Source organism: Antechinus flavipes, chromosome 5, assembly GCF_016432865.1.
Source record: "Antechinus flavipes isolate AdamAnt ecotype Samford, QLD, Australia chromosome 5, AdamAnt_v2, whole genome shotgun sequence".
Lineage (NCBI taxonomy): Eukaryota > Metazoa > Chordata > Mammalia > Dasyuromorphia > Dasyuridae > Antechinus > Antechinus flavipes.
The window spans coordinates 143,433,002-143,505,090 of record NC_067402.1 but is presented as its reverse complement, the minus strand read 5'-3'; the positions used below and the strand labels follow the sequence as shown (position 1 = coordinate 143,505,090).

General features: G+C 35.9%; 1 protein-coding gene across 1 annotated transcript; it reads right to left on the bottom strand.

The window, feature by feature from the left end:
* Window positions 1-40,246: 40,246 nt before the first annotated feature.
* SYPL1 (synaptophysin like 1) lies at window positions 40,247-68,848 on the bottom strand. Its single transcript, XM_052000686.1, has 6 exons — window positions 68,746-68,848; window positions 68,403-68,474; window positions 47,389-47,507; window positions 46,378-46,582; window positions 42,317-42,505; window positions 40,247-41,715 (listed from the first exon to the last, which is right to left on the bottom strand). The coding sequence occupies exons 1-6, from the start codon at window positions 68,797-68,799 to the stop codon at window positions 41,584-41,586; spliced, it is 771 nt and encodes a 256-aa protein (XP_051856646.1). The 5' UTR covers window positions 68,800-68,848; the 3' UTR covers window positions 40,247-41,583.
* Between the last annotated feature and the right edge of the window lie 3,241 nt (window positions 68,849-72,089).

Below are 72,089 nucleotides of genomic sequence, written 5' to 3'. Positions count from 1 at the left end.
ACAAACTATTTGCCATTTCCTAAACCTGTCATATTTCAGTGGGACTGAGCAGCCCTAAATGACAAATACCATTTAGAACTGGAATCATCATCCTCTATAATTACTGGCACCATACAACAGGCTCAAATTGTGTATATGCCTATATGTCGGATAATCTTAGATTATCATAAAATGTAACAGTGAAATGAGACTTCCAACCTGTTATAGTCCCCTTACAATATTTTCACAAAATGGTAATCTAGTCTCCTTTTAAAGAGTTGTAGTGGGAGAGATATAAGATGTACTCCCAAAATAATCTTTTACTTGTGGACAACTCTGATTGTTGGGAAGTCTTTCCTTACATTAAGCCTGAATCTATTTCTCTGTAACATCTACCCATTGCTTTTTATTGTATCTTCTGAAATAAAGCAAAATAAATCTAAACTCTGTACCTCAAATGATGAGCAGATGGGATTTCAGAAAAACCTGGAAAGACTTATGTGAACTGATGCTAAATGAGCAGAACCAGAAGAACACTAAATAGAAACAGCAACATTGTGTTGACAGTAATTAATAGTAGTAATTAGTAGTAAATAGTAATTGCCACTATTATTTATAGCAACATTGTAAGATGATCAGCTTTAAAAGACTTTGCTTTTCTGAACAATGTAATGATCTAAGACAATTCCAAAAGACCCAGGATGGAAAATGCTATCCACATCCAGAGAAAGAACTATGGAGCCCGAATGCAGATTGAATCAAACTATTTTTACTTATTTTTCCCCCTCTCATGGTTTTTCTCTTTTGTTGTGATTATTTTTTCATAACATGACTAATGTGGAAATATGTTTAATAAGACTATACATGCATAATTTAAGATTGCTTACTGTCTTACTGTCTTACTGTCCTAAAAAAAATTAGGAACTCAAAATCTTATAAAAGTAAATTTTGAAAACTATCTTTACATGAAATTGGGGGGAAAAAATCAAATACTATTAAGTGGAGAAAAAAAAATCTAATCTTTCTTTTGAATGACACCTAAGTCTACTCTAATCCAGATATCTTCAGTTCCTCTAATCACTCCTTGTCATGGGATGATCTCTAATCCAAATGTCATTTTCCCACCATCTTTTGTATGTACTCCTATTTATCTGTATCTTTTCTAAAATGTGTCTAGAATTGAACACAGTCCACATATGGTCTCATAAGGACAGGGCTATCACTTTAGGTTATTCTAGATATTATGTTTTAATGCAACTTAGAAAATGAATTAACTTTTTTGGCCTCTATATACATTATTGGTGCACACTGAGCTTGTAGTTCAATAGAATCATAGATTTTTTTTCCCCCCACAGGAACTATTGTCTAACCCTCTCTCCTTGATTCTGTAGTTGGGAAATTGTTTTTTGCTTTTAAGCTCAAATAAATCTATCGATACTTCCCCATATTTAAATTTCATGCTATGAAATTTGGCATCTCATTCTAATATGTTGAAATTACATATCATAGCTTTATCATAGCATAGCATAGTTTAGAGACTAGTTAATTCACCCCTCCTTATTTTATAGATAAGAAATTGAGGCCTAAAATAGTTAAATAACTGAGCCAAAGCCAGATTTCTGGGGTTTCTGTCTCAGTCTTGGTTATCCCTTGCCACTTTGTGTCATCTGCAAAATTGGCAGGCATGTTATCTATGCCTTCATCTAAGCAATTGATAAAAAAAAAAATGGAATAGTAAAGCACTATGGGCAGATTCTGGAGTGCTCCACTTGAGAACTCCCTCCAAGTTGATATTGGCCAATTGGCTGATGACTTCCCATTGGATCTAGTCATTCAACTAGTTCCAAATCCATATAACTGTACTATGTGTCATCTCATATCACTCTACCTTATCCAAAAAACTTAAAAAAAAAAAAAAAGACTGTTAAATTGTGGAATACTTTTAAAGTTAAAAAAAAATTGAACATTTACTTGGCAGTAAGGAGCCAATAAAGATGGTTGAACAAAAGTGTGATATTAAACTATACAGAAGGAAGATTAGTCTGGCATCGATCAGAAGGATGGAAAAGAGATTCTAAAGGCTTCTCGGGAGACTATTGCAATAACCTTGGCAAGAAATTAGTCTGTGTTTGCATTGTGGCAATGGAGATAAAATAGAGGGAATGAATATGCAAAGTATCACAGTTCCATAAGGTTTTTACCTAGTGTACAAAATAACAGGAGTAGGTGAGGCAAAATCAATTCCTTAATTTTCTAAGAGTAAATGAATGATTAAAAAAAATTTATTAAGTATTTACTATGTGCCAAGTACTGTGTTAAGCATTGGGGATACAAATTGAAACAGCCCCAGCACTGAGTGAGTGAAAAAACAAATAATGATTGTAAGTAAAAGTGGGTAGAAAGAGTTCCAGAGGCATAGACTAAAGTCTGTGAGAATAAGGAGAAATTCTTGAAGTATAGCATTTATTAGGCAGAGGGACTCAATCTGCTTTTTTCATGAGAGATTTCCTGATGAAGCTAGATAGCTGATGTATTGGTATTATTCTATTCTGAGGCTAAAACTTGACAGGGAACACTTCTTTCTTTGGATTCTGGAGCAGATGCCTATTGACTTTACAGATATACTTCTATACACCAAGAAATGTCTACTTGGAAGTCACAGAATCCTGTAACTTCAAAACTGGAAAAAAAAAAATCTTTGATATAATTTAATCCAACTTTTTCTTTTTTACAGACTAGAAAACTGAGGCCCAGAGGGATCCCACAATTGGCATTCCTAAAGATACAGATTGATTGAAACTAGCATTACTCAATGGAAGCCACAGAATGAGGAAGAGCAGAAGCTGGGCTTTTCTGGGCTATCTTGGTTTGAGTTAGCAAAGTTATGATGTGGAACGCTGACGTCGGGGTTCATTTCCAGCTCTTGACCAGATTTAGTTTGTCACTTTGATTATATCCTTTCCCTGACCTCAGATTCCCTCATTTGTAGAAGGCTAGAACTTCAAGGTCTAAGAGGGCTTATGACTAGGGAGAGAAGGATGATAGAGTTATAGATTCAGAGTTGGAAGGGACAGAGACAAGCTATGTTTTACATAGGTAGAAACCAAGAAAGAGAGACTGTTACTTGCTCATGACCTTATAACTAATGACACTGGCAATATTTGAACATAGATTTTCCTGATTAAGCCTGTTCTCTTCATGAACGTGAAATTGGTAAAGAATCAGTGATTTGGAGAGAGACTGACTGAAATATAAAAGGTGTTGTGGAGAGAGAATTTGTACAAAGTGACACATACCCTTTGCAAGGGAAAAGTGGCCTGCAGAGAGGCTAGATGGACCTTTTCTGATATGCTTAGATACTTCAGCCCAACCTTATTTCAAAAAGCCGTCAGATCACAGACATTATTATATTTGCTTTGAAAAGTCTGCCTCTGTTCCATCTATATTTGCTAATGTCATCATCCTTTAGGCTTCCTTTTCCTACTCTTTCCCAGATGATAGGATTTGAATTATAGGAAAACTAGTTATCCCAACAGATAGAGTGCTGGACTTGGAGTCAGGAAGACTCATCTTTCTAAGTTTAAATCCAGCCCCAGACACTTACTAGCTGCATGACTCTGGGCAAGTCACTTAACTTTGCCTCAGTTTCCTCTTATGTAAAATGAGCTGGAGAAAGAAATGGCAAACCACTCTAGAATCTTTGCAAGAAACCCCAAAAGAGATCACAAAGAATTAGACATAAATGAACAGCAAGAACAAGAAGATTAAGATTTAAAAAGATCTTTAGAGGTCACCAGTTTAACTTGTTCTTATTTACATTTGAGGAAACTGAGGTCCTGAGAAATGAAATAATATATTGCCAAAGTCACATAGGTAGTAAGTGGCTGAATTCAAACTCAGAGCCTCCAAATCCTTTTCCCTATACCATGCTATGAGAAGATAGAACTAGTGTCATGAAATAAAGGTGGAGGGGTATGTGTCAGGCCTTATTTTCAGGGGTAGGAATTTGGGGAACTGGGTTGACAGAGGTAAGAATGCTAACTTGGGAAAACATAATGGTTTCCCTGAGTCTAATAGAACCAAAATTTCTTCAGAATCCACTAAAATCCAAACCAAGAGCTAGAGCTTTAAAGTAACATTATTTTTACTTCTGTGGCAAGCTTTATAACAATACTCCCTATGGCTAGCAGCACAAACAGGGTCCATAAATCACAGGCACATGTGAACAGAATCCTGAATTCAGCGAACATTCTATTAAGAAGAGAGGAGTGCTCCTGGGTGGGGAGAGGGGAGGGAAGTAAAATGATATCTTCTTATTTTAGCTAATTCTCAAAAACTAGGTATTTAAAAATTAGGTTTAGTTTTTGTACTGCTGACAGAGTACAAATGTTAGTAGCATGTGTCTCCTCCACATATGCCAAATTTTAACAACTTGGAGCAAAGCCCTGGTCTCCTAGCCTTAGTTTTAGAGCTGCTTAGAGATGACAAAGAAAGAAAGTAATTTCATGGTTTTCCTTAGTTTGTTGCCTTAGTTTTTTTTGTTTGTTTTGTTTTTTTGGAGGGGGGTTTTAGGGCCTGGACACATAAACCAACTTGCCAACTTTTGGAATTGTTTTATGTTCCTTGTAATCGATCAGGGAAAGAAATGGCCCCAGGGGCTAAAAGCTGGACCATCGGCCCTGCAACGGTGACTCTTTTGCCTGCCTGGGTTATTGCCAGACTGCATGAGGAATTAGATTTTTCTAGTTTATTCTGTTGAATCACTGCCTGGTTATGCTTCAGAAAACCAGTCCAGCTGGGCTGGTAACCTCCCCCTTAATAGGAGAGAGGCGTGTCTGGACAGGGCTGCTGTCAGTAACTTTTGCTCCCTTCTGCAGCTCTCCACACTGACTTTCCCAACTATAGCTCCATTGTCTACCCTGGACGGGATGGACCAGGGCAGCCCAGAGCCTAGCCCTGGGAGAGCATATGCTGACACCCAGCCACAAAGCCCCACTTTGTTCCCAGAATGAGATGGCTTGTCATTAGCTGCGGCACTGGTCCCTGGCAGATCCTAGCATGTGGTTGGCCGAGAGATCTGGGGATGGATCCCAGTGTCTCAGGCTGCTGGCTCGACAGCCCCCATGTTCAGCCTTCTGCCTTGAGTGGAAAGGATGGCCTTTCATGATGTCCTTTTGGAATATTGCCTCTCCATCCACAAATCTGACAGGTCATCAATTGATCCATATTTAACGGAGAAGAACTCATTAAATGCCTACTATATGCCAGTCACCATACTTGGTGCTAGAGATAATGGGACAAAAATGTCCCTAACTCGAATGGGTCCAGTGGCAAAATTAATCTCTACTCTTTGGACTTTTATAGGGTAAGTAGAATTCTGGAAACAGGAGTATCCTGTCCTCTCTGGGCCCTCTAATAGTCTCCCATCATTGCAATTTGCTCTCCCTGAGACATTGCTGTTTGTCCATGGACCATGACATCAGGAAAGGGATTCCATGACAGTGGATTTCAGTGAGCAAGAGCTTTGCAAAGTTCCTTCCTCTTTTCCCCTCCAAAGCCATCTGGGTTCAATGGCAAGATATAGATCAGAATGACAGGAGATGGAAAGCCTTCCTTGCTTTTTGGAAGTTCTTGTAAACCTAGGATTCCAAAGCCTAGAAAACCAATTCATGGAGAGACCATTCTCCAACTAGTTATTAACTATAGTTCCCTGCATCTAAAGGACAGTGCCCTATCGATAAGAATAATAACAAGGCCAGTGGAGCACTAACTGGTCTGGAGGATTGGGATTCAAATCATGCCTCCAACACTTACTAGTTGTGTGACTCTTAGTAATTCCCTGCATCTCTCCATTCTTCAATTTCCTTATCAGTAAAATGGACCTCTCTACCATGGACCAGATGGTCTTGCTTTGTGCACATTTAGGGTGTGGTTCTGCAAGAGAACTGCTCTTGGGGAAACAAAATCATAGCTGGCACCCCTCTGACTCCTGACTTGTTGAACTTAAACCTGGATTAGCACCAGGGCTTGATCAGGAAAGAACTGTTCTCAGCAGAGACAAAATAATAATAATAATAATGATAATTCTGCTATTCCTCAGTGAGAAGGGGTGAAAGAGAAAAGTGTGGATGGAGAGATAAATAGCTGTCCACAGGAAGAACTCCCCAAGAACCAAAGCAAGGGTGGGGCTTAGCTTTATGTTTGTGCCTCCTTTCTGCATATGTCAGACCCTAGATTTGGAATCTATGAGTTAATTCAAATCACAGTTTTGTCCAGTTTCCCTTTGGCCCTCAGTTTCCTCATTTGAAAAAAAGACAAGGAAGGTTAGACCAATTGGATTCTTTAGTCCTTTTCAGCTGCAGATCTATGATCCTGTGAGCTCTCTGAGCTCACAGTTTTATAACAGCCTGTGATCCGGACAGCCAGTACAGTGTCCTGCACGTAATAGGTATTTATTAAAGAGCAATTAGGCTCTCTCTTGCAGAACCACTGCACATATATCTATGTCAGAGAGCCAGGAATGTATCTAAGCCTAATAATGTCAGCCTGAGCCAAGACTCACACTCTAAATGTGCACAAAGCAAGAACAGCTGGTGTCCGCTAGAGGGACCCACAATAAGGCTTGTTCTCGGCTTTCCAATGCGTCAGGGAGCAAAAATGCAAACCTCCGGCTCTGAAATGGCCTTTTATGAAATGAAACTCACTGGGGAGTTTCTTCCTTGCTCTCTTGCATTGCCTTCTGAAATTCTAATCTCTTCTCTTCCCTTTGCTCCAGAAATTTTAAAGCTGAAAAATCTTTTTTTTTTTTTTTTTTTTTTTGAAGCTTTCAGGGAAGAAGCATGCTTTGGGACAGTTGTTAAGTCCATGACTCTCTCACCCAAATGGCTCCATTCTGCAGCTGTGGAGGAAGGAAAGTCGGGCATCATCTTGGGGAGGACGGCTAGTCATGTGGAGGAAGAAAAGTTGGGCACTGTCTATAAGTGGGTATGAGCCGGGGAAGAAGGCTAGACCCATCAGTTCTGCATATGAGATGCATTTTTCATTCAAGCCCATAAAGATGCCTTTCAAATATCCCTTTGTCGCAAAGCTGTGTCTTAAAGAGAACACTCAGTGCTCCTGTGCGTGCACACACAATGACTAGAGTATATGTCATTCTATATTTATCTGCAGTAGCATAAGGTTGCAAGCATCAGAGAAGTATTTGAACTTACCAGCTATAATGACAAATGTGCTATTCACAGCAGTGGACCCTTATAATTTGCTGCTCGACAGAGAATACAGTAGTGGGCATTTACATGAATTGGAAGGGACTCCAGAGGCCAGAGTTCAATTCCTTCCTTTTATTTTTTAAATTTAAATTTAATTTTCTTAAAAACCGTTTCCTTTTATAGATGACAAAACTAATTAAGGTCATAGAATTAAATGACTTTTCCAGGGTCATATGATTGGCTAGTTATCTGAGAAGATATTCAAACCAAGGTCATGTTGACTCGATGTTTGATGATCTAACCACTATAATATGTGTGGAAATTGGTGGCGTTGGAGAGACTATTTATTTATTTATGACATTTTTTTAAAATTTTGAGACCAAATTCTGTCTTTCCCTCCCATTTCTCCACCCCTGGAGAAGGCAAGCAAAATAAATTATACATGTGAAATCATGCAACACATATTTCCAGTTTAGTTACATTGTCCTGAGAGAGAGAGTGTTATATATAATTCAATATATTCAGAGTTCATTGGTTCCCTCTCTGGAAGTGGGTATCATTTTTCATCAAGTCTGATCACTGTGTTGATCCAAGTAGTCATGTTTTTCACTGTTGATCATTATTACAATACTGCTGTTACTGTACACAATGAAGTTCAGATTCTTCTCACTTCACTTCGTATCAGTTCATATGTCTTCCTATTTTTTTTCAGAAATCATCCCCATCATCTTCTTAAAAAAAAATTTTCCCCAACTACATGTTAAAAACGAATTTTAAGTTTCAAATTCTATCCCTTCCTCTCTTCCCTATCCCTCCCCTGGGACAATAAGAAATCTGACATAGATTATACATGTGCAATCATGTAAAACATTTCCAATTAGTAATTTCATACAAGAGAAAAATGAAAGAAATTGAAAAACAGTAAACTTCAGTGTATATTCAGCCAATATCAGGTTGGGTTTTTTCCTCTGGAGATAGAAGTTGATTATCTTGGATCACTGTATTTCTGAGAATGGTTAAATCACAGTTCTTCATTATATCATATTGCTGTTGTTACAGTGTATAACTTTCCCTGTTCTGCTCACTTCACTTTGTATCAGTTCATGTAAGTCTTTTTTGCTAATCATTTCTTATAGCACAATAATAGTATACCACAACCATATGTTACAACTTACTTAGTCATTCCCCAACTGATGAGTATCTTAATTTTTAATTCTTTGCCACCACAAAAGAAGAGCTGCTCTAAATATTTTTGTAGCTATAGGCGCTTTTTAAAAAAATCTTTTTGGGGCAAAGAGTTGCTGTCTTCATGGATGTTGGAACAAATTGTTCTCATTTTCCCATTCACTTGTAAAGGCGGTTGAAGCAGACACTGGAGCACTCAGAATTTGATTAGACTTTGAAGACACCAAGGTCATCTACTACATCCTAAGACATCTTGGTCACTTAGATGATTAAACAGTTATCCCCAGTAGCTCGCAATCTAATAACTCAGCTCAAATCTAGTTTGTGCCTAAGTCAAAAGATATCCCCCATTCTATTACCAGGGATGTATACTTGGATGATGAGGTTGATATATGCATTGCCATAGCTAGCTCAGTGTTTGAGAGGCTCTAAAGGAACGTACAGAAGAAAAGAGGGATCATTGCCTATCAAATTAAAGTTCTCTGGAGCCGTTGTGTTGATTGTTGCATGCTCATTATTATGTGATTGTGAAACCTGGATAGTATGCAGTGATATACCAGGAAACAATTGCTTCCATTTGAATTGTCTTAGGAAAATCCCCAAATATGTTGTATATTACACCTGTGGAGCTCCCCTTTCCATGGAGGGGTAACTTGGGAGTGTCTGCTCATATTTCTTCATTTGAATAATGCAGGTCCTTATAATTTTGTTGCATTCAATTTTTTTTTCTTTTTTTTCCGGAAGCAATTGAGGTTAAGTGACTTGCCCAGGGTCACACAGCTAGGCAGTGTTAAGTGTCTGAGGCTAAATTTGAACTCAGATCTTACTGACTTCAAGACTGGTGCTCTATCTACTATACCACCTAGCTGCCCCTGCGTTCATTTTTGATTTTTTTCTGTGTGGTTTTTTGTATTAACATTATTATAATGTGTTCTCTAGCTTCTACTTCCCTTATTATCTTAGGAGTATTACATTTGACTGAGCAGAAACTTTTCAGACTTGTGTAAACAAAGTAATTTACTTTGTCTTTTGCATTTAGCTGCATCTCTTGTTTGATTAAGAATACTTATTTTAAAAAAACATAGCTGGGAGAGAGATGATTTGCTTCTGTTCTTATTATTTATTTTTAAATATGTGTTTTAATATTAAGATTGCATATTCATTTATATTGTATTGTTTCATCAACCTATTCCTTATTCTTTAACCAATAGTAAATGATTTTGATGTCTTCTACTTTATAATGTATTGAGGACCCAAAGTGCTATTCCTCCTACAATTTTACTTTTTTTCATCATTTCCCTTGATGAGTTTTAATATTAAGATTGCATGTTCATTTAGATTGTATTGTTTCATTGACCTATTCCTTATTCTTTAACCAATAGTAGATAATTTTGATGTCTTCTACTTTATAATGTACTTTGAGGACCAAAAGTGCTAGTCCTTTGGATTTACCTTTTTCATCATTTCGCTTGATATTCTAGATTTTTTTGTTTCTACAAATGGATTTTATTATTTTGTGAGGTTCAAGATCCCTTTGATAACTTGATTGGTGTGGTAATAAAAGTGTAAAATCACCTTAATAATATTTTTATTATCTTGGTAGATTTTTGACATGAGTACTAAACATTCCTCCAGTTATTTAAATTATTTATTTCTTTCAGGGGCATTTTGTAATTGATTCATCAGAAGTCTTTGTGCTTTGGTAGATTTATTTGCAGATTTTTTTTTAATGCATTCTGTAATTGTTTGTAATGGAGTTTTCCTTTCTATTATTGTTTTTGCTGCTGATTTGGGTGGGTGGAGGAGATATTTTGTTAGCCTGCCACTTTGATGACGCTATTGATGTCTCAATTAATATCTTTGCTGATTTTCCTAGGATTTTCCAAGTACACACCATATCATCAGTAAATAAAAAGTTTTATCTCCTCTTTAGCTATCTTTATGCCTTTAATTTCTTTCTCTTCTCACTACTGTTGATAGAATCTTCAGAGCTATATTAATAAGCAATAGTGAGGAGATTGGACTTCCTTGCTTTCAATCTCATATTTATTGGAAAAGTTTCCAGGGTATTGCTTGTTGCAGTTGATGTCTGCTTTGGAATTTAGATAAATGCTTTTTATGATTTTTTAAAAAAGATATCTTTATACTTACACTTTGTAAGATTTGTAGCATAAAAGAATGTTGTAGTCTGTCAAAGACTTTCTCTGTATTTATTGAGATGATTGAGTGATTTTGGATGTTTAGGTTTTTAATATGATTAAGTTGATCATTTTCCTAATGTTAAATCCATCTTTGCATCCCTGGTATAAATCCTACTTGGTCATAATGAATAATTTTTTGTATAACTCGCTGTAGTCTGTATTATAGAATTTTGACCTAAAAATATTCTTTCTATTTTAACTTTCTCTGGGTTAATTAGATATTATTTGTCTCATAGACAATTTCTGGTAGGACTTTTTTTCATTTTTTGAGAATAATTTATGAAGTATTTATACGACATAGTTTTTTAATTGATAGAATTCTCCTATGAATCCACAAAGGAACAAGAAATTTTTTTTTCTTTCATAGTTCCTTTATGGCTAGATCCATTTTCTTTTCTGAGATTAGGTATTTAAGATCTTTATCTAGCCTTTTGCTAATTTGAATTTATTTTATATTTTTGAAGATACCATTTTATTTCTTTTGTATTCTTAGTTTTGTTGCATAATAGCTCTTATTATTTTAAATTTCATTTGGTTTTGTTATGATTTCTCCTTGGTCATTTGTTATTTTATTGATTTGATTTTTTTTTCCTGCCCTCTTTTTTAAAAATTTGAGACCAAATTCTGTCTTTCCCTCCCATTTCTCCACCCCTGGAGAAGGCAAGCAAAATAAATTATACATGTGAAATCATGCAACACATATTTCCAGTTTAGTTACATTGTCCTGAGAGAGAGAGTGTTATATATAATTCAATATATTCAGAGTTCATTGGTTCCCTCTCTGGAAGTGGGTATCATTTTTCATCAAGTCTGATCACTGTGTTGATCCAAGTAGTCATGTTTTTCACTGTTGATCATTATTACAATACTGCTGTTACTGTACACAATGAAGTTCAGATTCTTCTCACTTCACTTCGTATCAGTTCATATGTCTTCCTATTTTTTTTCAGAAATCATCCCCATCATCTTCTTAAAAAAAAATTTTCCCCAACTACATGTTAAAAACGAATTTTAAGTTTCAAATTCTATCCCTTCCTCTCTTCCCTATCCCTCCCCTGGGACAATAAGAAATCTGACATAGATTATACATGTGCAATCATGTAAAACATTTCCAATTAGTAATTTCATACAAGAGAAAAATGAAAGAAATTGAAAAACAGTAAACTTCAGTGTATATTCAGCCAATATCAGGTTGGGTTTTTTCCTCTGGAGATAGAAGTTGATTATCTTGGATCACTGTATTTCTGAGAATGGTTAAATCACAGTTCTTCATTATATCATATTGCTGTTGTTACAGTGTATAACTTTCCCTGTTCTGCTCACTTCACTTTGTATCAGTTCATGTAAGTCTTTTTTGCTAATCATTTCTTATAGCACAATAATAGTATACCACAACCATATGTTACAACTTACTTAGTCATTCCCCAACTGATGAGTATCTTAATTTTTAATTCTTTGCCACCACAAAAGAAGAGCTGCTCTAAATATTTTTGTAGCTATAGGCGCTTTTTAAAAAAATCTTTTTGGGGCAAAGAGTTGCTGTCTTCATGGATGTTGGAACAAATTGTTCTCATTTTCCCATTCACTTGTAAAGGCGGTTGAAGCAGACACTGGAGCACTCAGAATTTGATTAGACTTTGAAGACACCAAGGTCATCTACTACATCCTAAGACATCTTGGTCACTTAGATGATTAAACAGTTATCCCCAGTAGCTCGCAATCTAATAACTCAGCTCAAATCTAGTTTGTGCCTAAGTCAAAAGATATCCCCCATTCTATTACCAGGGATGTATACTTGGATGATGAGGTTGATATATGCATTGCCATAGCTAGCTCAGTGTTTGAGAGGCTCTAAAGGAACGTACAGAAGAAAAGAGGGATCATTGCCTATCAAATTAAAGTTCTCTGGAGCCGTTGTGTTGATTGTTGCATGCTCATTATTATGTGATTGTGAAACCTGGATAGTATGCAGTGATATACCAGGAAACAATTGCTTCCATTTGAATTGTCTTAGGAAAATCCCCAAATATGTTGTATATTACACCTGTGGAGCTCCCCTTTCCATGGAGGGGTAACTTGGGAGTGTCTGCTCATATTTCTTCATTTGAATAATGCAGGTCCTTATAATTTTGTTGCATTCAATTTTTTTTTCTTTTTTTTCCGGAAGCAATTGAGGTTAAGTGACTTGCCCAGGGTCACACAGCTAGGCAGTGTTAAGTGTCTGAGGCTAAATTTGAACTCAGATCTTACTGACTTCAAGACTGGTGCTCTATCTACTATACCACCTAGCTGCCCCTGCGTTCATTTTTGATTTTTTTCTGTGTGGTTTTTTGTATTAACATTATTATAATGTGTTCTCTAGCTTCTACTTCCCTTATTATCTTAGGAGTATTACATTTGACTGAGCAGAAACTTTTCAGACTTGTGTAAACAAAGTAATTTACTTTGTCTTTTGCATTTAGCTGCATCTCTTGTTTGATTAAGAATACTTATTTTAAAAAAACATAGCTGGGAGAGAGATGATTTGCTTCTGTTCTTATTATTTATTTTTAAATATGTGTTTTAATATTAAGATTGCATATTCATTTATATTGTATTGTTTCATCAACCTATTCCTTATTCTTTAACCAATAGTAAATGATTTTGATGTCTTCTACTTTATAATGTATTGAGGACCCAAAGTGCTATTCCTCCTACAATTTTACTTTTTTTCATCATTTCCCTTGATGAGTTTTAATATTAAGATTGCATGTTCATTTAGATTGTATTGTTTCATTGACCTATTCCTTATTCTTTAACCAATAGTAGATAATTTTGATGTCTTCTACTTTATAATGTACTTTGAGGACCAAAAGTGCTAGTCCTTTGGATTTACCTTTTTCATCATTTCGCTTGATATTCTAGATTTTTTTGTTTCTACAAATGGATTTTATTATTTTGTGAGGTTCAAGATCCCTTTGATAACTTGATTGGTGTGGTAATAAAAGTGTAAAATCACCTTAATAATATTTTTATTATCTTGGTAGATTTTTGACATGAGTACTAAACATTCCTCCAGTTATTTAAATTATTTATTTCTTTCAGGGGCATTTTGTAATTGATTCATCAGAAGTCTTTGTGCTTTGGTAGATTTATTTGCAGATTTTTTTTTAATGCATTCTGTAATTGTTTGTAATGGAGTTTTCCTTTCTATTATTGTTTTTGCTGCTGATTTGGGTGGGTGGAGGAGATATTTTGTTAGCCTGCCACTTTGATGACGCTATTGATGTCTCAATTAATATCTTTGCTGATTTTCCTAGGATTTTCCAAGTACACACCATATCATCAGTAAATAAAAAGTTTTATCTCCTCTTTAGCTATCTTTATGCCTTTAATTTCTTTCTCTTCTCACTACTGTTGATAGAATCTTCAGAGCTATATTAATAAGCAATAGTGAGGAGATTGGACTTCCTTGCTTTCAATCTCATATTTATTGGAAAAGTTTCCAGGGTATTGCTTGTTGCAGTTGATGTCTGCTTTGGAATTTAGATAAATGCTTTTTATGATTTTTTAAAAAAGATATCTTTATACTTACACTTTGTAAGATTTGTAGCATAAAAGAATGTTGTAGTCTGTCAAAGACTTTCTCTGTATTTATTGAGATGATTGAGTGATTTTGGATGTTTAGGTTTTTAATATGATTAAGTTGATCATTTTCCTAATGTTAAATCCATCTTTGCATCCCTGGTATAAATCCTACTTGGTCATAATGAATAATTTTTTGTATAACTCGCTGTAGTCTGTATTATAGAATTTTGACCTAAAAATATTCTTTCTATTTTAACTTTCTCTGGGTTAATTAGATATTATTTGTCTCATAGACAATTTCTGGTAGGACTTTTTTTCATTTTTTGAGAATAATTTATGAAGTATTTATACGACATAGTTTTTTAATTGATAGAATTCTCCTATGAATCCACAAAGGAACAAGAAATTTTTTTTTCTTTCATAGTTCCTTTATGGCTAGATCCATTTTCTTTTCTGAGATTAGGTATTTAAGATCTTTATCTAGCCTTTTGCTAATTTGAATTTATTTTATATTTTTGAAGATACCATTTTATTTCTTTTGTATTCTTAGTTTTGTTGCATAATAGCTCTTATTATTTTAAATTTCATTTGGTTTTGTTATGATTTCTCCTTGGTCATTTGTTATTTTATTGATTTGATTTTTTTTTCCTGCCCTCTTTTTTAAAAATCAGATTAGCTAAAGATTTATCAGTTTTTTCAGTCTTTAATTTAAAGAACCGATTTTTGGTTTGATTTATCATTTCTGCCATTTCTTTTTTTTTTCCCTGAGGCAATTGGGGTTAAATAATTTGCCTAGAGTCACATAGCTAGGAAGTATTAAGTGTCTGAGGTCAAATTTGAACTCAGCTCTTCCTGACTTCAGGGCTGTTGCTCTATCCGCTGTATCACCTAACTGCCCCCTCTATTTTATTTCTTTAACTGTGTCATCTCTTGTACTCCTCTTAGGCTGGTTTGTTGGCTTCCTAATTTTAAAAAATGCATATTCAATTCGTGATCCTCTCTTTTGGTTTTGTTAAGATATGTTTGTAGAGAGATGATTTTCTTTCAAGGACAGAATTAGCTGTATCCCCAAAAATCTCATGTTGTCTTATCATTATAATTTTCTTTCACATACTTATTATTTATATAATTTGTTTTTGATCCACTTGTTATTTAAGATTTCATTATTAAGTGTACTTGGGGTGTGTGTTTTTTATGGTTCTTGAATCATTGACTGTTTTTTAATGCATTATGGTCTGCAAAAGATTTATTTATCATTTCTGCCTCTTTCTGCTTACAATACCTCTGTGCTCTACTGCATGCTTAATTTTTGTCAAAGTTCTTTTTGGTGATGAAAAAAATGCATATTCTATTTTGATCCCATTTAGAAGATGCCATTTTTATCTCTAGTTTCTACAGCAATTTGTTCAGTTCCATATTTTCCTTTATCTGTTAGACTTATCCAAAATTGAAGAAGGGATATTGAATTCTCTTATCAATAATGTGTTACTGTCCATGTCTTCTTGTACCTTACCGTGAATGTTTCCATTATGAATTTGACCGTTAACATGTTTGAAGCATATCAGTTTATTACTGATGTTGGTTTGTTGCCCTTTCAGCCTAATGCAGTTTTCTTATTTATCTCTTTCATTTTTGAATTTTTGTTTTTGTTTATCAGATTATGTTGTTTGTCAGGTTATTACAATTCCTGGATTTTAAATTCATTTCTCTACCCCATCCCTTCAGTGTTATTTTATTTGACTTTTAAAAGTGTATTTGTTGTAAGCAGCAGTTTATAGGATTTGGTTTTCTTATCAAATCTTTCACTTTTTTGTTATTTTGTTGGACTACTCAATTTGTTCACATTTGAAGTTTTTGTATAAATAAAATCAATGCATGTAAAATTTAAATGAAAGCAAGAAAGATAAGGAGAAAATTTATAGCAAATTTCTCTGAAAAAAAGTTTCATTTCTCAAATATTTAGGGAACTGAGCCAAATTTGTAAACATACAGTCATCCCCCAATTGATATAAATGGTGAAGGGATATGAACAGGCAGTTTTCAGAAGAAGAAATCAAAATTATCTATGATCATATGAAAAAATACCCTAAATCACTATTAGAGAAATGCACATTAAAACAGCTTTACGTACTACCTCACAAGTATCAGATTGAATAAAATGTAAGAAAAGAAAAATAATAAATGCTGGAAGAAATTGGGGGTGGGGAGGGAGAGGTTTTCTAATATACTAATAGAATCATTCTGGAGAACAATTTGAAACTATGCCCAGAGGGTTATAAAACTGTGCATATTCTTTGACTCAGAAATACTGATGAGGTTGGAACAGGAATTCCTAATTTCAAAAAAACAGTGACAAATTCACAATAGCCATTCTCTTTGGCAAAAGATAGATTTATTTATGGAAAGAGGCTACAAATTAAAGAAGGAATATAAATAAACATCAGGAATGGGCAAATATGAAATAGAATTGGGAGAGCATATAATTAGAAAGGAAGGAATTTGGAAGAAGCCATTAAAGGAATATGCCATGAGATTCAGGCATCCTATTGAGTGGGAGATCAGATCCATAGCGGATTTTAGCAGAGTAACAAGTCAGAGTAAGAAGAAAGGCACCATAGAAGGCAACATAAGGAAGGAGAGAAAGAGTAACCTGACCTTAGTCTAGAAAAGAACTTAGCAAAGATCTTCATCATAAGCAGATCTTTTATAGGGAAAATACAACCTTGGAGGTTTTTCTCGGGGAGACCAGAGTACCAAAGGCAGGACTGCAGAGGGAGAGGGTCAGGAGCCCCATGGCAATTCAGAGAGAGAGAGAGGGGTCAGGAGCCAGAAGGAATGCACCTGGCAGACCAAGTCCCAGACCTGTCTAAAGATATGCTAATGAATATCTCAAAAGGTTGTTTGAAGATACCTGAAGGTTGGGAGATGAATAATGAGGGTTGATAAAGAGTTCCTTTCTAGATAGTCTGGAAATTATCTGATAATAGCTTCTTCTTAAAGGGGAAGGCTAGGGAAGGGGGGGGGAGTAAGTCAAATCAATAGCACTATTAGGTTTGTACCCTAAAAATCAAAGGAAAAAAAGAAAAAGGGCCCATATGTATGAAAATGTTTGTAGCAGCTCTTTTTGTGCAGACAAAGAATGGGAAATCGAGGGGCTGCCAATCAATTGGAGAATGCTGAATAAATTGTGGTATATGATGTGATGAAAACTATTGTGCTATAAGAAATGACAAGCAGAATGGTTTCAGAAAAACCTGGGGAGAATATGAATTTGTGCAAAGTGAAATGATAAGAACTGAAACACTGTATTTAGAAACAGCAATACTGTAACAATAATTAACTGTGAAAGAAATGACTACTCTGATCAATACGATTCACAATTCTAAACAATTTATGATGAAAAAAATCTATCTCCAGAGAGAGAACTGATGCATTTTGAATGCAGATTGAAGCACATTTTTTTTCTGCTCTCTATAGTTTTGGTATTTTTTTCTCCCCTATAACATATTTAATGTGGAAATATATTTTGCATGACTTCATATATAAGTGGGTATCATATTTCTTGCCTTCTCGGTGGATCTAGGAGAGGACTGACAGAAGGAGACAATTTGGAAGTGAAAATTAAAATTAAAAAATAAAGTTATGAAAGTTAGGTTCATATTTTCTTCCACTTAACACTTTTTTCAAATTAAGATCCCACCCCCCCCTTCCATTGTAAACACAGTACTATGTTTCTTCAGTTATTTTAGTTTAATTTTTTTAGGGTATTTTTTTTTTTTACAGATTCTTTCCCTTCATCCTTTGATGTTTATTCTTTTTAAAATTTTTATTATTAATTCATTTTTCTTTCCTGCATTCATGTATTTATTTAATTCCTCCTTTTTTTTACCTTAGTCAAGTAGATTCCTATTTACTCCCTTCCTTTTCAATTAGTCCACTTTATTAATTTTTTAAAATTTCATTTTTTTTGCATCCCATTCCAAAGAGAATGTTTTTCTCTCTTCATTATCCATCCTCTCTGTCTACTCTAGACTGTCATTCTCTGGTTCATGACTCCTATTTTTATATAATCTCTCTCTATTCTCTTTTCCTTATGTAATCAAAACTTCTGAGGTATGGGTCCAAGAGGTAAGTAGATGGGGCCTAGATATAGGCTTTTCCAGTTGTTCCCCTTTCCCAGCTTCATCCCTACCACCACACCTTCTGCTAAAATCACAATTTTTACCAATCAATGTGGTTCCTATCCTCTTCAGCATCTCCATCTTGTGCTGCTTCCTCTTCCTCAAGGTGATGGGGGAAGAGCCAGGAAGGAACTCTGGAGGAGTAGAAAGATGCTTCTTCTTTTTGCTCCCTCCCTGTATGCCATCTGCTTGTTAGTCCATCATACTATTTTCTACTAGCCAACTTTAGCTTTCCAGTGACATACCCAGCCCTTCCAAATAAGGATATCTTCTGTGAAAAGCCAATATAATGCTCTTTATGTTTTAAACTACTGCTATCTCTTCCCTGTCCCAACCCCACACTTAATTTTGTTTTTATTTTGCAATATGATAGGGATGATCCTGATATAATATAGCTTCTAGAGGAGACAGCAATAATTTTAAGGTTCCGTGACCTTAGGGGACTTTGTTCTAACAATAAGTCAGTGATTCTAAGCCCTCTGGCTTTGGAATCTGGCCCTGGGGACCTCCACCTCCAATGTAACAATACTATTATTCTAACAGTCTATCTGATTCTAAAGTTTTCTGGCCTCAGGATGATCTCACAGATCAAACTCCTGAGACAATAGAGAATAGACCCCCCTCCTCAGTTCTGGTGGTCAGTGACAGCCAAATTCCAGAGAGCACTCCTTGGTTCTACTTCTGGGCCATAAAATGAGCATATCTATAACACAAAGAACTGGATAAATGTGTCTCCTTGCTTCTGTTTTTTTTTTTTTTTTTTTTTTTTTTGCTAACTTCTTTTGGAATTTAGCTCGCTTCAGTTGGCATTACAATTACAACAAACTTTGCCCCTTGACTCAGAGATGGGATCAAGCCTGCAAATTCTTTTGAGACATCTGGCCATTGGTCTGTGACCCCCAATCTTTTGGGGTTCTTCCCCAACCTCAACAATCCTACATGTTGTGATATTTAAGCAAATCATAAGCAGTAGAAATGAGTATTAAATAAACAAATCTAACAACAAAACAAAAACCTGTGGTGTGTGCTGTACAGGGGAGATGGAGGGAGGAAGGGAGGGGTGAAGAGAGAGAGAGAGAGAGAGAGAGAGAGAGAGAGAGAGAGAGAGAGAGAGAGAGTGAGAGTGAGAGTGTGTATTGTGTTTTTGAATGGATATCCCTTTAAAAAAATTTTTTTAAAGATAAAATTAAATGAAGAGGTGGATTTGGGAGAACAAAGACAAAACTCCTGAGGTCTCAACCAGTTTCTACCACTTTCTTAGGAGCCTGCCTTTAGATTCCCCCACCCCCTTTCCATTGGGCCTTTCCTGGAAAGCCACTTCTACCGTATTTCCCCGATAATAAGACACTGTCTTATTAATTTTTTTTTGGACAGAAAAACACCAGAGGGCTTATTTTCAGGGGAGGGCTTATTTTAATGAACATTGACAGCAATTTTAATAAACAGGTAAATGTGAACAAAAAAAGTACCTTTATTCAATAATGATCATGTCATCTTCTTCAACAACATCGTCATAAGTGTCCATACCCTGAATTCCATCCTGGATGTCTTGCGCCTCTATTTCCTTCAGAAGAAGTGGACCCAATCTGTCATGTCCAGTAATATAGCTCTCTTTAAATGAACATGTCTTGTCCAGGTAACCTGCTCGTAGTTTCTTGGTGACACAGCTGTCAGTAATTTTATTCCATGACTTCTTCACTCAAGTCACGACTTCTTGCAGACAGAGCTTCATAAAGTTTCCACGCTGATTTCTTTCCATTCTATTTTCAATGTAGTCATTGACTTCCATGCGCAAATGGTCCTTGAATGGCTTGTTTATTGCAATATCAAGGGTCTGGAGATAGGCAGTCATTCCTGCAGGAATCATTACTTGATCTATTCTTCTCTCTGCAAGGAAGTTCTTCATTTCTTTAGTGCGGTGAGTGCTGGCTGAGTTCTTCTTTTATCCTCCATCATGCCCCTTTTATCCTCCATCATGCCCCTTTTATCCTCCATCATGCCCCCTGAGTTCTTCTTTTATCCTCCATCATGCCCCTTTTATCCTCCATCATGCCCCCTCACTCCCACTTACATACCGGGTTTTTATGTTGTCCTGCCACAGCTCTCCTCCGCGGCACTGCTCTCAACGGCGCCAGCAAGCAAATCACTGGGGAAGAACAGGATGACGCGCTTGCTGCTGCAGCTCTGATTGGATGCAGCTCGGAACCTGGGGCGGGGGGAGGGGAGGGGGGGAAGGAAGGAGGGGAGGGGAACAGTGCATACAGACGGTACTGTAATGTAGCGTGTAGCACAGGGGATCATCTTCACTACAGTAGCAATCTCAATAGGGCTTATTTTTTGGGGAGGGCTTATTTTAGAGGAATCTTACACAGTAAGGGGAGGGCTTATTTTGGGATAGGTCTTATTATCAGGGAAACACGGTAGCAGGTGACAGAATTCACTGCCCCAAAGTTGGATCTCCTCACCCAACATTAAGTTACACCAAAATCTTTACCCTGGAGCTAGTACTCCTACTCCCCCAGGTTCCAGTTGTCCCCAGGACTTACAATTTTTCCTACCTTCTCCAAAGATAGGATGAATGGTCTTTTCCTGAATGGGACTGATTGGATGAAGTGTTTCTCAGTATTGAGACATGATCCCTATTCCCAGATCTTGAACCCTGGGTTGCAGGGAATCACGTGGTCTCTAAAGGTCAGACACTCATGAAGTGACATGACCCACAGGAAGCAGACAATCAAGGGATGGTTTCGTCCTTTTAGTCTATCCAGTGAAAAGTCTTGGGTCTTTTCCTATTTAAATATTTCTGGCTGATCAGGTTCCAGGAGCACATGGCAGGAGTTGGGATGGTTCCCTGGTGTGCTTGGGCTTCTCCCTGCAAGGATTAAATAAATGCTTTCTCTTTGTACCTGAAGATGTGTCTGATTAGTTCATTTGGGGAAAGGGGTCTAGCATCTGTCCCACGCAAACTCCTACTATTCCCAAAGTAAGGCCTTCTTCATTCACTTTTCAATTCTCTTTTTCCCTTTTCCTCCTCTTCTTCCCTGCAGGTTCTTTTCTTCCTGAGAGATCACAGAGTCACCTTCATTACTAGTCCTCAATATAACTCATGCATCTCACACACTTTCTTTTTCTCTATCCTCTCTTTCACATATTGTGCTACTTGGTAATAAAGTCTCCTTCCCTCTCCTTCCCTCCCCTTCTCTTTCTCCCTCCTTCCTTCTCTCTCCCTTTCTCCCTCTCCCTTTTCTTATTTTCTCCTCTCTGTCTCCTCTCTTTCTCTCTCTCCCTCTTTTTCTTCCTACCCTTCTTTCTCTCCCCTCCCCACCATTTGTATCTCCCCTTCTCCTACTCTTCCCCCACCTTTCTCTGCCCCACCTGTCTCCATTTCTGTGTGTATGTGGCTCTCTCTCTCTGTCTTTCTGTCTCTCTTTGATTCTCTGTATCTCTCTGTGAATCTCTCTGTCTCTCTGTCTCTCTCTTTCCCCCTTTCTTCCTACCCCTCCTTTTCCCCCGTTCCTCCCCCTGCCTCACCATCTGTCTCTGTCTTTCTATCTCTTCCCTTCTCCCACTCTTCCCCCACTCCTCTTTGCCCCACCTGTCTCCATCTGTGTGTGTGTGTGTGTGTGTGTGTGTGTGTGTGTCTCTTTTTCTGTCTCTGTCTCCTCTGAGTAAGTATATGTGTGTCTCTCCTTCCTCCCATCTTTTTCTCTTTCTTTAGCTTTGTTTACATGTTGAAGTTTCTTATCTTTTTCTCTATTGTTACTCTATTGATGAACTGTTGCATTCATTCATACTGCTTTCATGTTTGATATTTGTCATGTTAGAGAAGCAAATGATTCTTCAAGTCTGGTTATTTTTTTTTCTTTTAAAAAAGTTTCAGATGCCTTTTTATTATTGAAGGTCCCTCTTTTTTCATTGGTAGTTAAGCCAGATTTTCCTGGTAGTTCACCCTCGGCTTCCTCTTGAACTGTATTGCATATTATTTTATTTCTTGCTACATTTTCTGTTGGCTGCAGAAATAGGCTTAGTTTATTTAAATTTCCTTTATTTTGTACTTAAAGGTTGCCAGCAGAACTTGCAGTTTCTGAATTGAAGTGGTAAATTCAATCTATACATTTTGGAGTTTGCAGCTTTGGGTTTTTCCTGGAGATGAGCTATAAATTCTTTCAATTGATATTTTATTTTCTATGTTCAGAAGTTCTGAACAGTTTATTCTTTTTGGTATTTGGGTTTTTTAGCTTGTCATATTCTTCAGGGAGACCTATATTCCTTAGGCAATCCTCAAGTGTCCTATTTTCTAGATCAATATATTTTGGATGTTACAGCAATATATTTGGATTTTAGTGTTATTGGTTTTGCTTCTCTTCTTCCGGATTGTTCTTCACTTCTACATATTTGCATTCCCAATCTATTACTCTCTCTTTTGTTTCCTTAATGAGAATTTCCATCACAGATTCCAGTAATCCTACTATGCCATTATTTTTGTTGTGTAGGCCATAAATTCTGCTCTCCTAATATTTATTTTTCTTTTAAGGAAAGACACTTTAGGAAGAATGTGTTGCATTTCCTTGTTTCCTCAAATTCTACAAAGTCTTCTGGGTCAAGGGTTGAATTAGTTTTCTGTTTTGCAGCATTTTTTCCATAGACACCTGAACTTGTTTACTAGATTCAGAGGCCATATTTCCTTCTATTGTTTGTTACTGTTTTCTCTGTTGATTTATATGCTCATATCTAAGGTTTTTGAGTTACTTTCTTCTGGGCTCTTTGGTGATTTCAGAAGTGTTTTTTTTTTTTTTTTAAACTTTCTTTTCCCCCTCTCATTCACATTTTTGCCTCCTTTCTCTTTGACAAAGGTTTTTCTGAATATCAAAGCCTCTTAGCCTACTCCCACACTGGATAAGACTGGATCCCTGTCCCAGGTAACTTTTAGGTAAGCCAGTCGGGATATTGGGTTTTTTACCCAAAAAGCTTTAGCTGTGCCAGCCATCAAGGAATCCTGCCTTGGAAATAGGGAAGCAAGGGAGGGGAAATGGGAATGTAGGGCTGGATTTCTTTGCTGGTTTGTGGGTGAGTCCTTAGGTCAGTTTGTGTAACCCCACTGCCAGTATTATAGCAGGGTAGGCAAAAAGGGAGAGAATGCTGTATGCTCAGACTACATTTCAATTCATGATTTTGGTTTTTTAAATCTTTTTTGAGGTTTCTGGGTGTCCTATACCATGAACACAGCTGAAAGTTGCTTTGTCTCTTTGGTGCATAATTTCTATTTTAGACAGATCTGACAGGCTGAAACTCAGAGAAAATGTCTAGTTCTCTGGCTTGTTGGTCTAAGTGACTTGGAAGTGACTGAGTATTTTTAAATGTCTTTCTCCCATGCCTAGAATATTCTCCTTTCTCATTTCCACCTCCTGGCTTCCTTTAAGTTCCAGCTAAAATAACATCTTTTACAGGAAGCCCTTTCTCTTCCCCTTTAATTCTGGTGTCTTCCTTCTATTGATTATCTCCCATTTCTCCTGTATATATCTTGTTTGTACATAGCTGTTTACATGTTGTCTCCATTATTAGAATATAAGCTCCTTGACAGTAGACATTTCTGTCTTTTTTGTGTACTGAGGGCTTAATGAAGTACGAGCACAAAGGTGCTTAATAAATACTTGTTGACTGACTGTCCAATGGAATGTTTGCAGGAATATTGTACTAAGAGAACCCCAGAAATTGTAATAGGGTAAATCTAAATGTAAATAATTGGAGTAGGTCCATGAGTCCCAGGTGTTGGGTGTGCATACATTGTCCTACTTTTCTGCCAGGAAGTGCTTCCTTTTACCTAACCCCCAGTAAGATTGAAAATTCTCCCATAAATGCCCAGTTTTAAAGAAATTCCATCTATCCTTTAGGTTAAAATTTCTGGAATAGCAGTCTTTTTTATGGCATTGCCCGAAGTTCCTTGTGGAATGCAGTGAGGAAACTGGGAAGGCTTCAAATGTACCTCCAGGGGATTCATATGTACTTTAGGAGAACTAAGTTATTGATTCCATTTTTCCAGTCCTAATTTTTAAAAATTATTTTTATCTTGGTGGCCATTTTCTACTAAGACATATCTAGTCAGGACATATATTTTTTCTCTGTCTCATTCCCCCTAACTTCCCACCTCTCTCAATCCTCAATTTAAAGGACTTTTAAAAATATATATTTTATTTGTTTTTGTTTTTTGTTTTTTTTTTTTGGCCTACATGTACCTTTTTGCCTCCCATCTACCCCATCCCCATTAGAAGAAAACAAAATCCATTACAAATATATATAGTCAATCAAAATAAATTTCTACATTGGTCATATCCAAAAATGTCTTATTGTATTTTGATTTCATGGCCTCTTTCTCATAGCATGTTTCATCACAGAAATCCTTTTTAATCATTACATGCAGATGTCTTTTTACTGTTACAATGGAAGGTTTTTGGTTTCTTCTCAGATACTTTCAAAACTGTCCCCATTTAATTGCTAACAAATCAGCTGTGCCTTAAGAAATCCACTAGATTGTCATATACATTTATCAAGTGTCTACTGTGCTCAAGGCCTTTTGTTAAGCACTGATGGGTCAAAGGAAAATATTAAACAGAAACAATCCTTGCATCAGAAGCTTCCATTCCACATTTTATGAGTTGTGAATGGAATTAGGGGAGAGGAGAACAGCATGTCAAGAGACAATTCTAAGTAGGCTCATTTCTAGAGAAAGCAGTACCAGCTAAGGAAATCAGGAAAGGTTATCCATCAAAGAAGGCAAATAAACTGAGCTTTGAAGGCAGCTAAAAGTCAAACAGAGAAGAAAGGTTGTTCTTTGGTGAAGAAACAGCAAGTTAGTTGGGCTACAAGATATAGCATTATAGTGTGCAAGAACATAGCTAGTGACTCCATAGTGAAGAGTTGTTGAGTTGAAGGAGTTTGTCTGTCTTATGTTTTAGGAAGATTACTTTGATTTATAGAACTGATGCTGAGTGAAAGAAGCAGAACCAGGAATAATACATTGTACACAATAATAGCAAGAATGTGTGATGATCAACTAGGAAAGGCTTGGTAGTTCAGTGATCCAAAGCAATCCCAATAGACTTTGGATAGAAAATATCATCTGCATCCAGAAAACTGAGAGTGAATGTAAATCAGCACATGCTATGGGCACTTCTTTTTTTCTGGGTTTTTTTTTTTAAAAATCTCTTCCAAAATTTTTCCCTTTTGCTCTGATTTTTCTCTCCCAACATGATTTATAAAGCAATGTGTATTTAAAAAAAAAAAAAGGAAGATTACTTTGTCAGCTGAGGAAGGAAGAGAAATTGAAAAGAATGTTAATTTGGAATATTTTCCCCTTCTTTTGGTGTGCCTGCCTATCTCAGTTTCAGAAAGGACTCGCTGGTAATCATTGCTTTATTCCCATACTACTATATACTACTCAGTTGGGATGCTGTGGGGGAGAGGAATAGAATTCAAAGTAGAGAAGAAGGAGTGATTCATATTTCAGGGAAGGGAATTAATGAGCTGAAGAAAATGCGAAAAGCCCATCCTGATCCTCCTTAATGCTAGAGCTTTCTCTTTGTTGATTATCTCCCACTTATCCTGTATATATCTTATCTGTACATAGTTGTTAGCATATTATCTTCTCCAGTGGACTGTGACTTTTTTGGAAGCAGGGTCTGTTTTTTTTTTTTTTTTTTTTTTTTTTTTTGCCTTTCTTTGTATCCCTAGAGCTTAGCATAGTGTCTAGCAAATAGCAGATATTCAATAAAAACACACTGACTGATTGACAGAAGTCCAGAATCTATTTGTTGTTGTCAAGTTGTTTCAGTCATGCTCAGTTCTTCATGACCCCATTTGGGGTTTTCTTATATACAGGATCAACTTGCCATTTCCTTCTCCAGTTCATTTTATGATTAAAAAAAAAAAATGAGGCTTTTAGGGAATTAAGTGATTTGTCCAGGGTCATATGGTAAGTATCTGAGACCAGATTTAAACTCATCCTTCAGACTCCAGACCCAGGGCTCTATCCACCACACCATCTAGCTGCCTAATCTAGGATCTATAAAAGGCATTAATCAAAAGTTTCTCCATGGCAACCATCTCCTTCAGGGACTTGGCTAAAAGGGTCTCTTTAATGGGCTCATCAATCATTCAAAAGGTATTTATTGAGGGCATGTCTCCTACTGTTCCTAGGCATTATTAAGACTGCAAAAAAATTTTTAGAACATGGTTCCTGCCCTCAAGTAGCTTATCCAAGATGAGAATATTTGATTAATGTATTTGAGACAATAGCAAACTATACAAAATTTTGAATGCTGTTTGCTAAAATACATGGGGCAGACAAAAGTGCCCTAGGAATACAAAAGAGGGAGATAATAAAAAAGACCAGAGTGGTCAAAAAAAAAAAAAAAAAGGTTTTCATGAAGAGAAAGGCCTGGAACTGGGCTTGAACTGATGGGTGAAATTTAATGAGTTGCATATGTCCTTTTTTTACCTCCACTCAATCCTGGCAGTTAAATCCTCCCCCTCAGCTACCTGGACAATTATAAGTTTCCTAATCGTTGCAACTCTTAGTCTCTCCCCTCCTTATTCAATGTTCTCTTCAGGTGCCCAAACAAGCTTAAAGCCTGACCCTAACACTTCAGAAACAGAGCTCACTGTTTCCTCTAGGATATAAGAATCTTGAGCTTGGCCCTCCCCAGTCTGGCTCCTCTCTATTTCCCCTCCTTCCCTTCATTCTTCCTGTTTTCCTAACTAATCCTCACCCAAAACAGCATCTTCCACCTGTGTGCATCCTCAAACTGAGTCCCATTCTAGAATGCATTCCCTTACCTAGCTCTAAGGATCATCTCTGATGTTACCTCCATCATGGGGCTTTTCCTGATGATTTCAAATGAAAATGTTCCCTCTGTCTTCATGGGAGGCAATGCAGCCTTGGGGAGAAAGCTCCGAATCTAGACTCAGATGACCTGAATTAAAATCTCAGCTCTCCTACTTAGTATGTGACTGGGAGGTGGTCATTTAAAATTTGGGAGTGATTATTAATTGCTTGGACTGATTAAATATTTGCTTTAAGAGGGTTGAGAGGAGAATGATAGCCACTCCAGGTGACGGGAACAATAGGAGGCAGTGGCCAGAGGTTTGGAGCAAGCTGGCCTTTGCTAATGGCAACAGTGAGATTAGCTTGACTATAATAGATTTTAAGAGACAAGTGACTCAGTTTATCTCAAAGAACTGGAGCATCAGGAGTAAGAAGGAGCCTTAGGAACTTGGCAGAACCCTCTCACGTTATGGAAGAACTACTTAACTCCCAAGGAACTGGTGATTTGCCCTCAGGTCATTCAGGTGGACGAAGATCCCATCTAGCCCAAACAGCTCTGCCCCCAAAGCAGTTTCCTGATGGTTTTGCCATCTCTCCATTGTTTCCAAGGGAGCTTGGCAAGGGTCTGGACATAATTAGCTTGATCAGCAGCTTCTTCTGATCGCATCTTGTTAACCTGACCTTGACTATGAATGAGCTAGTTCTGGATAAACTCTGTTTGCAACCTTTCCTCTGGGACTCCAGCCGGCAATTTAGAATCTTCGATTTTCCATGAACTGATGTTGATCAAAACAAGCAGAACCAGGAATATATTGTACACAATAACAGCAAGAATGTGTGATGATCAACTCTGAAAGACTTAGTTTTTCTCAGTGGTTCAGTGATTCAAAACAATCCCAATGGACTTTGGACAGAAAACGCCATCTACATCCAGAAAAAAAGACTTATGGGGAATGAATGTAAATCAAAACATGCTATGTTCACTTCTTGTTTCTGTTTTTTTTTTTCTCTCTTGTAGTTTTCCATTTGTTCTGATTTTCTCTCCCAACATGATTCATAAAGCAATGTGTATTAAAAATAAATTTGCGAGGAAAAAAAGAATCTTTGATTTTCCTTTTTTGCTCTCCTTTTCCCTCTTGCACCCCTCCCCCCCAACTTGTGAGGAAGAGAAAACAAATAACATAATGCTGACAGCTCCATACCTTGGCTTTTTAACCCATTTATAAGCTCCAAGACCTATCCTATTAAAAAAAAAAAAAAAGAATGGGAAAAGGCTTCTGTTCAGTGAATCTGAAGCTTTTGGACACTGCTATGATGAAGAATAGAGCAAGATTTTGCCATTTTTGTCATTCAGTCATGTTCTACTCTTTGTAACAAAGATACTGGAGTGGTTTGCCATTTCCTACTACAGCTCATTTTACAGATGAGGAAACTGAGGTAAACGGGTTGATGACTTACCCAGAATACACAACTAATAAATGTCTGAAGCTGATCTGAATGCAGGTCCTCCTGACTTGTTCTGCTGTGTCACGTAATTGTACAATTTTGCCACTATATGAAATTTAAAGGGAACAGGACCCTTTGGGATTTTCCTATATTAATATCTTTGTTGAAAACTTTCTTTGCATATATTTTGGTAATAAAAAGCTATTATTTAAAAAAAAATAAAATTTTTAAAAATTACCTTTTATTATCTGTTTTGGGATCTTTTAGTCTCTTGCCCTTCCATTTTTTTTTTCCAAAAGCAAAGATAAACTGTCTTCTCTATTGTTCTACTTGCCTGTTACTTCTAAACTCTTTTCTCTTTTAATTTTAATTCCTCAACGCCTTTTCATTATATTCCTAAATAAACTTTGCAAGGGGTGGAGAAAACAGTCAAAATTCTGCAGTGGTCCTCAAAGTGTAGTCCAAAGAATTGTTGGGGTCTCTGAAACCCTTTCAGAGGGTCTACAAATTCAAAATTATTTTTTATTTCTAATATAGTAAATAGCTATAAATATAACCCATGTGAACAAAAACTCTTTGAATGAATCCTCGATTTTTTTTTAACAACATAAAAATACTGAGAACAAAAGTTTGAGAACCACTGCTCTAAAATAATTAGTGAAGCAAGTAGTGAAGAAATTGGTGCTGGAAAACTGTAAGAACTCAGAATGGATTCCCCCCAAGCTCCCTAAGCCTTGTGAAGATGAGCCCCCTGGACCACAAACAAGGTGCTCTTCCCTACTGTTCGGGCCTCCCCACAAATCACAGAGAATCAGAATATTGCATTGACACTGGCCTAGGCTTCAGTCTGCTCTGTCAGAATTAAAAGATTTTTCTAGGGAACTGAAGAAAAACATGAAATGAGGCAAAATTACATACAGAAACATCATTGTCAGATTACAAGTTACATCAAAATTCTCCAGCTTAACTCTCCAGGATTCTCTTCTTTCTTCTAACCCATTCTCTATTCATCTAGTAGCCTAAGATCGCCCCATGGGTAGACATCTAAAGCAAACTTTTGCAAGTACCATGTGCCAAGAATTGTGCAAATCAATAAGGGATAGAAATACAAAGAGAAGTTGAAAAGAGAGGTGGGGACAGTGAAGGAAAGTCTGAGGGTAAGGTATGAAGAATTCCGGAGACTGAACTGAGCCTGGAATGAAAGGAGCATTGATGGGACCCTTAATAGAATGGTGAACTGAGCCAGGTAATCCACCAATCAGGAGAGATGTCGAAATTTGAGGGGTAGGGATTTTTCTCGAATGTCTGAATGGGACTATATAGTTCAACCTCATTTTGCAGAAAAAGAAGCTGTAGCTCAAAGCTAGAAGTAATTACAACTAATACACTGTTGGTGGAGTGTTGAACTGATCCAACCATTCTAGAATACAGTTATGGCCCAAAGGACTTAAAAAATTATGATCTAATTTCCACTACTAGGTCTGTACCTCAAAGAGATCAAAGAAAAAGGATTTATATGTACAAAAATATTTATAGCAGTTCTTTATGGTGGCAAAAAATTTAGAAATTAAGGAATGTCCATTAATTAGGGAATGGTTGAAGAAGTTTTGGCATAATATGTGTGTGTATGTGTGTGTGTGTGTATATACATATACTATTGTTATATAAGAAATGATGAGCAGGACGATTTCAGAAAAAGTTTATAGGATTAGGTTGAATTGAATTGGATAGACACTATATAGTTCATCCCTCATTTTGCAGAAAAGGACTTATATGTGCAAAAATATTTATAGCAGTTCTTTATGGTGGCAAAAAATATTTAGAAATTAAGGAATGTCCATCAATTAGGGAATGACTGAAGAAGTTTTGGTATATGATTGTGTTAGAATACTATTGCTCTATAAGAAATGATGAGCAGGATGGTTTCAGAAAAGGTTTATAGGATTAGATTGAATTGAATTGGATATGTAGTTCATCTCTCATGTTTCAGAAAAAGAAACTGAGGCTCAAAGTTTATAGAATTAGATGGAATTGAATTGGGTAAGCACAAATAGAATATGAGAAGGAAGGAAGTCCTAACAAGGAAGGGGACTGCCAATTACTGCCAATAAGGTCCAGATAGGTTGATATATTGGAATAGAGTGAACCTTAAAGTTCAGGAAGTTGCTAAGTGATGGTGAAAGAGGGAAAGTCTGGGTAAGAGCCAATATGTTGAGAGGGAAAGATGAGACAGCTAGTACTAGAGGGGGCAACTAGGAAGACAAGGCAGAGTTTTGGGGAGGAGAGATGAGGACTGGTAGAAATTATGATAAGAAAGAGATCTGTTAACAAGCAAACAGGGGCTCCTGAGGGCACAATGGAAAGGACAGTAAACTAATACATTGCTGGTGTAGTTATGAACTGATCCAACCAACTATGGCCCAAAGGGCTAAAAAACTATGATCAAATCACCACTACTAGGTCTTTACCTCAACCAGAGCAAATGAAAAGGACTTCTATGTACAAAGATTTATAGCAGTTCTTTGTGGTGACAAAGAATGAGAAATTAAGGAATGTTCATCAATTAGGGAATGACTGAATTAGTTTTGGTATGTGATTGTGTTAAAATACTATTGTTCTTTAAGAAATAATGAGCGGTATGGTTTCAGAAAAACCTGGGAAAACTTGTATGAACTGATGCAGGATTAAAGTGAATAGAACCAGAAGAATATTTTACACAGTAACAGCAATATTGTACAATGATCAATTATGAATGACTTAGTGCTTTTTGGCAACATAATGATCCAAAACAGTTCCAAAGAACTTATGATGGAAAAATGTTATTTACCTTCAGAGAAAGAATTGATAGAGTCGGAATGCAGAGAAAAGCATACTTTGTTTAATGTCAGTATTTTCTTGTGCAGCATGACGATTATGAAAATGTTTTGCATGACTGCACAGCAATTATTTATTCAACTTGCTTTCTCAAGGAAGGGCAAAGGGAGGGAGGAAGTGAATATGGAACTCAATATTAAAAAAAAACAATTTTAAAAATATTTAAATGCAACTGAGATAAAAAATATTGTAAAAATAATAATGACAAAGCAGCTAATGCCAGAAAACAGCTAAGGAGAGGCAGGGCTGAAGTGGAAAGTGATGGAAGAGGGAAAGGTTTTTGCTTAGGCAGCCAGGTGAATATGCCCTGATGAATAACATGAATTAGGAAAGAAGTTTGTTGTTCATCATTAGTTCTATATGAAGACCAACAATATCAGGAGAGTAATGTCTTAGCTTTTAAGTGAAGTGGATTTAAGTGAGGTAGGGCTGTGCAAAATCACCAGCCTTACTCTCTCCTTCAAAGTTGGCTGAATCCAATGGCAAGACACAAGTCAAGAAGACTGGAGATGTATTGGGAAATGGCTTTTTAAAATTAAGATCTTTCCCAGGTCTCAGTTTGTCTGAGACCATGTCCCTTCAGTAATTAAAGGATAAGAACCGAGGCAAAATATGGTCTAATTTGCCTTCACAAAACAATCTGGGAAGAAAAGACTCTCAGGGTTTCTGGCCAGAACAGAAACAGTTGCTATTAACAATCTCTTTCAGCCATCAAAACCCAAACCACTGCAGGGGAAAGAAAGTGGGAAAAGAAAGAGAGAGGGTGTTATGGAAGCAAGGAAAGGAAAATGGAAAAGAGATGGGAGAGAGGAAAGGATGAGAAATATGAAAAGAAATGGGGAAAGACTATTATGAAGGAGTGAAATATAAGAGAAGAAAGAGGAGATGGTAGATGTCCAATGGTTGACCCTCATTCTCCTGGCCTTCAGCTTGCATCCACTCAATCCTGTTTAGGTAGAAGGCCATCCTGTCCCTTGCCATTGGTAGCAATGATACCAGAATAGAACACCAGGTTTGCAAGCCAGGAATCTTTCTGAGTTCAAATCTGGCCTCAGGCACTCACTAGATGTGGTTGCTCAGTTTTCTCATCTGTAAAATGAGCTGGAGAAATAGCAAACCATTCCAATATATTTGCCAAGAAAACCCCAAATAAGGTCACGAAGAGTCAGACATGACTGAAAATTCAGTTGAAAAATTTCCACATCTTTTCCAGTAGCGAATACAAATAATGGTATAAGCCCTAGGACAAGGTTCAGTAAGACATGATTGGAACTAGGACAGTGGGTCAAGAAATTAATAGAAAATATGGCGATACATACATATATAAATATACACATATGTTTGTGTATATATGTAAATAACTCAATAAAATGTTTAGAAATATAAAAGGACTTTTCTGTTTCTACCTTATTAAATGATATATTATTTTGAAATTATACATAAGTTCATAGTTTCTTATAACTCTTTTCTGTTCATTTCTTAGAATGTGTTGATTGATAATTCTTAAATTTACATATAAACAAGAAGAAAAAATAGAAAACAGTGCAGACACAAGGTGAAGACTGAAAGGAGCAAAATGATATAAGAATGGAGAGTTTAGAGCAGCAATAAACAAGCTGAGCTTGTGTTCTAGAAATGAGCCTTGACAACATCTTCTCAAGAGGAGTAAGGCAGAGATGTGATCAGAGCACAAAATAGTTGATATGATAGCAAGGACCAAACTTTTGGGTGATTCAAATTGTGAACCTGAAAGATTATTATTTAAAAAACAACAACTATCCTAAAATGTTTCTGGCCTACTCAGAACTTAAGTTTTACACAGATGAGGATTTTGGTTTTTATTATTTAAAAAATATTGATAATGCAAGGGCATGTTACAGGCCAGCCAAAGTTCCTCCTCTCATTCTGTGACTGCACTGCCTTCCCCCTTATGCCTGGAATGTAAGTACTTTGAGAACAAAGGTATTCTATTTTTTAATTTATATTTCCAGCATCGAGCACAAAACATTGCACAAGGTAGGCACCCCCAACTGCTCCATGGGTGACTGAATCTTGTTCCTTGTCATGTTACCTTTAGAAGTATTGACATCAGAATTCTGATGCTAAAAAGATTAGGATTGGAGAGTGTGGGGGTGATATAAGATCATAGATCTACAGCCGAAATGGACCTTCATTTTACAAATGAAGAAATGGGCTTTGAGGTTGACTTTCCTGACATGTAACAAGTACGGCATTTGAACCTTGGTCTCCTGCATCCCAATTTCTCTTTCCACTGAAATCATGATCCTGGAAGATCTGTATCATTCTACTGGAAAGCAGAATGGAGATCTTTTTCTCCAAACTGACCAGGACAGTTACAAAGCTCCAGAGGTCCATCTGGCCCCATTGTAGTGGATTGTTGGTCTGATGATCTGCAGATTGTTATCACAATCCTTGGAGTGCTGGCAAATGTGAGAGAGATCATATTGAGCAAATTATTTAAAATCTTTGGACTTCATTTTCCTTATCTGTTAAATGAGGTGGGGTTGGAGTAAATGGCCTCTGAAGTCCCTTCCAGATTGAAAACTATGAGCCTAAGACTCCTGGAAAGTCCCATATGAAAATGTGGGCTCAAAGAATAGGCTGCTATGTGATAAATGTGGAAAAATGTTTAGAAGAATTGCACATGTTTGTATATAATGGATTACTTGCTGTCTAAGAGATGGAAGATGGAGAAAAATTTGGAACATAAGGTTTTGCAAGCGTGAATGTTGAAAATTATCTTTGATTGTATTTTGAAAAGTATTTTTTAAAAAGATTCCTAAATTATGATAGATCCAGAAATGAGGATTAGAGTACTGAGTGGTAGGAAGATTTTCCGTGTCTAAAACAACTAGGAAAGGTTAAGTGGTTGCAAATATAAGAAACAGATGTGGTTCCTTTAGTAAGTACAGGTCCCCAAGTTCACCCTCCCATTCCCTTCTGGCACCACCTGCCACAACTTGGCAGGTATTCTAGCGCAGTGAGCCAACTTGTTTATCAGTGGGTTACCTTTCTTTAATGCTAGCAGATGTCGTCATAATATTGATGCACGGCCAGCTCCAAAGCAGTCAACAACTGCCTTAGTGCAGAAAACATGGCCTTTCTACAGTACTCTAGAGCAAGGCTTCTCAAACTTTTTCCACTTACGACCCCTTATTGCCTGAGAAATTTTTACATGATCCCAGGTATATAAATTAAACCTAATTTTGCAGTCCCTGAATTCAGTCCCAGGAGACACAAAGGCAGGCCTGGAGGGTCAGCAGTGCACTTGCGCAGGGTATGGGAGAGACCCTCTGGTATTAGTGTTATTTCTCACTGCTCCGGCTCAGGCAGGTTGTTTTGAGGTTCATGTGAAAGGAGAGGAGTAAGACGATAGAGCTCCATGTTTTAAGAAATAGGAACTTCAAGCCTTGGAATGGAAATGGCAGTCAAATGCTCCTTATTCAACCTCCTTTAAAATATTAGCCAAGGGAAGGAAAATTGGACAAACTGGAACTTTTGACTACTTATTCATGACAGATTCTCTGCCACCATTAGTTTTACTGGGTAGGGAAGGGATGGGCCAGCCTTAATGTGTGGTGCTAATTTTCCTCCACCTCTAGGGCAAACCTAAACTCTCAAATAGCTTTGGCTAGCTCTAAAGAAACCTTGGTTTACATGCCCAAGGGGCTATCACACTGTGCATACCCTTCTATCCAGCAGTGTCTATACTGAGCCTGTATCCTAAAAGATCATAAAAAAGGGAAAAAGTCCCATATGTGCAAAAAGTTTGTGGCAGCCCTTCTTGTAGTGGCAAGAAACTGGAAACTGAGTAGATGCCCAGCAGTTGGAAAATAGCTGAATAAGTTATGGTATATGAATGTTAAAGAATATTATTGTTCTGTAAGAAATGACCAGCAGAATAATTTCAGAGAGACCTGGAGAGACTTACATGAACTGATGCTGAGTGAAATGAGCAAAACCAAGAGAACATAAGACACAGCCAACAAGATTATAAAATGATTCTGATGAATGTGGATTTTTTTCAACAGCCATGTGATTCAAACCAATTCCAATGGTCTTGTGAGAGAGCCATCTACACCCACAGAGAGGCCTGTGGGAACTGAGTGCTGAGTGTGGACCACAACATAGCGTTTTCACTTTTTTTGTTTGCTAGCTTTTTTTTTTTTCTCATTTTTCCCTTGATCTGATTTTTCTTGTGCAGCATGGTAATTGTGGAAATCTATATGGGAGAATTGCATGTTTAGCAGATACTGGATTACTTGCCATCTAAGGGAAGAAGGGGGAAGGGAGAAAAAAATTTGGAATACAAGTTTTTGTAAAGGTGAATGTTGAAAATTTATCTCTGCATGTATTTTGAAAAAAAATTTAAAAATATTAAATTTATAAAAAGGAACTTGGTTTAACAAACTTCAGTGTATACTTGCCTTGCTTCAATGGGGAAACATATTGAAATAAAATGTTAATTATGAATAATACCAGATTCAGTAGGAGCCAAAGATCTCCCAATGGTCCACAAGATATTTCAGAGTAAGTATTCTGGAGCAACAGGAAGTTTATTTTATTTTTCAATGTTTTAGCAAATCTTTTTTTGTAAATTGTATTATTTTGAACATTAATATCCCCAATAGAGCATTTCCACCCACAAACTGAACATGTAAAGATTATGAGATCATGAACTCCATCTCTGATTGCTTTTAAATGTGTATATATGATACACATTTATAAAATTTTATATATACAATATGCCTACATCTATTTATAAAAATTCTGTTACTTTCAAAACTGTCCTGTGCTTCCTTCTATTCTCAACTATGTACTTCAAAAAATATTTCAGTCCTCCTTTTCTTTTTTTTGGTGCAACTATTGCTAATGCTCCTCTCTTCCCATCCCATTAAGTTAACAAAAACTTTTAATCTGCATGGTAACCATGGGCAAAAAGTCACCTTTTGTCCATAACCCCTCTATCAGGAAGTGGACAATGTACTCCATCATCAGTCCTCTGGAAACATGGTCAGCCATTTTTCCAATAGTTTTTGAGATATTTTTTTACAGGGTTGCTCTTGTATAATTTTTCTTTTTTGTGTTCATTAAACTTGTCAATTCACAATATGCAGAATTCTCTGGCGTATCTTTTGTCTTTTTTTTTTTTAAACAGGGTAGAAAAGGGAACATTTTAAAACACTAAAGGTCATTTCAAGCTTCCACCTATGACCTTTCATGTAATTAAGACAATCAGTTGGATAAGATATCTTGCCCTCTATTAGTCACCAAAAAAGGTAAACCTGTGTAAAATGAATAGTTTTTTAAAAATTAGAACTGATGAGCTGGGAGGGAGTTGTGGGAATAATGTGCAAGAAAATATATTTAAGATGACAAATTGTCTTTTGGATTCAAGTCGACAAATAAACTAGTCATACTATTAAACAGGATCCTTTATCTCCCAGTTGATGGGTAAGAGCCGTGAGCAAAAACATAGTTCTTATCATTGGAAAACAAATTTTACAGATTGCTGAGAAAAGTAGATGACCAAAATGAAGCTGCAGATATTAGTATTTTAAACCTTTCTTATATGTCATTTTGAAAAACAAGCAGAGCATTTTCTATCATCCTCCCAAAAAGAAAACATTAAATACACATTCATGCACACCCACCCGCAGAAAGTTGTAGAGTGACTATAGAGTGTAGAGTTACCTAACCTTTAGATCTAGGACTCAATTTAAAAAATCTGAATTTATCAAAAGTTGATTTCCAAAAAATTCTTTGTTCTCTTAAGAGCATGGCATGTAAGGTGGGTCACCTAATTGCAAAGAACTACTCAAACATTCTCATATCGTTTGGATACTAATCTGTGTCTGTTTTCATTCTATGCAATTCTTACCCATTAACTCCAGAATCCCCAACATCTATCCAAATGAACCAGGTTATTTCTCTAAGTCTTTTAATATTTTCCAGGTACTAGTAAGGTTGCTCATCTGCTATTCCTTATTTGCCCCACCTCTAGTCTTTCCTGAAGTTCAGTCCCCCATTACCAACTGCATAGTTAAAACTGGATGTCTTAGAGAGATCTTTAAACCCAACTTGTCTAAAACTAAACTCATCTTTTCTTTCAAACCCTCTCTCCTCTAAATAACTCTACTTTTGTCAAAGGTAGCAGGTTTGAAGTCTGAATATTTTCTTTCTCTTCACAAAGTTAATCAGATATCAATCTTGCCATTTCTAAGAGATGGACAAGGAACAAACATTTAAGTACCTGCTATATGCCAGATCTTGTTACACTAATATCTCATTTGATTTCCATTGTACTACATAATCAATGAATTTTAAATATATCAATAAATCCCACTGACCTTCATATTATCTGATTTCATTTTTATATCCACCTCTCTCCCAAGTCACTGCAGCTCTCCAATCACATAGTTAGGAACTTCTGCCAAAGAAATTTTCCTTAGGCACAGATATGACTGTGCAACTTTCCTACTCACCTACTCCAGAAGCTTCCTATTGTCCCCAAGGATAAAATGTAAACTGCTTTACTTCAGTTCAGAAGCCCTACACAAACTGGTTTGAAGCCATCTTTTCAGCACCAGTGGCTGTGAGGATCACGTCTGTTTCTGGACTGGGATCTGGCCAAACTGTGCTTTGCTTCTCACATAAAAACACCTAACACCCTTCAGCACTGGGCCTTTGCGCCAACGCCATCAGATGCCTAGAATATATTCCCCTCACTTCTGACTCTTCTTTCAGAATGCAGCTTAAGACACTAATCTGAAGCCTTTTATAATTAGTACCTTTTCTCCCAAATTAGTACTTTGTATTGAACTCCTTTAATATTAACCTTTTTCTTCATCTGTAAAGTGATGCTTTAGAAATTCTAATTCCCCCCAAAAGAAATTAACTATAATTTCAAAAGTTTTTTGCAACTCTTACCTAGATTATTAAGAGTACACATCTGAGGTGAGATTTAAGACAAGGACTCTAGAGAAGCATCAGAGGGAGTGCAAACTCAGAATATTAAGTAATGCTTTGAAGCCATTTTCTGAACCCTAATTCAATGTTCTGGCCATGGCATGCTATTCTATGAAGAATAAAAAAGAGGTAGGAAATGAAGTGCAATAGCTAATAATTTAGTTTGGTCAGGCTTAACCAGGTTAAGGATTTTCTATTTTATAAGAAACAGGAAGGCAGTGAAGGTTTTTGAACACAATCTGTGACCTTTATTTTCTCAACAGAGTAGGAGTTATGCGTATTTGCTAAATATGGAAGATAGTGATGTAAAATCCCTGAAGGTGTTTGGGATGCAGTTTGAAGTCAATCAAAGGAAAAAAGGTAATATTAATGAATTTCAGTAGCATAAAAGGCAGAAAAGTTGTAAATACAGACAGAATAAAAGGAAAGAGGCCACTATATAACTGAACTAGATGAAAACAAGGTATAATGATTCAAAGAAAAGGGATGGAGAAGTAGTTATGGTAAAAAAAAAAAAAAAAAACAAAAAAAAAAAACAAAAAACCAAAAAAAAACCATTACTAATTTCAGAAGGAATGAGATAGAAGCCCCAGGACAACAAAAAAATTATAATTGGAAAGAGACTAAGTTACAAATCATGGACATGATAGCGATAGTGAAGCAAATATCATCAATATGGATAATTGAGGTTTTGATTTATGAGAGCTGAGAATGTCCAATTTTAAGTCCACATATATTTGAATGGAAATACTAGAGTCTCTTTAAGTAAAGAGGCAGGAGAAACCAGTATAGACTATGTATCAAGTTAAAGTATCTTTTCTATATCATTTTTTTGGCTTCAGTAACAAGACACAGCTTTTATTTATGCTCATTGTATGTCCCCTTCAATCCCTTTGGGTCATTTGAAATCCTGATCCCTCAGATGTTATGGGTGTTCCATGATTTATACCTATATAGCATCACCAATAATGGTGATAACCTATTTTAAAAGAACAAAACACTATCACTAAATGCTCAATATTCAAATGTAAATTATTTCTTCATTCAATTCTGGGCCAAGTGAATTGTCTTTCACCAGTGACCGTTTAGAATATATGTACTGAGAAACCAGCATTCAAAATCTACACCATCATCAGTTTTCTTCTGTGACTGGATTTCATTGAAGAGCTGTAATATTCTAAGTTTTGATGCAATCAATATAATGCTATTTACAAACAATATCTGGAGGACTTCATTATCTGTAGGTAATTTCCCTTTGGACACCTTCAAAAATAGCAAATCTATTTAAAGGATACAAAAACCTTTTTAAACATGTATTATTTCTCAATAATCCTGTGAACTAGGTACTTCATGTGTTATTTCCATTTGGTAGGATTAGGAAACTAGGGCTCAAGAGGGATGTAGTGACTTTTCATGTTCTGAAAGCTAAACAAATAAATGCCTGAATCTGACTCAAACTCAGAATTTCTTCATTCTAACTCCAATGTTCTTTTTGCTATACCAAGTAGCATGTGTTCCAAGGACACTACTTTCCAGAATCCAGGGGCACCCTTTATATGGGTCAAGTTTTTATGTGCCTTTATCTGTAAAAAACAGAAATGAATCTTTAAAATGGTACTGGGAAAGAGAGGACAGAATTATACTATACATGAAGACTTTACCAACTCTATGCTGACTTTATTATCTGCCAGAATACTTGATGAAATCAGTTTCAAGCAGTTCCCCTTATGCCTAATAATATAAAAAATTTTATGTAAGTACATACTAAGGAACTTACTGTAAAAATCAATTCACTCATTTTGCAACATTTTTTTATTATTAAGTTGGCTGCATAAAAGACATACATTTCTCACATGGACAATTCTTGTCATGAATAAAGGCAACAAAAATGTGGCAACAGTGAGTTGTGCTTCACAAAGTAACAATCAATTTGGAAGAAAAAAATCTGAATTTCTGTACAATGCAACTATATAGATTAGCAAATAATATGAATGACTTATGCATACTCAGGATACAACCAAATATGTGTACAAAGAAACAGGCACCCATTATGTAGCTCGCTCACTTATGTTCCTTTGTTTACCCACACATACATAATTTAAAAAATCATCCATTTATGTAGTAAGAATGAGAACATTAAGAAAAATGAAATTTGGATCTCGTTTCTTATTTTCATAATATCAGTGCTGAGCTTCCAATAGCAACTTCATTGACTCAACATTTAAATGCATTTCAAAAGTAAAAAAACAATTTCTTTTCTCCTCTGAATGGGTTTAAAAAAAAAGGAAAAAAATTTCCCCCTATACTTGGATTATCCCAGTCTGAAACCAAGTAGCATGAGTAATAGAGGACAAATATTAATAAGACTATGCCTGAAGTTTTCAAAGTGTCTAGGTGAACCATATTTAGAGTATACGTATACTTAGTCTATGAAACCAACCAGCATAATGTAAACACTTTGAATTGTAGAATTACCATATTAACTGTATCAAAGAACATTTATACACACTTGAAATTTCCAATCCCCATCCTCAAAACAAATTTTGTACAACTATTAAGTATTGAAGGTTATTTATTTTAAAACCCATCTCTGTATTCAGGAATTTTTGTTTAACATGAACAGTATTTAGATTTAAATTCTGAACTAAACAGTTTTTTTTTTTTTTTTGCTATGCTATTTATAATGCAATAAGCCTTTTTTAAACAAAGACAGGTCAGGTCTTAAGGCATACAAACTGTACAAACTTACAGTAGTGTGTAATTCAAATGCAGTTTCTTAAAAAAGAAAAAATAGGATAATACATCCCCTTCCTGAATAAAGATACATATGTTAAAGCTTAAGGGGTAAACACTTTTGCTAGACAAAAAAATTTAGTGAAGAAACTGCACATTCATTTTTATGTATACAATCTCATAATAAAGCCCTAGATCTTTGAGTCTACAAATTGAAACATTTACATCCAGAATTTGTATCTAAGGCACATATTTCATGTAAAAACTAGCAAAATTTTTAATCCATCAATTTATTGCAAACACCATTACTTTTATTAGAAACAAACTGCATTGTCTCTAAAGATGCTGGCAATATGTTGTAGAATAGATTCTTCACACAGTGTAGTTCTCTCCTTTAATTACATTCCTGAAGGAGATGCAACTGTTCCTGCGCCATGGGTAGAAACATTTGATTGACCGTGCAAGCTGGTCTCCTTATATACAAACCAAGCATTTCCTCCCCATAGTATCATGTTCAGAAAACCAAAGATCTATGATAGAAAAACAAAAAAGAACTTAAAATCTCTCCCAATCTCTAAATCCAAGTTAGTTTTCCATGACATTTTAGAGGAACACATCTATTTCTCCACAAAATTCCAAAATAGTAGAAATTTAATGTATACGTCTCTTTCACAGTGAAGTAAAATTCGACCCCTAAACTCTCTTGAACATATGATTTAAGTAGATAAGCAGCTAAAAATATATCTCTACATGGAGGAATATAAGTCTTATGTACCTGGTTAGAAAAGGGGAATTGTGCCATCAAGTCTTTTCATAGCTATTTTATTTCCAATTGAGTTTTGCTTAGAAAACTTCATGTTAATTCTGCCCTTATCTTTTCCTTTTTCCCATCTCCCCAAATATCCAAAGTTACATGAAGGAATGGAAATCTTCAAACCTTGCTTCACTACCCAATTCTAAGGAAAAGTTTATATCCCCCTCCCTCCCCGCAATGTGTCAGAACCAAATGTATCCACAGGGGCCCTTTAGAATAATTTAGTTATTCTGAATTAAATATAAAGATTTAAAAAGCTGCTATTCTCTTTAGTTACCTGCTAAAAAACAAAACATCACTGGAAAAACTATACATACCACAGATACATTCAGAGATCCCATACTGGTTACAGAGTCAAAGTAGCAATGTATCCCCTTTTCACTGCATAAGTCAATCTGACCAATGAGATTTTCACCAGTGATCATCTTAATGTCTGTCAGAGCTTTAGCCCAGGCTGAAGTGCTCACCAACCATAAGAAAGTAGCAATAAGAGTAATAAGGAAGTCCTAAAAGAAAAACAAAAATTACTTATATACTTATATAATACTTATATATGTAATACATCAGTTAACTCTAATCATACTTTATTTTTTTTAAAGTCCCACTAAGCAAAGATATTCAGACTTGTCTAAGACAGTTTAAGAACAGAGCTGATCTTAAAGTTTGTATATACAATTTCTAATACTTTCAACAGCCTATCAACCAGAATCTGTATTAACTAGCATTTTACTAGAGCTTACCCACTCCCCATCAAATTTTTTCTTAAACAAAGCTCCTTTTCCAAAATTTCTGATGATCTCCTTAATCCTCATCATTCTCCAATTAACTGCAACATGTGACACTCTTAACCACCCTTATCCTCTCTCTCTCGGTTTACTCATCACTTTTCAATCTCTTTTACTAGTTTATCAACCACATCACATCCTGGAAATGTGGGTATTCCTTAAGGTTGTATTCTGCTCTTCTCAGTTAATATTTTCTTGGTTGTATTTGTTAGATACCAACTGCAGATGACTCTTATTTATATATTCAGCCTGTTTCTCTGCTGAATTTTAAGTCCTGCATGACCAAATACTTACTGGGCTTTTCAAACTAGAATGTCTCAAATAATTCAAACTCATTATGTCTAAAAATGACTTGTTCCCACCTCCCCAGCTCTTCTCCCTCCTCCCTAATGCAACTGAAGACATCTCTGTCCTCCTTGCCTCCCTAATTTGTAACCTTGATATGATGAACTCCCTACTGTCCCTCACCATACGTAGCCAAGGAAATCCTGTCATTAATTCTCCCACCCTTTAAAATATTTTTTGCATCTTGACCACTTCTACTAACACAACTACTAGCTTAGTTCAGATCCTATCTCTTCCCACTCCAATCTAACCTATATACTGCTAAAATAATTTTCATTAAATATACACCCAACTATATGACTCTTATTCAACCAACTCCAGTGCTTCCTAGTGCCTCCTGGACCAAATTTGTACTTTTCTGTTTAAGCTTTAAAAGATCTACTGAACCTGGCTTCCCCCCTTATCTTTTCAGCATCTATGAATATAACTTTTCCTCTTTTCCTCAAAAGACATTCCTTATCTCCCCACAGCCCAATGTCTTTGCATTAGCCCTCCCACATACTTGGAATATATTCCCTCCTTACCTCTACTTCAGAGTTCCTCTCTTCCTGTAAGATGTAGCTCAAGTAAAATCTTCTATATGAATCCTTTCATGATTCCCAACTTGCTAGAGTTCTCCTCTCAAATTTCCTTGTATTTAACTACATTATACCTATTTATAAACTTTATATTTATGCTGTAAATACCTTCATTTGTACTTTCAGTTACCCCATTAAAACATAAGCTCCTTGTAATTGTTTCTTTTTTTCTTTTTGTATCTATATCTTTAAGTCCTAATATATAGTAGGAGTTTAATAAATACTTGCAGTTTAACAGATCAATGATCCTAAAGCACTGTGGGATTTTGAAAAGTCCTCTAATCATATGATTATGTAATCTCATTATCAGATTAAATTATTTTCAGTGTAATTTTATAATTTGTACTTTATAGTTATTAATGTATGGCAGAATTCTTTTAACTTAAGAAAATAAGAGAAACATTAGTTTACAACAAGAAATTTTACTAAAATAAAACATGAATAGAATGGTCATGACAATTATAAACCAGGCTTAGAAATAGCCCACAGATGCTACCAAAGACTATTTAGAGAATTCTAATTTACAGTTCCTACCAAATAAGTACTTAACAAACTTCCTCCTAAATCCTACTTAAGATACAGAAGAATTTTTAAAAATAAGCTAACTACATGTACAAAGATTCTAATGAAATCAGCAAACTGAAGTGACAAAAATATTTTACTTACCATGTGTTTTCTTGTTAGCCATGCAGCAAAAATAAAAATAAAACATTTTACTGCTTGTTTAACCAACTGCTTCTGTTTTAGCAATTGCAATGTCTCCACCTTTTTTAATTCTCTTTTTTAAAAAAGGGAGTTTGAAATACCTTCTTTAAATTTAGAATTCCTGAAAGTATCACAGTATATCACAGGTGGAAGGGGCCTTGGCCTAAAGAGGACATTTAGTCCAACCCACCTATAATGATTTCTGGCTTATAAGGTTCCTTTCCAGTTCTAAATCCATAGCCAGACAAAACAGATCTTTGCTTTAAAAGATCTACTAACTTTAAGCTTTTAAACTAACTAAACTTTAAGAGGCAACTAATCCATGACTTCATGAGATAGTCCATTCATTTTTGAAAAGTATTTTAATGATTTTATCAAGCCTGCCTCTTAAAGCCAAGGTTGAAGTTCTATTTACCTACCTAGAGTATAGAATCTTTAGTTTATCTTCTACATTACAAATATTCCTTATTTAGCTTAAAATTTATTTGTAATATTTTTACACATCATTGTTACCTGTTTTAGGGGCATGGGTAGATTGACTTGAAAGGGTGTCATTCTCTAAGAATCATAAAAAATATTGTATAGCTGGTAGCATAAAAGCACTTTCTGTTCTCCACTCCCAGAAACTCAGGGCAAGTATTGTTTTAGGAACTAAGACTGATTTGGGAGTTTGACAGAAATGCATTTTCTTCCCTTCCTTTTGTGAACCTATTCTATCTTTTATTCCAACTGATAAGTAGAGTCAGGTTTATAGGGTACAATATTTTGGCTTACAGAGCTTGACATCCTTTGTTTTTTCAGAATATTTAATTTTTTCATAAATGTGGAATTTATATACATTTTTCCTCCTTGATATTTGAAGTTCTTTATCCTGATCATTTGCAAAATTTGCTAACCATGTAGTGGGGTTTCTCCCCCCTCCTTGTGACAATGTATGAATTCTGTAAATTGTGGTGTATGTTCATAAGTTCTAAACAGTTTCTATCTTTGTTATTTACTGTTTTAGAGCATTTTCTGGATCCCTGATCCTTAAAAGTTTTTTTCTTCAGCCACATATTATTCTTTATTTCTATGCTAAAAGCACTAATATCTGACTTAAAACTAATTCCTAATTTTGTTTTACTTGTGCTAGTGTTTATTAAGGTTTTTCTCTTTCTATCTTTGGTGTTTTAGCTTCCTTTTGTCTATGCTATGGTAGGCATTTTATAAGATCTAATCTCTGTAGTAAGCAGTTGCCCTTTTTGCCCCTCTATGGGGCACGTAGACTGTCTCCTTTACGAATCACGATATTTTGTGGAAGTTAAAGATACCATGCAAAAACCAACAATCTTCAATACTGGATGCCATGGTTTTATGAACATACCAAAAAATTCTAATTTATGAAGGGCAAATTATAGATATTCTACATATGGGAGAGATCTACCTAGTTTGCTATTAGGAAGATAATAATTTTACTATCTCCAGTCTCAGTTGTGGAATCTACTTTTGGGGCTATAGAATTAGTTTTTTGGTCATGCTGCCAAGTCAAATCCAAATACTTTTGTAGCATCACAAACTCAGAAATATTTATGGATATTATATTAAAAATGTCTGGTAAGACTCAAAAGTTGGGAATTCAAAAATAGATTGCCTATTTTTTCTACCCAATAGACTATTATTTAAAATAAAAGAACTAAAATCTCTTCCTTTGGAACTCAATTATGTTTGCTGCACAGAAAGCTGTTCAAAATATTAAGCGTGATCTGGTTACAACATAATGCAGTCTGACCTGCTGGAATTTTTGTATTGAAAAATTTAAGCTAAATATACATCAGAGTTTGACTTATACTCCACGATATTTATAAAACAGGAGTCTTAAATATTCCATAAATGAGAACCTGCATTTCAAGGCAGATAAACACATTTAGCAAAAATTTTTTTATTTTTCTCTAAAAAGAAAATAATATTAATGTGAAAATAACTTACGATAAGAGGAATTTTTCGACTATCCCGATATCGGTTCATATAACCAATATAAAGAACAAGTGCACCAATGCAGTATAGGAAGACCAAAACTGCAAATGTAACATAGAACTGGGCAGAAGAAGAGAAATCTCCTATAAGAACATAATCGTTCCAAGTTTTATTACAGAAAGAGTCATGAGTTGCATGAAGTGAAACCTGATTCAACCTAAAAACAAAACAAAAAAATCATTTAAAAATAATTAGATTCATGTTCATTCATTGTGGGGGTGGGGGAGGGGGGAAGGAGAGGGAAGAGAAAGGCTTTAAACACATTTTAATAGGAAGATGTGAAGACAAGAAAAATGCAGGCACACATTCAGGTAACAGCCCAAGCACATTGTTTGAATATATGCATTAATGTTTAATCTAATTCACATCACAGGAACACAAAATGCTAAAGCTAAAAGGAACCTTAAAAATTATCTAATTCAGTCTTATAAACTTTACAGAAGAAGGTTCACAGAGGGGTGTGACTTGCCCAAAGATAGTCGATGGCAAGGCTGGAACTAAAATTCAGCTCTCCTAGTTCCTAGACTAGTATTCTTTCTTCACCAGAGTACCAGGTAGACAATTAAAAAAAAATGTTTTTATATGTGACATAGTGAAATAAAATTAGTTGGTAAAAATTATTTCGTTTAATTAAAGATATACAAGGGAAAGAAATATAGTTTATTTCATACTAATGATAATAAGTTCTGTAATTTATTCTTTTGGGAAAACTTGTTTTTAATTTGTTCACTTAAAATGACTTTAATTTCCCAAAGTAAAAAGAATATTACTTTTGAATCTCAAAGGCATTATAAAGAGCTAGTAGGTATTAGACACCATACATATAAACACAAAAATGAAGCAAATTTGTAACTGAAAATCTTATTGTAGTAACATAACCGGCTCCACCTCCCCACCACAGGTAGCAAAATATTTTTAAAGAAAATTGAAGAGGAAGAAGAGAGAATGGATAAACACACTTACCTGAAAGGATAGGCAAAGGCAGCTGCAACTGTCTCATTTTTAGAACCCTGACAGGAAACCAGGAAACTTGTTTTGCCTTTAAACCCTCCACAAGTGGCAAAAGAGAAAATGGAAGCTACCTACATGAAATAGGACAAAACAAAGAGTTTATTCTTTTAACCTTGAAATCTTAATTATCAGAATAATGGACTAAAAAATTTTTTTTGATTTGGATATGATTATGTCTTGTCATTTCCTAGTTGTGTGACTGAACAAGTCACTTAACCTTTCCTAAATCTAAGTTTCATCATATATAAATTGGACATAGTACATGTACCTATATCAATATAAGTCATGAAGAAAGTCTTTAAAAATTAAGTGACTGGGAACTAGAGGAAATAGAGTGCTTTTACGAGGTTTAAAATGCATATAAGAATTCCCAAATATGAAAAATACTGCAAACACATTTTAAATCCAACTATCAATACAGTAATCTTTCACAATATTTTCAATTAACAGTATGCAGAGAGGTGACTCATCTAAACATTTTGTTAAGTCATAATAAAATTACATGAAAGGTTAAATCACAGGATCATAGAAATATAAAGCTGCACGGAAGAGGAAATGGAAGTAATTTGCCCAAGGTCACCCAATAAGTAGTAGAATAAGGTCTCCTTGTCTCCAAATTCAGCAATCTTTCCACTGCACCATACTGATTCAAAAGCAATATTGCAATAGCAATCTCCCTTAACATTCTCCTTGGATGCCTCATTCTGGTATGGAAGTGAGGTGAGTGAAGAGCATGCCAGTGAGGCACAAACTCTGGGCTGTCCTACTTGGCCTTTCATAACCTAGACCTTGCCGACCTTTTCTATTCTTCTTACACCTTGCTCCCCACTGTTAACTCTTTAATCCAGTGATTGAACTGGCTGTTCTTTGAATCTGTATATCTCAACTCTGGGCAATTTTTTCTGGTATCCCCCCCTCCATGACTGCAAGGTGCTCATTTGGTTTACTGACTGATTTAAGTCCCAGCTACTATGCCTTCTATAGGAAGTGTTTCCCAACCCCTCCTAATTCTGTTGCCTTCTCTCTCAATTATTTCTTATTTATCTGGCAGACAGCTAGTTTGCTTGTCATCTTTTCCTCCCCCCACTTATAAGCTCCTTGAGCTTGTGGATGATTCTCTTTTGCCTCTTCTTGTATCACAAATTCTTTCATACAGTGTGTCTGGTGTGCAGTAGATATTTAATAATGGTTTATAATGTATATAATTAGACTGTATATGTATATGGACATATACATGGACATGACAGGAGCACAGTAATCTACTATGTATAGTTGAGTCACAGACTTTAGCACAATAATGGTTTCCACCAAAAGATATGTTTTTTGCTACAAATCAAAAAACCATATAGTAAAACTGGAAAGGCAAATTATTTGTGTCTACACATATATAGTAACATATGCAGAATAAATCACAGGTCTTTTAAAGTTATAACAATAATATAAAAAGAGTAACATATACAGAATAAATCACAGATCTTTTAAAGTTATAGCAATAATATAAAAGGGTAGAGTAAGCAACAAGCTAAGGTATGGTGCTGAGATTACAAGAAATAAGAGTTCCTCTTGTCATTCAGTGGCTTACTATTCAATTTGTGAGTTAAGACATATACATTAATTATACACATATATGTAAAACAAATGTACATATACATGGTAACATATTTCAAATGATTAGCAGGCCAGTGCTCTCCAGACTGCTGTGATCATGTATCTCCAATACACGTAATTATCTATAAACCATACAGTACATATACAGTCTAATTATGTACATTATAAAATTTTAAAACAAACTTAAAAAAAAAAAGATGAAATAATGTTGTTTTTGATTCTAGGGTGAAGAAGGAACTCATGAAACTTCATGAGTAGAGAAGCAGACCTGTGGTGGAGCAAAGTTAATGCATTAGCTGTGGGAAGAGTGGACTGGAAAGGGAAGAGAACTGAGAAAAGAGATTATTCAAAGTCTTGAACTAAGGGGAGAACTGTGTGAGATGATGGAAGGGAACAAAAAGGTAACAAGAGATGCTTGGAAGTAGAAATTATAAGATTTGGCAACCAAGGCAGTATGTAGAGGGAAAGAAAAGTGATGAATCAAGGAAAATGGTACCCTTGACAGTAATACAGGTAGATAGAGGAGAGAGGTGAAGGTGGTAAATTTTATTTTGGAAATGTTGAGTTAGAGATGTTTGCAAGATATATAGTTTGAAACATATAATATAGTTTTTAATGTAAAAAGAAAAGTGGATACAGGATGCAAAAGAAATCCATGACATTAAATCAGGAAAGAACATAATCACCATGAAGCAGTGAGAGCCCAGCTGAAATCAGGTAACACAAACCTATAATAGGCCCACTGGCACAAGGGCACAACTTCTTCTACCAATAGATAGTTTATAGCTATATAGGGAATTGGAAATATATAGGGAATTGATCAAAATAAATAAGATTGAGATTCATTCCCCAATAGGTAAATGATCAAAAGATGGAAACAAATTCATTTCTCAGGTAGAAATCAACATCAAATGGAAAAAAATGCTCCAAATCACATATATATATATATGCTGTACATATCTCTTCTGACCCAATAATACCACTATTATAGCACACATGTCCAAAAGAACTTTTAATTGTAAACACGTAGATGTCCACATTAATGCAATATTTGGTGGACCTGTGAACTGGTCCGGATATTCTGAAAAGCAATTTGGAACTATGCTCCCAAAAGTTATTAAACTGTACAGAACCTCTAACCCAGTGATACACTGCTAGGTATATAACCCAAAGAAATAAAAGAGGAAAAGGACTAAATGAAGTAAAAATATTTGCAGAAGAAAGTTATAGTACATGAATGTGAAGGAATATTTCTCTGTCCTAAAAAATGACTTGGGCGAATAGTTTTAGAGAAACCTAGCAAAAAAGGCAAACAATTCTGAAAGACTTAAGAACTTTTATCAATGCAGTGACCAACTACTATTCCAGAAGGCTTACAATGCAACAATGCTACTCAATTCCTTTCAAAGTTTATGGACATACTTTTTTTGGAGATGGCCAATATAGGAATTGGTTCTGCTTGATGGGTATTATTTGTTATAATAGTTCTGGTTTTCTCTTTTCCCAGTAGAAGAGGTAGAGAAGGAAATAAATGCTAACTGGGATATGGGTGCTGGGGGATAGGGAAGGGAAGGTTAAGTGTCTTATAATTGGGGAACTCAACTTGTATGTCACCCCTCTCTACTCCCCCCCAGCAATAAAAACTATACAAACGACTACGTACGAGAAAGATCATCTCAAATGTTACTGGGTAGGGGAAGTGATGCAATAAACCAGGAAATGCTTCTTGAAGAAAGTAGACTAAAAGCCCAATCTTGAAGGAAACCAGGAGACAGAGGTGGTGATAGTGAGAAAGAAAGCATTCCCCAGATGGAGGCCAGTCAGTCATCACGTGTTGCTGGATTATAAAGTAGTTCAAGGACAAGCACAGTGCTAGGAGAAAATGCTGAGCCCTGGAGTCAGGAAGACATCTTTCCGAGTTCACATTGGGCCTCAGACATTTACTAGCTGTGTGATTCTGAACAAGTCACTTTTTGCATCAGTTCCTTATCTGTAAAATGATCTGGAGAAGAAAATGGCAAACTGCCACATTATCTTTGTCAAGAAAACATCAAAAGAAGCCACAAAGTATTAGATAAGACTGAAAAAATGACTGACCAACAGAAAGAAAAGAAATGTAAGATTATATTTGTTCTTGTGAGGTCAAAGGGAGACAGTGGAGTTTATTTATGGAGTTCTATACCACTAAGTATATAAATTGCCCTTCAAGGAATTTCCTAGAGCTCTGTGGAAGAAGGCTCGATTGATATCCCTGCCTCAGATCTCTTCACCAATCACCAATTGCCTCAATTGTCTAAGACAAAGGTAATGAAAGTGTTGGAGAGGAGGGCAAGTACATGAGAAATGTTTATGAAGGTTGAAATGACAAGACATCAATAGACTAAGGGGAATGTGAGAGGATTTAAGGATTACATGTAAAGTGAAATGAGCAGAACTATTTATAAGTTATCTACAACACTAGAAATGAAAATTTTTAAAGATTTAAGACCTTGAGCAAAAAATCTTAGTAAATCATGATTCAAAGACAGATGAAAAAGCCTACCTCCTAAAACTCAATGGACTGTAGGTACAAAATGAGACTTTAGTTGTAAACTAATATAGATTTGTTGTGCTTAACAATGTAAGGAGAAGGGAAGAACTCTAATATTTTTTTTTGAAGCAAGAAAAAGGATTGTCAATGAAACATTTAAAAAAATACACAGAAGAAAGAAGGAAGTTGAGGGGAATAAACTGACAGGCAAGACAATGTTGGCACTATATATGTCAAACATCAGAGATAATAGATGGGAAAGAGATCAAATGAGTAAATAGAAGAGCAGGCACAGGTTAAGATTTCTCTGAGAATAGAACAGAGAGAAAAAAATGGGAGATGAGTCAAAGAATTTGGAACAAAGAACTTGTTTTCAAGGAATATGCTTTGTAAATTTATCACCTGTATTAAATCAAAATTTATCAATAATAAGATAAAACTTTAAAAATTGGATATGATGTACAGTCTAAAGAAAATTAGTACCCTTATGAATAGAAGTAGAGCAGAGATATATATCACAAGAATTGAAAAGTTTGCTAGATAGATAGTTTGGGGTCCTTTAACTAGGTAACATGCATATAAGAAGGCAAAGATTAGTTGAGAAGAAAAACTAACTTAGAAGAAAGCCAAAGCCAGTAGATTATAGAGATAAAGATGAGACACAAAGGAAGATGAAAAGGAAGGGTTTGGAAAGCCTATCAAGATATGAAAGAAGCATCACCACTGTGTGTTAAAATATCTTGGGTTTGTTAAGATGGGTAGTATGTTAATTAGACATTTAAGATAAAGAGACTTTGTTAACAATTAGGGAGAAGGTATTCCAGAGGGCATAAAGGAATAGGGCAAAGGAGAGAGGGACTGAAGGAATAGGTTGAATTTGAATTGGCATGAAATTTAAAATTTATATTAGGCTAATGGCAAAAAATAAAGTTCTTTTTTTAGAAGGAATGTGTGTTAATGTTATGTTTGTATTATTTTGCTTTTAAATTTTCTAGCATTTTTAGTCCAAAATTGTTTTAAATGAATATTTCCAAATTAAGCAACTGTTCTGTTTCTAACACTATTAGAAATATATTACAAATTCTAGAATGTGAATACTATTGCACTGTCAAACTGAAATGGTGTGTTGGTTAGTTGTGAACTATTGAACTATTTCTCCCGCCCCCCCCAACTTTTTTTCTTTCTTATAAATAGAGTGACATTTAGAGGGTGGGGTGGAGTTATGTGGGAACATGAGGTGGTATTTTTGAAAAAGAATAATAAAAATTGTTTTAAAAAGTATGTTTTACTTCTCTAATTGTTTTTCCTGAAAAAAATTAACAGATTTTAAATCCACTCATACATACACTCTTCTCCTTTATTCAGCCAGAAATTATTTAATATTCATTATATGCCATGCACTATGAAAGGATTAAAGGCAGCTACAATCAAGCAACTCTAATTTGTCAGGAAGAGAAAACTAACATACACATTAAAAAGTACAAGTCACACAAATCCTGTTCTTAATAGTAACCTAAAATCCTGCTTAAATATCTCCCTTGTGGCACAAAAGCTGGTCCAAAGTTCTCAGACTATACCACCAGTTCACAAGATATAGCAAGAACTTATTACCAAGGGGAAAGTTTTGCACATAATCCCCAGGAATAAACTATCCCTTCTGTATGAAGGTTAAACATAAATTCTCATAGCTAGTGGAGGGCAACTACTACATGAAACAAGGCAATCCATAAAACAAAGGAAACCGCTTACAATCTATATGCTCCTGACTTTATTCCATCCCTGCTTCCTTTAAATCTTGCCTGGCAATGGGGTCACCCACTATTTCTCAGTTATCTCCACAACAAGCTTCCCTGCTCTCCAGCTCAGGTTTTCATTCAATGTGATATAGACCTCTGATCCATGAACATTAACTTTATTTTTCTAGTTGTCTGGAATATAACTTTCTATCTCTGTACCATGTTTTATCTTTCCTTTTCCTCAACTCTAAGAATATTTCTGGATAGGTTCAAGGCCTGCCGTTTGCCTTTCTTTGTATCCCTATTGCTTAGGACACTGCCTAGCACATAATAAGTGCTTAATAAACACTATATGACTAATTCTGATTACCCATTCTCGGATTTCCTATTCAAAAACATCCTTCTTTAGTCTAATTCCCTTTTAAGTATTGGCAAGATGAGTTCTCTACCATCTTCTTTGCCGATCAACAAAAATTATTTAATTCCCCAGGTTTTTTTTGTGGTGTCAAGGAATAGGAAATTGAAGGGATGCCCAGCAATTCGGGAATGGCTGAATAACGTAGTTTATTAATGTAATGGAATACTACTATTCTACAAGAAATGATGATAAGATTTAAAAAACCTGGAAAGACTTAATGAACTGATGCAGAGTGAAGTGAGCAGGACCAGGAGAACACTGTGCACACTAAGGGCAAGATTATGTGATGATCAACTAAGGCAGATTTAGCTCTTCTCAGAAATACAGTGATCCAAAACAATTCAAATATACTTGTGATGGAAAATGTCATCCATATCCAAGAAAAGAACTATGGAGATTGAATGAAGATCAAATCATACTAGTTTCACTTTTTAATTTTTTTCTTTCTCATGGTTTTCCACTTTTATCCTGACTTTTCTTTCACATCATGGCTAATGTGGAAATAGATTTAAAATGATTATACATTGTATAACCTATATTAGATTGTTTGATGCCTTAAGGAGTGGGGGAAGTGAGAGGGAGGAAACATATTTGGAACTCAAAATCTTACAAAAATGAATGCTGAAAATTATCTTTACATATAATTGTAAAAAATGCTATTCATTCAATTGGAAAAAATGCTATTAAGTGGAAATAAGACAAATCCTTAGCTCTTTCCTATCTAATGTCAAATACTCTCAACCCCATCATCTTGAAGCTCTTTCTTCCTTTCAAAACTGCTAAACATGCACAAAAAGTTGCCCACAGTCAATTTTCACTGCCTTGCCAGTTAGTCCAATGATCTGGATTCTGTTCCTACTATTACAATGAAACTGTTTTTTCTTTTTAACTCCAACCTGAAATTCCAATTACCTGCTGTATACATCAAACAAATGTTCCACTACAATCTCAAATTCAACATAACCAAAACCCACAGCATTGACTCTAAATTATGTTCCTCTTTCTGTCCATCATACCATTATTCTTTTGGCCAACCAGTAGCAAAATCACAATCATCTGATTCTTCGCCCTCTTTCACATGCCATACTTAGTTAATTATTACATTTTAATAATTTAGTCTATATACTATTTTCTATATATACTATATACATTTTAATTAAATACTATTTGCATTATTTCATATTTCTTACCATCATCACTATTCAGGACTTCATTACCTCTCACCTATAATACTGTATCTTTCTAATTATGGGACTGCCTTAATTAATAATGGGATAGTATACAGAGACAAGTGCAGACCCTCAAATGATTTTGGACTCTGAGCATTTTATACTAGCATTTTACTACCCATGCAGAAATCTATAAGTGCCTACTAACAACACAGAAGACTGCTTTTGGGGGAAGATGAGAAAATAATAGAAGATTTACTGTATATAACTTTATATGATCAACCAACGGATACATATGACTGTAATCTATGTAAATTGTCTATCAATACCTAATATAATTTATAAAGGTTAAAAAAAATAACCAGATAGAATGGTAATAAACTATAAAAATCCCCCTCTCTCTTGGCAAAGTAGCTCTAAATGGCAAATTATTATCTGGCTTAAATAAAAAAAAAAAAAAAAAAAAAAAAAGGCAAGCTAAAAGAGTGAAAACATCCAAATATTCAGTGGAAGGTGTTAAGTGAATGGGAGAGATACTTCCTAAATGCTGAAAGAGGAAAGGGGAGAGAATAAAATGGAAAGAGACATGGTTTCTAAGCTAGAGTATAAAAGTTCAAATCCTTTCATTGTTTAGTCATTTCAGTCATGGGGGTTTTCTTCCCACAGGTACAAAGTGGTTTGCCATTTCCTTCTCCAGCTCACTTTCAGATGAAAAACTGAGCCAAAAAGGGAAAAGTGATTTGCCTATTAAGTGTCTGTGGTCATATCTGAATTCAAAATCCTCTCTCTGATAATTACTACCTGTGTGACCTTGGACAGGTCATTTAAAATCTAAGAATACATTCCTATTTCCTAGCATTTTGTGTCCTGAGGAAAGGACTTTTGTAAATCTTAGATACAATATAAATAACCATTTTCATTTCAAAACTTCTAATCACTTCCTACACTAGCCCCCCCTTTTGACTGGACACCTGTCATTTCATTTCTATTATGATATGCCAGTAAAGAAACTTCCTTTTTACCAATTCAAGTCAGCCCTGCTCTGCAACTGAGTCTGACACAGTATTGGGAAAGTTACTGAAAAAGATTAAGTTGACTTGACCCAAGTTCCTTGAATTCTCTATATAATATAGAGACAAGAAGGCCAAGTATTCCTTAACTAAGGCTGGAATCCTATCACACCAAATTTCCTCTCCTTTTTTTTCTAATAACTCTCTTATTCCCTAATTCATAAACCTTAAATTCCTTAGCTTGAAATCAAAGTAATTCCAGGATCCAGCCACAGCCTAGCCTTTCCAGTTTTATCTCACACTGCTTCTTCTTCACATACTTTTTATCATAGCCAGACTTCAGTACTTATCGTTCCTTAAACACTTCCCTTGCTAAGTTTAAGAAATGCTGTGAGTCAAGGCAGAGTTAAAAATGCTGTCTTAACTCTTCATATTTCAGCCAGTTCATCCTAACTCAAATGCCACCACTTCTTTCAATCCTCTAATCATCCTGATTACTTTCCCCTCCCAAGTCAGAGGTGACAGTCTCTAGTGTTAAACTCTCCATCTCATGAACTTTCACTTAATTTGCATCACAATTTATTATTACATCTTTCTCATTCTTATTCTTCCCCATTGCAATGAAATTACTTGACAAAGGGACAGTGTCCTCCCCATTTTCATGGTTTGAATATAATATTCAATAAATATAAGTTCAATTTAATAGAATTCATTCTCCCAAGTTACACATTATTACACTCGAGTATAACTAGACACTCCCCCTTCAATGATGAAAGTTGTATTCAGCTCATCAGTCTGCCCATCCCCATTCTACACCAAGGTCCCCAAAAGGAGTCTACCTAATATGCTGGTAGTCACCATATTTATCAGTAGATCACTTTTAAAGATAAGTAACTAGGAAAAAAAAAAAAAAGAATACAAATACTCAAATAAACATTAAACTAGTACCTTCATTTAATTATATGTACTGTTAGGTTTTGTGAGATACAAAAAAATAAAATAAAATAAAATCATAAGATAAGGCCTCTATTAAAGAAAATTATGATCTAGTTTTCTCAACTAGGCATCAAAAGTTATACATAATCATATGATAGTCTTCATTAATAAGATGGCATATAGATTACCAAATGAGCACCAGATGTTGCAGAGTATTTATAAAGATTTACAAAGTACTTTCTCTACAAACTAGTAAGAGATATAACCGAATTGTCCCTATCCAAAGATGAAAACAAATATAGACATTCCTGGTCCATTACAGTTTGCAACTAAAAAGAGAAGATATTTACACAAATAGGAAAGGACAGAAGGACAAGAAAAGTACATTTGAATTAAGAGATAGTAGGCCTCTCCTGGATTGAGTACTTAGCTTGGAGTCCCTCCTTTCTCTCAGACTAGATTGAGCCCCCAAAGGTAAAAAATAAAACAAAACTTCTAAGGATTAACAATTATTTACTAAATTATGGATGGGATGAATTATGGAAACTGAGTGAGGAAACCAGAAATCACTGATAGTGTGATGAATTAGAACATTTTAAGGCAAAGGGAGAGAAGGGTTATAAGCAAGATACTCCTAGAAAGTTGAGGTGGGAGCATTAGGTCTTTTGGGGGGAATGGGAGGATCTGTAACAAGAGATCAGGGAAAAGGAAGCATCTGAGCTGAGCAAAAAGGAAAAGGATTTCAATAGGTGTCAATACAGAAGAAGTCCAGTCCATCATTTTGGAATGGAATGGAAAATGGACTCCAAATGCAAGTGAAATCAGTTCACATTTGTTTGTTTTCTGACATTGCTTAAGAAGAATAAAATAAAACAGTATGGAAAAACACTCTGTGGAAGGCCAAAGTCCTTGTTCAGGTGAAGTGATTAGTATTTTTCCAAGTAATATCTCAACTGCTAAAAGGATGTTTGAGCTGGAGAATATACATAAGAAATATTTTTTGTGATTGTATGAAGATTATGGGAAGGAGAGACAATTCAGGAGACAATTATAATCATCCAGACAAGAAATCAAAGCCCAAACTAGGATGTTAATTGTGAATGGAGTAAATAGATTTAAGCACAAAGACTAATGATTCTAAAAAGGTCTACAAAAGAGTGAGGAATGTTACAGAAAAAGGGATGGAAACTAATAACATGCATTTGCATTAGTTATTAGGGTTTCAAGATGCAAAATAAATTTCCAGATTTTAAAATCTATTATTAGCCTCAAATGATAATTTATATAAAATTCTTCAGAGATTTCTTTAAAACACCTAGGAAATGCAATATAATTCTCTCCTTCCACATCACCAGGGTTAAGGGTGGTGACCCCTGGATCTAGAAAATCATGTAAAAATTTTTGGCCCTCTACCAGAGAAGTTTTAAATATTATAGTAAAAGATAAACTATGTTGATATATAATACTATACATATGTTTTAATGTATTTCTGAGTTCCTAAACTTTTTCTCTGTCTGCTGGCCTTCCTGTATTGTCTGCAGCTTCTGCAAAACTCCCCACAAATTCCCATTTAATTTCTTATGCTGACCCATAATATAGAAACTGCAATGGGGAAAATTGAAATGTATAAAGAACCTATAGAAAGATTTTTTTTTATTTATGTCATACTGGACATAAATGTGAACTTGGAGAGAAAATGATAGCAGTTTCTTTGGCTTTATATGTATATTTAACAATATCAATGACAAATAAAGGCATGGATTTCGTACTTTTCAAATTTTCAGAATACAATGCTAAAGATAGCTAACATACTGATTATATAATCAAGATCCCAAAGATCTCCACAAACCAGAACATTAAAAAAAAAAGTCAAGCAAGATTAACTGAAACTACTGAAAAAATGTAAAGTTGTACTCTAGTGCTTTTTTTGTGGCAGCAGTTACCCTAGAACTAGATTCTCAAGGAAGCACAGGCTGTGAAAAACAAAGTTGAAAGGGCAATGATTTCTGTCTGTTTTTGGAGAAAACCCAGTTTCTCCAAATTAACTGAAACCCAGTTAATTCACAAAGAGGCTTATCACATTAGAATATCCAGTAAGTAGGTGAATTCCTTAGCCATGGCAATGCATTTAAATAAATATGAAATATCCGTAGGTCCTATAGTAGTACCCTTTCCTGAATCTACAATGACAATGTAGAATATAAAGTGTGCTAAGTAGTAGTTTTAGAATATTAACAGTTGATAGGCACATAAACATGGGATCTTTGTTCAGTGATATATGGACATACCACAGAAAGAACAGAACCATCAATGTGGGTATTTTCACTATAAATGGAACCAGAAGACAAATGAAGTTACTAAAATATCAAAAGATAGTTCACTAGTTCTCCTCAGGGCAAATAAAGGAGATAGCATTTAGTTTCAGAAATATTTCATAGGTGTAAGGACTCATATCACCTTGTAGAGATAAGCAATGCATTTAGACAAGAAATTTTATGAAGAATTCTAAATTAAATCCATTTATATATGTGTGCATATACACACTTTAATTATCAATGACATAAAAATAATCACGAGGTAGGGTCAACAAAATTGATAGACCCTCCCCCCTCAAAAAAAAAAAAAAATGCAAGGTTACCCTTGAAGAGAAAAGATGTCAAATGCAGTTATAGACTGCAAAGGACTGACATTACCAGATAAAAACAGATGCAGATTAAGAGTAATGGAGCAATATTTAACAAACCAAATATGCAATAAAATAAGGATAAATAAATATGTGGTTTTCTAAGACTGCAGGGATCTTACATTCGCTTTAGCGACTTATTTCTCTTTTGGATTGATACTTAGCTGAAGCAGTATAAAATTCAAAGCTAGCAAAACTCAAGTGCTAATCAAATTAAATATAATTGAGAAATATTTGACAAACAATTCAATATAGATAATGTTAATTCCAGATTTTCTAAATCAATATGGAGACCATCGAGAGCTATACTGTTATATAACACATAGAATTCCCTTGCCTAGTCCCCCACCATGGGTACTTTCATTAAGTGAACCAAAAGGCAACGGAAACAATATCATCAAAAATTAAACTGACTATAGTCTACATAGTTATCCCTTACAAATTGTGATTTTCCCTATCATAGCTTCAATATATCCTGAGTTGGCACAAAAAATTAAATGGGAATTTTGGGATGAGTTTTTCAGAAGTTACAGATGGCTAAATACTTAACCCAAATTTTACAATAAAGTACTGTCAACACCCCATAAAAGTAAAAAAAATTCAGACTTCTTCATTGATATAAAAGCTAAAAGCCAAAAATTTTGCACAAATTGTAGAGGCTTTGTGTATCTAACCACCCCCTCCCCAGCAACCTAGAATGAATAACTGTAATTAGAATATAGCTTTCACTGACAGGAGAACCATTCTCATATCACTATAACAGCTTCAGCCTGTTAGCACACACAAAATCATTATCAAATTAGATATGGATTAAGAACATAGTGTGTAATTCAGTCAACTCCAAATTTAAAAACTTAAAGAACTATTAGGGAGATTTAAAAATGGGAAATGGTCTTGTTTTTACTTTTTCATTTGTTGGATTGTTTATTCTATTCTCTCTTTTTAAAGCCTTTTATTTTCAAAACATATGCACAGGTAATTTTTCAACACTGATTCTTACACAGCCTTGAGTTCCAGATTTTACCCCTCTGCTAGATAGTAAGCAATCCAATATGTGTTATGCATATTAAAATGTTACATCCATTATGTGTAAACCTATTTATACAATTCTCTTGCTGCACAAGAAAAATCAGATCAAAAAGGACAGCAAATGAGTAAGAAAATGCAAGCTAACAACAAAAAGCAAGAATGTTATGTTGTGATTCACACTCAGTTCCCAGTCTCTCTGGGTGTGGCTGATTCTCTTCATCACAAGATCGTTGGAATTGGCATCAATCATCTCATTGTTGAAGAGGCTCGCTCATTAGAATTTCCCATGTGTAATGATTTCCTGTTTCTGCTCATTTCACTTAGAAATCAGTTCATCTAAGTCTCTCCAGACCTCTCTGAAATCATCCTGCTGATTGTTTCTTATAGAACTGTAATGGGCTGAGGCTCAAGTTGATGCACTGAGGTCCCAAGCATGTGAGGCTAAATAGTAATTGGACCATACTCTATTAATATATAAGCTTGGAGAAAGAATGGCCCCCGCCCACTCTTTGTGCAAGTCCTGATGTGTTGTATAGGAAATGACGATTTTGGTGGGTGGAGGAAGGGGAATGGAAAAGGAAAAGCAAGAGGAAGAGGAGAGTGCTGGCTGGCGTTTTGACACAGCTGCTCGCATTGCCATTGCGACAGCCTTTCAGCTCCTGTCTTTCCTCTGCTACCTGGCTTCCTGTCGCAGCTGCCCATATTGCGATCGCAATCTTTTTTCACTTCTTCACTTCAATAAAGATTGAAGATTTTCCCCTTAACCTGAATTCCTGACTCCGGCTGATTTTAAATACGTGGTCATTACATAGAACAATAATATTCCCTTAACATTCATATACCATACTTATTCAGCCATTCTCCAATTGATGGGCATTACTCAGTTTCCAGTTTCTTGCCACTACAAAAAGGGCACATGTGGGTCCTTTTCCCTTTTTTTTATGATCTTTAGGATACAGACCCAGTAAAGACACTGATGGATCAAAGTGTATGTACAGTGTGATACCTCTTTGAGTTTAGTTCCAAATTGTTCTCCAGAATGGCTGGATCTGTTTCACAATGTATTAATGTCCCAGTTGGAAATGGTTTTGTAAATAAACAACAACATACACTACCATCATTTCCTTAGGAAATTTATTATTAGTCAAAAATTGCTGTTCTTTTGGAGAATAGCTAAACAAGTTTCTGAGTATGAACATAATGGAATATTATGCCATTAGAAATGAAGAAATGGACAATTTCAGAGGAAGCTGGGAAAATCTCTATGAATTGATTCAAAGTGAACAAGGGCTAGGTGTAAAATTTATATATTAACATTATAGAAAAAAACTTTAGAACTCTGATCAATGCAATGTCCAAAACAAGTCACTTTCCTCTTAATATGAGGTAATGAATTTTAAGAAACATATTTTGGGACATGGTTAATAGGAAAATGTTTTGCTTTTCATTTTTTAGAATTTGCACAATGGGGATGAAGAGACATTAACGGGAGGTGAATAATAATTTAAAAATAATTTCTTGAAAACTTTTTGCCTTCAATTCAGTTTCCTGAATTTGTTGATAGAGGACCTAATAAGAATTTAGAAATAAAAGCTTTTTTAACGGAAACCTTCAACTATATTAACCAATGTAGTAAGGTATAACTTTTAAATTTGAAGAATATTATTCTGGCAGCAAAATATAGAATGGATTCAGAAAGACAACTGTGGAGACAAGAAGATCAATTCAGAAATTTCAGAAAATTTAGGTCCAAATGATTGAGGATATAGCTGTATTAGCAGTGGGAATGGAGGGTGATCCATAAAAGACATCTATTAAATACCTCTTGGTATTTGGTTCTGTACCAATGTTATAAATATGATCAATATAGAAAATTGCATCTAAAAATTGAGAATCCATGCAAGGAAATTCTTATTACATATCTACCTAATATGTTACATATTTTAAAAAACTTAATAATGCTATCTCAACTTTTCTTGAAACTAAATATATTTCCTTAGGGCAGAAGTTCTTAACCATTTTTTTTTCCTGTCATGGACCTACAGTCTAGTGAAGCCTATGTTTCAAAATGTTTTTAAATGCACAGAATACATAAAATTACAAAGAAAACCAAATGTTGAAATAGTTATCATAACTTTTTTTAAACATCAAGTTCCCTGTTCCCAGGTTAAGAACCTCTGCCGTTAGGTGTTTTAAGATACTCCCTAGTACACACACTCATTTTGTATTATGCTTCTTAAATTTACCCCTAAACTGAATTATCTAATATGATATAACAAAGATTTTGGCATTTGAAAAAGGTGAACTGCAATCAAATTCCCATCTTCTACACTAGCTGTGATATTGAAAAAAAACCCATTTATTCTGTTTCTGGATTTCCTCATTCAAAAATGGAGATACTTGTTTTACTACCCGTTTCATAATGTATTTATGATTAAATGAGAATGTATTGAGAGAACTCTGGAAACCTTAAAGCCCCAAGTAAATGTAAGCTATGATTATTTCACTTGAATTTCTGGATTAATAGTGACAATAGCAGTGCTAAAACATTAGCATTTATTATGCAAAATCTTCCAAGGGGCTTCTTCAAATGCTGTTGGCAATTTTCTTTCTAACCTGGTTTGTGTGTTTTTGTGTGGATACATATTTTTTTAAGTGATTTTTAATGTCAGACTAATAATAAGCTGGGTATATAGTACTAGTTTTTGTCACAATGCCCACAGATTTGCTTTATTTGTCCCCTATTTCCTGAGAGGATTTGGGAAGAACTATTGAAACTGGGACATACTATTTAGATGGGAGTTTAGTAGTTGTACAGCAGTCTATGAAATATGACATGGCAATTAACAATTATATTTTGAAGATGGTAATTTTGTATTTACTATTCCTGTCCAAAAGTGCCAATGATTCCTCAATTGCTATATCCAATGGCCTTCCTCAGGCACTCTTTTCTCTTTCTATTGTCTTTCATTTGGGAAAATCTGAGACTTGAGTTGTGTTTTCATTTATGATTTCTTCAAAGTATAGTGCTGAAAAAAAGTTGGTTTAAAATAAAATGATTCAAAGATGGGAATTTCTGGGTCAGCCCAATGTTTCCAACAGAACTACTTAACTAAGCCTTTAAATCCAAATCACTGGCTTTCATGACTAAAGAGAATCCCCAGTCTTCAGATTCTGAGGTTCAGAGTTTAGGAATCTAAGGCTAAGAATGAGTGTAAATAGCAATTGCTTTCAATACTGGCCAGCAAGTTTTCAGGGTCTTAAAAGATATTTTTTGTTATAGTAAATTAGGCTATCTTCAGTATCTAATCTTATCTAACCCTTGGTAATAGAATGGGTTTGGTCTTATGGGAGCTGAAACCTGGGAAAGACCTTAAATTACAAAGGCCAAGGTCATCCACTACATTTCAGGCCAAGGCCAGTAGTCCTGAATTTCGTCTGGTCACTGGACTTCCATGACTAGAGATGGGAGTGAGAATGAAGATTACATAGCTCTATCTCACTTAAAACCAATTCATTGGCAAGTCAAGGAAACATCTTAAAGATGTCACTGGTCCTCTTTGAGAACAAAGACAAGCAATAAACTCAAACTATGGGGATTGAATTAGATGACTTCCACTTAAAAAAAAATCTTTACACCTCTAAATCTAAGATCTTATTATCTAATTAGCAAGAAAAAGATTTAGAAAATACCTCAGCAGAAATGTTTTTGAAATATAATAACTGGTTTTTAATAAAAACTGAATTCACACATATATTCAGTAAATAAAACTCCCTAGCATTTCTGGGACCCAAAGTCATTATAAACATTTCCATATTCTTTTAACATATTACAAATAAATTATGAGATTGTCCCCAAAGACTGCAGGTTTTTTTTTTTTTAACTACTAAAGCTTTATAACCTGTCTTATAGTCTTAATTTTAAAAAATGAAAATAGAAAAGCACAGCATTTAATTATTACTATGGGAAAATCTACCCATTCCTAGTTATCAAAAATAAAGGCTAAAAATCACAATTCCAACTTTTATTTCTGAGGGGGAAGATTTCAAATGTCAATGGTCAGTTACAATGGTCTGAGTCTAAGCTATCTAAAAGCAAATTTCCACCTTTTTTCAGTTCTTTGTGCACCTCCTTTTTCCCAGCTGTCTAAAAATCTAATTAAATTTTGCACTTAAAATACAAAAGATATTTAATATTTCAATCTATTTTTATATACTAACTCAAAAGCTGGATCCTATTCTAGACAACTGTCTTTTAGAAAATAAAAATAGTACAACTGTTTCCAAATCCCAAATCTATGAAGAGGCAAGTCTGGGAGTTTTATATTAAAATGATCCTAATTTTAAAATTGGCTAATTATGCAAAATAGTTAGAAATCTTATTTTCAATCTGATAAAAAGACTAGGAAGCTGTATAAAAAAGTGTCTTATGCTGAAATTTGGCCCTTCAAAAATTTGAGACACTGAACAAATTAAAATAATGCTCTTAAGGCTGCAAATATTTTTTGGAACACTAAATCATAGAATATCAGTGGTAGTTTATTGCCCATCTCCAAAAATATTTAACACATTTTAGTTTTATCATAACACAAGATGAAAAAACAAATAGGACTCCATTCACTTGTTATGATCTAATACCTTGTTTTAAGAGCTCACTTAACCTCTTCAAATTTCAGATTCCTAATTTGAAACATAGTGAAATATTATACATGCCTCATAGATATATGTTGCAAAGCACTACATAAATCTCAAAAACACCACACATTTTAAAAAAATATATGCACACATATATAAACATAGTTATTCATACTCATTATTCTAGAGATACTATAAAGTATAGCAAAATCTAACAAAGGGAGGTGGGTCAAGATAGGAAGTTGTATACTGTACTTGTTTAGACACAAAAGTTCTAGGTGCTTGGGATAAAGGAGTTGTATGACAGCTCAAATAAGAGTACTACTTCCGCATTAAGCTTAATAATAATATTCAACACTCTTGAAGGGTGTATGTGCAAAAAGGCTGCATTTATTACTTTGCAAGTGAAAGCACATCTTATCTCTCCCAAAGCAATAGGCATTGAAAGGGAGTGGCAAATAATTAAAACAGTGTATTAAATAATAAAAAAGCAGTCTTCCCATAAAAATTCAAACAGTTGTATTAAAATTCTTCTAAGGATTTCATCAACTTAAGTAACTTGAGAAAGATTGTTTCCACTGACAATATACAGCCAACCCAAAGCATACTTAAAGTAGCAGTCGAGTGGAGTAAGCTCAAAGAACCCAAATTTGAATCCTGGATTTGCCATTTATATCCTGAGTGACCTACACCAGGTCACAACTTCTTTGGGTCTCTTACTCCTCTCTTCCATAAAATTAGGGAGAGGGTGAGTTTGGATATGACTCTCCCCCACAGACACCCAGCACTTTCAAGCACTTATTTATATATGACCTTACTTACTACTGGTCCTACAATAAGTATTCTAAAATTGTTCATTTTACAAATTATAATGCATTTAAAACTTCTAGGATTCATGATTTTAGGAATTACTAAAAAGTTTAAGTACAAATAATAACAGCTGTTTCCTCATCTGTAAAACCTAGAAAGGATTTTCAGCAAACTGATTCTATTTAGTATAACTATTATTTGACAGAATAAGTTAATAAAAAAAAAAGGCAGTGTGGTATAATGAGAAAAACATCAAACTTGGAAGTCTGAAAGCATTCCTTCTAATATTAAAAATTAAATATGTAACCTTGGCCAAGTCATTTCATTTCTCTGGGTGTTTCCTCATCTGTAAAACGAAAAGAATTTGAAGAAAATCTGTAAGGTCCCTTTTAGCTTAAAAAAAAAAATGTACTGTAGTTTTTTTCTTATTTTACATTAGATAAGCCTTAACAATCTGTGAGGTTTTCCCTTTTTATTTTTGTTTCAAACGCTTCTTCCCTCCCTCTCCCCCCCAATCCAAAATCTGGGCTCAGTATTAAATACTAGGGGCAACTAAGTGGCCCCGCCCAGGACCTGGACCAATGGAGTTCAAAACCGACTTCACACCAGCTAGCAGCGTGACCTCGGGGCAAGTCACTTAACTTACAATCTCCACCGAACACCAAAAAGCCAAAGCGCTAACCACACAAGGTCAAAAGAAAGCCCAGCTCCCAAATGCTCAAATCTCGTTTTCAAACTTCCTGAAAAATTCACTTTCACTAGCCTTTATACTTAGTTTTTGTTTTGGAAAAAAGAAAAATAATTTAGTCGATTATTTTAAAACGGCAAACATCTGCAGGACCCTATGATCTTCCTATGTGGTTTCATAGACAAATAGCTTTTCCAAACCAGCACCGTTCTTAGTTATTTTAGAAGCCCAATGATAGCAAATCGTTCAACATAAACTCAAAACGATGTGTTTCTTGGCATAATTTTAGTTTTCCCAAACACTCACAAAAGCCTCAGATTAGGGGATAGTAGTGGCAGCACTTCTAAGTGCTTATCACCTTTGCCCAAAATAACAAATAATTGTTATTGTAAAAGTTATCTACACCACACTTATCCTACTAGTTACAAGAAGATGCTATCTTTAAATAGCCTAGAAAAAATCATCCTTCAAAGCACCCATTATTTCCAAATTTCTTTGGTGTTCAGCAATCTTCTTGGGTGTCAGGAAATTTACAACATCAAAACAGTACAGTCTAAAAAGTGAAAGCCGGAGAGTGTCCGAAAAGGCGGAAAAAAGCCGACTTCCATCGCTCCGATCGCTACAAATACATAAACACTATCGATCAGCTCATCTAAGTAGTAATATACCACAAGTCCTAGATTGGTGCCAAGCGGAAGCTTTAGCATAAAATCGCACTAAGACCAAACATTATTTCAAGTTTTAAGCTTTAATGGTTTAATACTGCACTATGACTTTTGGGGCACCCAGAATGATCCCCAAATTCTTAATGAAGTGCTTTATTAAATGCGGGGTGCATCTGTTAAAATACGAGGTATTTCAAAGTCTCAATGCAATAATTAAAAAAAAAAACCCGCCTGTTTAAAACATCGCCTCTATGAAAACTATTAAGACTTCACAAACAATGGAAAGTTAATGGGCTTGGTCACTTTTGTGTTTCCTTCACGAAATAATTTATTTCCAATGCTAGCTCGGCTTCTCGCTAGAGCGGCTCATCAAAAATAAGTAGTTTGGTTCCGCCCCCTCCCCCCAAACCGCCAAACTTTTAGGCGCTTAACAAGTTCTTCGGACCTTGAAGCAGGTTTCTTAAGCACGAGTTCTACCTGTATTCATAATTTCCGGGCGGTTGGGGAGTAGAGCGATTCGGGAATGGAAGTATAAAGGAGAGGGGCTTTCGGTTAGACCACGAAAGGTAGCATTCTCTTTCCCCTCCAAACGCCGCCCCCGCCCCGGCCCTCAGGTGAAGTTCTGGGGCTCGGGAGGGGAAGGTATGCGGGCAAGGAGGGCGCTCATCGGTGCGGGGCTCATGGGGCCGCGCTCAGGCGCCGCCACACAGCGCTGCCGCCTCGCGATCCCCTTTGACAGCCGCATCCGCCCTAGTCCCGGGGGCCCCGGAGGCCTTTTCCTGCTCCCCCCACCCCCAACCCCCGCCGCCTCCAGCTCAGCTCTGCAGCAGGGGCGGGGCACCGGCCGGGCCTGCCAGGCCAGACTTCGGCGGCCGAGGCCTCTCCACTCCGCCCCCACCCTCCTCCCCTAGGCCTCCAGAGCAGCAGGGTTGGGCCGGCGGGCCTTCTCCCCAGCCTCCCTCACTCCATCTCTCTCTCCCCGCCCGAGGTGGGGGGGCAGCAGATAGCGACCACCGGCTCCCGGGGCCGGGCCCACAGGTCCCACTCACCCACTGGAGAATCTTGATGAAGCCGAGTGGCTCCTTAAGCGGGTTGAAATTAATCTGGAGGCCCGACATCCTCTGAGGGAAGGAGGGAAAGAGGGCGAGAGTCAGGGCGGCCGGTCGGCGGGGGTCGGAGCCAGACCCAGGCGGCCCAGCGGTGTAGGGAAGGAAGGAGGGAGGGTCGGGCGGGCCGAGCGAGTCTCCGGGAGGCGGGGCAGGGCAGGGCGGGGACGCCCTGAGGTGGGGCCTGAGAGGCGGTTAAGCCGGGGCTAAACCCGGAGAGGAGGCGGGGCAAGGGCGGGGAGAAGGGAAGGGAAAGAGGAGGAACGGCTCCTCCTCGGCTCTGCACCTGGCCGAGCCGGCTGATCCTCTGGCGAACCCTATAACTCATATCCGAGGCCATCTTGAGTGTACTAACCCCCCCTCCCCCTCCCCGATCCTGCCCCCTAAACGAGCCGCCCGAACCGGGCTCCCGCCCCGGGTCCGCGCGCGCCCTGCTCTGCCTCCAGCGCCGCGCGCCCAGTACTCTCCCCTCTGGCGGCGCTGCGCGGCTCACAAAGGCCTGGCGGGGGCGGGGGCGCGCGGCGCGGGGGGGCGGGGGAGGAAAGGCATCGGAGTGGGGGAGGGGTGACACCTGTTCTCCCTAGTCTCGTAGGGGTTCCGTGCGTTCCGCCTAGCTGCTTAAGCTCCTCGGGAATAGGATCCCGGCCAGTTGACCGAGCGGCCACTGTGGGTGCAAACGTGCTTCCTGTGCGCCGACCTGCCCCTCCTGAGTTACACCGAACACGCGAACTCTGCCCTTCACTCTCCAACACCCATACATACACACGTGTCTTAAATCGGCGTGACCCTCCCCTCTATCTTCTGGGCTTAGTTAGGAGCGACCTGACTTCCATTTGTGTACCATATGTTTGGATTCCGATTTGCACATTTTAAAATTTTAAAATTAGAATCGTGTTAGGGCTGTGCTAAAGTAAGCATGGAAAATATTTGCTTCTAGTACAGTCCTCACCATATAATAGGTAAGCATTTATTAATCACCTATTATATGTGCTATATATTACATAGGTATTTAATAAATGCTCGTGGACAGATTGATTAAAAAACTCCCGAGTTGTGTCTAATGCATAAGTAATGAGCAAAACCTCGGGGTTAATCGTGGGTTTGGAGTGGGAAGGTCGTTTCAGTTCACGAGCCAGATTTACCAAAAAGAATAAATCTTTTAAAAAAGGAATTTGGTTCTAGAGCTTAGCATAGTACCTGACACATAGGAGATTAATAAATGCTTATGTAATGATCAACTTACATGATTATTTACTAGGTCGAAGTAGTCTATCCTTATATAGATATCCTGCATATAATAAGGGATAAGTTCCTTGAGGACAAGGACTACCTAAATTACCCCCCCCCCCAAAGCCTGCTTCCAATTTCTGTATACAATATATTTTTAATAAATGTGTTGTGTACAGAATTCTATTTAATTACTTTATCAAATATTGTAGGTGAGCACATTTGCTGTGTTGCAGCCATCCAATAACTTCTTGAAGTCTTCCGTGAATAAGGAACTCATACAATAAAAATAATTTAATTTCTTTTATGACAATCTTTTTATTTTTTCTATTTAACAACTACAGTAATTACAACAATTTTTTAGTCAATTCTCATTAGAGTTCATCTTTTTTAGATTTCATTTTTGAGTAATTTTATTTTTCCCAATTATACATAAAAACAATTTTAAAATTCTTTTAAATCAGTAAGAATATTTTTCTTTGTATAGAACTAGCACCTGTGTCCTTATCCATTGTTCCTAATTATAAGGATCCAAAAAAGATTCAAATACTAATTTGTCACTAATGCCCAGAGTTAGAAAAGAGGCAATAGGGAATGACAGGGTGCGGGGATTCATCCTGGGGGTGAGTTGACCCAAAAAGTAAGATCTTTTCTCACTTTGTCAGGAAAAATCTCTAAAAGTTTAGGGTAAGGCTGATGTGTAAGGTTTTCCTGAAGGAATCTGGTCATTTAAAAAAAACAAAAAACAAACAAACAAACAAAAAAAAAAAAACGTGGTATACAAAGTGGTTATCAAGTATAGAATATCTTTTTTTTCCATACACTATCAAGGAAATATATAAACCCAGAAGACTCATAAGTGCATATTAACATGCTTTAAAACAGCTATTCACAGCAGTTATGCCTTCTTGAAAGGTAAAGACAACTCAGTAGATTTGCTGAACAGATATTTAACCTTCACTTGGGATCTATATTATGTGAACTATTGAAGTTCCTTCAAGTTCAGGTTCCCTTCAAGTTCAGGATTATCTTAATCTAAGAGTAATTACAGGGGAATGCCTCCTGCTGGGCAGTAGGCACTGATTCAGCTACCTAAGAACTTTTCGTTGCTAAATTTTGAAATGTCTCAGGATTAGAGGGAAAGAAAAGAAAAGCAGAAGAGGCAGCTGGGAACTTAAATCCAGTCTCAACTCCTCTAGGTTACACATCTTCTTGCTGCAATATGACAAGCATTGCTAGTGGAAGAGGAGGTGGTGGGGAAAAGATTCCCACCTTGCTGGAAACTCACAGCACAGCTGGGGATGGATGTGTCCTAAGAAAGAGCAACCTGAAAGAGAAAAGGGATGGAGCCTTTCTAATTCTGCCTCTGATGAGAGGGTTTTCCCCGTTACAATTTGTCTTGAAAGGTACTCAGTGACTGGACACAACATTAGGTCTGTCAGTCATTTATTAAGCCCCTACTATGTGCCACAGAAACCAATCAGAAGTTCTCTCTTCTCAATTAGGTGAAGTGCCTGTACCTCACTAAGAGACCAATGTGTGGTGAGTTCTCCAACTGTTAACTTCTCTGGCTTCCTTTTAAGTCCTAACTAATAAAATCTTATCTTCTATAGGCCTAGCCCCTCTTAGTTCCAGTGCTTTCCCTCTTTTAATTATTTCCTCTTTATTTAGTATATCATTTGCTTTGTATATATCTATTGTTTTGTGTCAGCTCCTCCCCCAGATTGTAAACTCCTTGAGATTAGGAATTGTTTTTTGCCTCTCTTTGGATCCCCAGTTCTTTCTTAGAAGAACTTCTAGCACATAGTGGATGCTTAATGTGATGGATTGAAGCACTTGTTCATCCTTGTGGAGTTAAAGCCCATGGGATCACCCTGGCCACATTTCAGATATTTGGTGACACTGTCATGTACTTCCTTGGTCTTCAGAAGACCTTTGTCTAGGCTAAAATGCAACAAGTTGTTTGATTGGTTCTTCCACCTCATATTTGCTGTCATTTGCCAAGTTTCTAAATTTCTATCATCTCAGCCATCTCATCTCCCATCCCTTCTCTCACCTCATAGTCACTACCTTAGAAAAGTCCCTCATTTTTCCTTTATTGCAATGGCCTCATTAGTGTCCCTTTCTCATCTCTCCTAATTCCAGTCCATCTCTATATTGCTGTCAAAGTAATTCTATTTGAGATTACCCACATCACTTCCCTACTCAATAAATTCCACGGAGATTCTATTGTCTGCCTCTAAGATAAAATGGAAGTTCCTCTGTTTAGCTTTTAAAGCCTACACTGCTTGGCTTTGACCAACCTTTCCATTTTTAATGTCTATTATTCCATCTCCTGCATTGTGAGCCAAAAAAAATTCTAGCTTTTTTCCCCTGTTTCTCATATATGACAGTCCATCTTTC

Excerpts from the sequence above, each read along its gene's own strand:
- SYPL1 (XM_052000686.1), bottom strand. The coding sequence starts at position 68,799 with ATGGCCTCGGATATGAGTTATAGGGTTCGCCAGAGGATCAGCCGGCTC. Across the intron at positions 46,583-47,388 it reads GCCTTTGCCTATCCTTTCAG|GTTGAATCAGGTTTCACTTC; the intron begins GTAAGTGTGTTT and ends TTTTGTTTTTAG. Across the intron at positions 42,506-46,377 it reads GTCGAAAAATTCCTCTTATC|GACTTCCTTATTACTCTTAT; the intron begins GTAAGTTATTTT and ends TTTTTCTTTTAG.